Raw genomic sequence first — 60,948 nt, 5'->3', positions numbered from 1 at the left:
CAGCCCGGACTTCTGACCAACTGGCTATAAATCAGGGCTTCCCATGACCCGCCTCCTCAGGGTTGATAATTTGCTAAAACTGCTCACAGGACTCAGGCAAAGACTGGAACTGAAAACAAAGACTTTGCTGGTTTATGATAAAGCATGTAACTCAGCTGGTTTTTTTGGGGTTTTTTTTTCTTATTTCTTTTCTTTTTTTTTTAAATTTATTTATTTTATTTATTGATTTTTGGCTGCGTTGGGTCTTTGTTGCTGCGCGCGGGCTTTCTCTAGCTGCGGCGGGCGGGGGCTACTCTTCATTGCGGTGCGCGGGCTTCTCATTGCCGTGGCTTCTCTTGTTGTGGAGCATGGGCTCTAGGCGCACGGGCTTCAGTAGTTGTGGCACGTGGGCTCAGTAGTTGTGGCTCACGGGCTTAGTTGCTCCGCGGCATGTGGGATCTTCCGGGACCAGGGCTCGAACCCGTGTCCCCTGCATTGGCAGGCGGATTCTTAACCACTGCGCCACCGAGGAAGCCCACTCAGCTGGTTTTGACTTAGGATCCAAGTCAGACGGGAGGAACGCACAGGGCAGGCATGGGGAGGGGGCACAGAGCCCAGTGGGCCAGGTGCGAATTCGGAGGCCGCTCAACCAAGCTCCCCTCCCTGGGCTCCGTGTGGTGGACAGAGTAATGTCCCCAAGGACCTCCAGGTTCTGATCTCCGTGTGGTGGACAAAATAATGTCCCCAAAGAGGTCCACATCCTAATACCTGGACCCTATAAAAATGTTGCCTTCTGACAAAAGGGACTTGACAGATGTGATTAAGTCCCGGATCTCGAGATGGGGACTTGGTCCTGGATTACCCAGGTGGGTGTGACATAACCCACAAGCATCCCTATAAGAAGCAGGCGGCAGGGCTTACAGGCTATAACGAGTAAGCTCCCACTGTGGCGACTCAGGAATTGTGGTCCTGTTAGAGCAGCCACTGGAAAGTCATTCCTTTCTACACTGCAGCCAGTAGAGAAAAAAAGAGGATGTGAATCTTCTGCCAGTGGAAGCGGGCGGCGGCACAGACCCTCATCCCAGCCCCAGCGGCCAGCAGCGGCTCGGACGCCTCCCTGTGAGGAAGGGCTGGTGTTTCCCTGGAGGAGCTGGAAGGTGCATTACGTGGTCAGGATCGACGGGCCTCGAACCATCCCTCCAACTACAAAAGCGTCTTTGCGAAACATCACATTATTTCTTAGAGTAAAAAAACAAAACAAAACAAAACAGAAAGCTAGAAAAATGCTCAAAATAATTTTAAAAAGCTACATTCAAAAAAATTAAGCAAAACATTGAAAAAACGTTAAAAGAAATTGTAAAAAAACCAACAACTTCCAGAAAGTCCTGGGGATGCAGACATCTGGAATTCACGCGTTCGCTGGGGCTTCTGTGACTTCTTCCACGGCTAAGACCTCTTCCTTGTCACCTTTTCCCACATCATGTGTAAATTTCTCCCAGAGGATCTGATGGGGAGAAGGATGGGGGTGTCAGAAGCCCCGTAAGCAGTGGCCATGGGGGGGTTTAGCTAGAAATCGGACACGGGTCTCTGCGTCAGACCTTGCAGCTGGCAGATGAGCTTGTGGGAGGGGCATCTGAGCCTAGGGTACCACACACGCTAGGGCCACCCGGAGCTCAAGGGGAGTGGGAGGTGGCTCGTCCTGGCCCCCTGGGGTGCGCGGGACCCTGGAGGTCCCAGGGAACCGGAGAGGGTGTGGGTCAGTGCTCCTGAGAGGAGAGGTGCCCAGCTCAAGAATGGGGGTGAGCAAGCTGAGAGCTTGGGGATATGATGCCAGACAGCGGAGTAGGTAGATGTAGCCCCCGCCCCATGGAGAGGTAGATGTGATGGGTGCACCCAAGGGGGGCGTCTCACGTATGGGGGTCTCCCTTGTCCCTTGTCCTTTTTTCATCCTCTCTGGGAGCTGTCCCCTCCCGGAGATCTGGTCAGACCCCTTTCAGTCTGCCTCTACCTCTCTCTTTCTCCCTCCCCATCTTCCTTCTCTCCTTCTCCTCCTTCTCCCCCCACCCAGTTTCCCCAGACACAGCTCGCAGGTGAAACCCCAGTCCCTGACCCCCGAAGAAGGCCAGTGAGCTTTACACGGGATGGCAGCACGTCCTGTGGACCCCTTTGGGTGGACACAGTTGAGATTCTGGGCTCCCTGTTCCCTCTTCTCCATCCTGGTTTGCCCCCCACCCCATATGTACCTGGTGGTCGATTTGAGGGTTATCGTTCAATTTATCTTTGATCCGTGGAATTGGCGGGAATAACCTGTGCGTCCCTAGGAACCTGGTGAGACAAGAAATGTGTGAAGAAAAGACCTAGACGCCCAATTTCCTTCTTGCACCCAAAGGGGGCATGTTGTCATGTCACGTGCAAACACGCCATCCAGGCTCATTTCTTCAGAACAATTTCCTTTAAGAATCACAGAAGGACCAACTCCAGGCTTAGACCATGGAGAAAATGACAGACTCTGTGAGGGCCTTTCTAGAACCTTCACTCACTCCCTTGGGCACAGGGATGGGAGTGGGGGACGTGTCCAGTCTCCGGCAGGTTGGAGGAGTCTGGGGTCTCTGGTGTTTGAAGACCAGGAGGCTTATCCAACCTTGAAGCCCACGGTTCCAGATTGGGCCGTCTTCTGTTGATGTCACGTGTTTTCAATGCTATCTTTTAGCCAGCATATCCCATGGTCCCGCAGCAACCCAATCCTGCTGCACGTTCACAGGGGCGTTTATTTTCTTTCCCACCACACGAATGGTACCTCCAATCCTGTGACATCATCAGGAGAGCGTGTACCGAGCTGAAAGGTAGCCTCCAAATATATTCAACTCATCCTGACCCCTGAAACCTGGCAACGGGAGTTTATTTGGAAACAGGGTCTTTGCAGATGTGATGTAGTGAAGGGTCTGAGATGAGGTCCTCCTGGATGAGGGTGGCCCTACATCCAATGACAGGGTCCTTCTAAGAGACAGAAGAGGAGAGACCCAGACACAGAGGAGAAGCCCCAGGAAGACAGAAGCAGAGACGGGAGGAATGCGGCCACAAGCCCAGGGACGCCTGGATCCCCCAGAAGCTGGAAGAGGTGGGAAGGACCCTCCCCTGGAGCCTCCGGAGGGAGCTCAGCCCTGTCCACACCCTGACCTCAGACATCTGGTCTCCAGGATGGGGGAGGATGTTGTTTGAAGCCTCTGGCTTGTGGTGACTGGTTCCGGCAGCTACAGGAAACTCACACAGCTTTTCTTTAAGATAAGTCTTCCGTGTAAGGCATGACATCTGTCCCTGTCACCTCAGCCAGCGGCCGGGCTGCCCAAACGCCTCTTTGCTCCCAGGTCCAGTGTCCCTGGGAACAGGGGTGCCTCGCAGTTGCTTTCACAGGGCAGACCAGTGTCTCACCTGGTCCTGGGGGACATTTAGCACAGGACGCCCAACGAGGACAGGGGCATCAGGACAGGGGCCGCAGGTGGACGCCCACAGCATCCCCACATCCTGCAGGAGGCTCCCCAGGTGCAAAATCTCCCCATGCTTTGCGGAGTGCGTCATGTCATACGCATGCAACTTTAGTCTGCATGTTCATGCTTCATTGCAAAGCATTTGCCCCGTGGCCACAGACCCTGCGTGATGCCAGGGTCACACAACAGGAAAGATGACTGCAGAGCTGCCCGCGGACAGGCTGATTGCAGTGGTCTGGGAGTCGGGGCTGAATAACTTGTGCTGGGGGAAATGAAAGTCAGAGGAGGAGAGACATTCTGAGAATTCCAGAAGCTCCAAGGGGCTGAAGGCAGGCAGAACTTTGAGCACAGCAGAGCTGTGAGGAGTGTCCGGCAGGAGTCTGGGGGCAGGAGGGGCCCCGTGTTGGTTGCCAGCTCGCCTGCCACTGACAGACAGAGTATCAGAGCTGTTTCTCTCCTGTGTGTTTTTCCATCTCTCCAACTTCCTTCCCTTTTTCCAGACAAGTTTTCCTCCAGAAAACCCACACGCCAATTGGCTGCTGGGACTGCCTGGGGTGTTTGCAGGCTGCCCTCTCTTTTTTGCCAGCCGATTGGGGCTGCCTTTGGAATAAACACCGGCCCCCTCCGCTGACCACGGGGATGCTCAACTAGGACGACCTGGGGTTACCTTTTGAAAAGGCAGCTGAGGGTCAGGCCACAGACGAGGGTCCCCAGGACCACCAGCAGGTAGACAGGCACCAGGCTGGACTCTGGTTCTGCAGAGCCTGGGGAGAGAGAGGGGAACACGCCAAGTACGCCGGGGGCCGCGGTATACGGTGTCACCACTCAGCCAGCTGCTGTCCTCACTAGCTCGCGGAGGGGGAGACACGCCCAGAGCAGGACGGACATCTAGAGAAAGGACCCAGTCCTGCAACTTTCACAAGAAGATGTTCGTGAGACAACACGACCCCGGGGTCACGTCCAAAACACATAAAGCGATTTTAAGACACAGCAACCCAAAGACCGAGAATTCAATTTAAAAACGGACCGAAAAAAGATGAATACACGTTTCCAGGCATAGGGTTTTAAACAAAATCACGTCCCATCTATTCTTAAGCTTTAATTTCGCGTGCCATTTAGAATAAGTACTCTTTACAGTGCATTATTTTTCTAACAGGGCACATTTGGTCTGTGAATATTTAAAAATCCAGTGAGAAACCCCAATTCTCTCAGGATCCTCGTAACCTGATGGAGGGGCCGCCACTGTGAGATTTTTCAATATGAACAGATGAAATGTGACCTATTACACAAAGCTGTTGTTGTTGTGCTTTAAAGCAATATGTTAATTGTCAGAAGTGCATATTCCAGAGGGGAAGTGAAACCAGAAAGTCACATGGAAGTCAGCCAAGTCTGTTTAGAACTCTATTCCGGGAAAAGTCTATTCCTTTTGTCTGTTCTTATTTTTTTGGTTGGGAGGGGTCCATATTTTAAACCAATTTTTTTTTTTTTTTTAAACCCATTTTTAAAGGGGGTTGTCAGTGCCTTTGTTCTTGGCTTCTCAGAATACTTTATATGCTTCGGAGGCTTGGCCCTTATCAAACGATTTGAAATATTTTCTCCCCTTTCATGGGTTGTCTTTTCACTGTCTTGAGCGTGTCCTTTGATGCACAAGAGTTTTCATGTTTGATGAAGTCCGGTATACCTATTTTTTTCTTTTATCATTCCTGCTTTTGGTGTCACGGCTAAGAACCCACTGACAAATGCAAGATGGCAAATCGATTCCTTATTGTACTCAGCTGTCCCTTCCAGCTTATGAAATATTGCTGAATCCTTATTTCATTTCATAAATTGTACACCGGCAGGCATCAAAGGCATTGATCTTGGATCAGAAAACAAAAAACAAAAAACGTATGCATACTATGCTTGCTAAAACACTGAAGGTGTTTGAGACTGGATGTAAGGGAAGGTAGACTCTTAAGTATCAGATCGGCTTTAGGGCCAAACCATTATATTCTTGCCAACTAATCAAAGTTAGAAGGAGGAAGGCAGTAAAATCTGTCAGGCTAGCCCTCCCCCGATTAGAAAGAAACAGAGCCAGTTTGGATGTGAGCTGTATCCTGACCAGAGGTGGACCGTGAAGGCTGTTTGGCGTGACCAGGAGGGATGGGTCATTTCCTGGCGGGGCGGAGGCTCAGGAAGGCTCTTAGTTATTCTTAAAGAGTCCCTCTCACTAGTCGTTGCTGTTGCCAGGGGAACAGTGTCGCAGGGGCCGGTGGGCAGGAACCCCTCCCAGAATGGCTCAGAGGTGAATTCAGGATGCCAGGATCTGTCCAGTGATGATGTTGGGACACGTACCAAACTCAGCTGGCTGGCTCCAGGCACCCCAGTGGGCTTTCCGGGCATCTGCCGTCCTGATCTTCACAGTATGTTTGGCTCTGAACCCCGGTCTCGGAAAGCTGTATTTATTCCCCGAGTCACCAGACACCACAATCTTTGGAGAAAACAGAAAGTTAGACAGAGTTGTTGCCTGTGTTGAGAAACAGAGTGCGGGTGTCTTTTCAGTTGCCCAACTGAAGTGAAAGATTCAAAGCCACACTCTCCCAATCTGGGCATGAATGTGGTACTTTACGTCCTGAGGACTTGGGAGGAATGCTTAAGGGAATAATGACAATGAGTGATTCTGCCATTTTCCGAGTAACCACTCCTGGGGTTGCTAGGATCGTAAGTATAGATGCAGAAATGATTCAAGAGCTACAGTGGGTATGAACCGACCCATGGATGGATAATGCCCCTGTAAAGGATGTTAAGAGGACCAAGTTCAACTTCCTCATCGGACAGAGGAAGATACTGAGGTCAGAGTGGTGGTGAAACTTAGAAAAGACCAACAAAAAGTACTTTGATGATCAACCTTGAGAGGAATTTTGGAAGAAGACATCATCTCCTTGACACTCCAAGGAATATTTCCTTGACCAACATGGATAGAAGAGGGAGACCCCATCCAGGGGGCTACCAGGGGTGCCCCTATATCACTGACTGGACGGTACTCTAGGGAACCTCCATCCTCTGGTTTTCACCCCGTCCCCATCCTGGCCACCGCTGGACCAAGTTTGCAGTTGGCATGTGTCCATTGCCCAACATTGTACACTTAAGCTACAAGGGTGATATTTTGGGTCAGAGTTGTAACTCACCAGTTGATTTCTACTGCTTCCAGTATTACTCTAGAAAAAAAAAAACCAAAACCAAAATAGAATGTTTATTTCTCTCCATTTTGAAGGTTTTTCACAGGTCTCATCCAATCTCCCCCTCTGAGTGCAGTCAGGAAAAACCAAAACAGTCAGGGCCCAACAAAGGGTTGAGCTCCTTCTGTCCCCCCTAACCTGCAGTGGACCCCACATGGAAGGATGGAACATGTCCACAGGAGGAAGGGTGCCCCTGTTCATGGCTCCTTCTAGAACCTCAGCTGGAAATGGATCCTAATAAGAATTCAGGTGGGCTTGGAGCAAAGGCTCCTCCTTGTCTGCACTGGGTCCAGGTGGACATAGGGAGAGGGTTCCTCCTTGTCTACACTGGGTCCAGGTGGGCTTGGAGCAGACCCTGAATTTTCCCAGATGTTCACCCATTCTGAGCCCACCTCATGTGCCCCAGGTCCTCACGGTGGGTCACGGGGTTGGCTGCCAAGCTTCTTGAGGCGTGGTGCCCCGCTTGGAGCAGTGCCCACTCACCTGTCTCTGGATGTCCAGCTGGTACTGGAACTCCCTGATGGACAGTGTTTTCCGGGTCCTGGGCTTTTCCCACCGGATGAAGCAGTGTGATTCGTTGCAGTACACGGTGATATTGTTGGGTGGGTTGTATTGCTCTGTAATGAGAACCCAGCAGACACCTCTAATCCAGAATGCTTCCCCGGGACCACAGAGAGGAGACCCAGTTCTGCCTTCCCAACATTGATGGTAGCTCCCCAAGGTCACCAGGGGGCAGGGGTGGGTCTGAGTGTTGGCTCTTGAGGAAGATGATGAATCATCAGGCCGCCATGTGCAGAAGGGAGGAAGTTTGGGTTCAAGAAGACCTGGGGAGACTTCCCTGGTGGCGCAGTGGTTAAGAATCCGCCTGCTGATGCATGGGACACAGGTTCGAGCCCTGGTCTGGGAAGATCCCACATGCCGCAGAGCAACTAAGCCCGTGAGCCACAGTTACTGAGCCTGTGCTCTAGAGCCTGTGAGCCACAACTACTGAAGTCCGTGCGCCACAACTACTGAAGCCCACGTGCCTACAGCCCGTGCTCCACAACAAGAGAAGCCACCGCAATGAGTAGCCCGTGCGCCATAACAAAGAGTAGCCCCCGCAACTAGAGAAAGCTCGCGTGCAGCAACGAAGACCCAACGCAGCCAAAAATAAATAAATTTTTTTAAAAAGAAGACCTGGGGAGGTAGGTGGTGATGGGTTTGGAGGGCAGGAGAGAGGCTGGTTTGAGATGTCTTTAGCCTTAAGAGGCCTGGACTATCCTATGGGATCAGGGAGCCTGCAGGTAGAAAGAGGGGGCTGGCGTTCAAGAGAAGACATTGTTTGGCATACGGGAGTATCTTCAAGAGACCAGCCTGGAGCAGAGCGCTAGAAAGAAGAGAAAGAGCTGGCAAAAAAAAGAAGAAGAAGTGAATTCACAGTGGTCCAGGATGGGTGGAGGGGCTTGGACTGTCAGAGTCTAAGGAGAGAAAAAGGAGGTGGCATCTGGGTAGATTCAACTGGGTGTACACTTGTCCTTGTAGCAGGTCACCCAAAGGGAGGGAAGGAGGGAAAGATGGGGGCTTGGAGGAATTGGGTCCACATGGAGCTAGCAAAGTCATGGCTTCCAACTGGGGGAGATGATGCATGTTTGAAAAGGTCAAGGAACTTCAGTGTCCTTCACCGTTGAACAGATATTGAAACAGTGACCCCATGACGGTGCATGCCAGCAATCAACAGGATGGGAGTTCTGTATATGACTGCATTTTGACGGGCATCTGTTCCATTCTAAAAGCTGACACTCAATTCTGTTGTTGGAACCTTTGAAGGTCTGTTTGGACAGCTTGGCTGTGTGAAGCTTCTCTTGTGACTGTGAATCTCATGGACTCCACATCCACATTGAGTAGATCTGATTATCTTTAACTTTAGAGATGAGATGCTCTATCCCTAGGATACTTACACTGGATTTTCCAGCTCAGAACAAAGTAAGGGATATAACTCCTCTGGCCTATCGTTGTGATCTGGACTTAGGATTCTGCACCCAGTTCTGATGTGTGGGACTTCCCTCCGACCCCCAACACCACCAAGCAATTCTCTAACACCAGCTGGGTGTCCTACAATTCAACTCAATTCTGACACTATCTACCTGGAGATAGCGTCAGATTCCACAGGTGAAGGGCTCAGTCCTCCCACTTCAGATGTCAGTCCCAAGTCCAGGTCATCACCTGTGCTTCCAACTGACCTGCTATAGATCAAAGATTCCCCTGACCTCCTCCGTGGGTTTGATTAATTTGCAGGAGAAGCTCACAGAACTCAGGAAACATTTTACTTACTAGATGACTGTTTCACGATAAAAGGACATAACTCAGGAGCAGCCAGACAGAAGAGATGCATTGGGCAAGGCATGGGCAAAGGGTGTGGAGCTACCATGCCTGCTCTTCTCGGGTGGCTGTCTCTCTAATTTGTGGACATGTTTGATTGAGTAATTAAGGATCTTAAGATGAGGTCATTCTGGATAAGATGAGCCCTAAATCCAATGACTGGTGCCTGTATAAAAGGAAGGAAGGGAGATTTGTGATATACCAGGAAGACGGACATGTGGACAGAGATTGAAATGATGCATCCATAAGCCAAGGACTCCTGGCCATCACCAGCAGCTAGGAAAGAGGCATGGGAGCAGATGTCCTTTCAGACAGTCCAGAAGGAACCAACCCTGCCAATGCCTTGATTTTGGATTTCTGGCCTCCAGAACTGCAAGAGAATACATTTCCATTGTTTTCAGCCTCCCAGTTTGTGGTCATTTGTTACAGCATCTCCAGGAAACTTACGCAGATTTCAATGCAAATTCTGTCGGACCTACTAGGCAGTGGTTAAATCACAGGTGGTTGCTCTCACCTATTTCTTTTAACAACAAAACCGAATCGAAGAACTGGATTCCTGTTTTTTGGCTGGTACCGTTAACCAGGAAGTAACTGTACGAAGTTAATCCGGAGAGGTCTTGGAGGTGACATCCCACATGGGTTCCCGAGTCTTTTAGGTAACGAGGACATTCTCTTTCGATTTTTTTCCTGTAAGATTCCAAAGTGTTCAGAGAACAATCAGGGCATATTTCATTCTTCACTGTATTTCTCAGGGTTGTCTACATGAGGTCAACACTTACTTTGAGTCTCTTATATACAAAAAATATTGAACGTCACTGGGCGCTGCTTGGCCCTTGGCCCAGGTGCAGTTCATGAAATCCGCATTGTAGATAAGACAGGAGAAGTTTTGGGCAGCTGTGCCCTGCCCACCTGGGAAGAGGCAGAAACAAAATAATTTATACATGGAGTTTAAAGGGGGATGGACCGGACGGCTTCATGGTTCAAAGAAGAATCCATACCAATTCTTCTCAAACTCTTCCCAAAAAGAGAAGAAGAGGGAACACTTCTAAACTCATTTTATGAGGTCAGCATCACTCATCACTCTGATACCAAAGCCAGACAAAGACACAAGAAAAGAAAATTACAGGCCGATATCCCTAATAAGCATAGATGTAAAAATCCCCAACAGAATGTTAGCAAACCATATCCAACAGCACGTTAAAAGTCAAATTTATCCCTTGGATGTAAGAATGATTCAACATACGCAAATCAATCAACGTGATGCACCACATTAACAGAGTGAAAGAGATAAACCACATAATCATCTCAATGGATGCAGAAAAAGTGTTTGACAAAATTCAACATCCATTCAGGATAAAAACTCTCAACAAAATAGGTATAAAAAGGATTTACTTCAGCACAATGAAGGCCAAATATGAAAATCCCACAGCTAATGTCATACTCAATTGAGAAAAACTGAAAGCGTTTCCTCTAAGATCCTGTACAAGACAAGGATGCCCACTCTCACCACTCCTATTCAACATAGTACCTGAAGTCCTAGCCAGAGCAATTAGACAAGAAAAAGAAATAACGTTATTCAAATCAGAAAGAAAGAAGTAAGATGATCTCTGCTTGCAGATGATATGATCATATATGTAGAAAACCCTAAGGACTAAACAAAAAAAAATATTGAAACTAGTACATTTAGTAAAGTTGCAGGATACAAAATCAACATACACAAATCAGTGGCATTTCCACACAGTAACAATGACATAGCTGAAAAAGAAATTAAGAAAAAAAAAACTCATTTACAATAGCAACAAAAAGAATAAAGGACTTACGAATACACTTAACCAAGGAGGTGAAAGGCTTGTAAGTTCAATGTTATAAGATATTGATGAAGGAAATGAAAGAAGACTCAGATAAATGGAAAGACACCCTGTGTTAATGGACTGAAAGAATTAATAGTGTTAAAATGTCCATACTACCCAAAGTGATCTATAGATCAATGTGACCCCTATTAAAACCCCAATGACATTCTTTAAAGAAAAAGAAAAAACAGTCCTAAGATTCGTATGGAACCACAAGACTCCAAATAGCAGAAACCATCTTGAGCAAGAAGAACAAAGCTGGAAGCCTCGTGTTGCCTGATCCCAAGATATATTACAAAGCTACAGTAATTAAAACTGTACTCTGATGGCATAAAAGTAGACATAGAGATAACTGAAACAGATTAGAGAGCCCAGAAATAAATCCCCACACTTATGGTGTACTGATATTTGATAAACCTGCCAAGAACACACCAGGGAGAAAGGATTAGTGTCTTTACTAAATGATGAAGGGACAACTGCATATCCACATGCAGAAGAATGAAATTGGGTCCTTATCCCACACCACATACAGAAATCAAGTCAAAATGGATTAAGGACTTAAATATAAGACCTGAAACTGTAAAACTCCTAGAAGAAAACATAGGGAAAGAACATCTTGACATCGGTCTCGGCAATGATTTTTTGGATTTAACACCAAAAGCACAGGCAACAAAAACAAAAGTAGAAAACTAGAATTGGATCAAACTAAACACTTCTGCACAGCAAAGGAAACAATCAACACAGCGAAAAGCCAACCTATGGAATGGGAGAAAATGTTTGCAAACCATATGTATCTGATAAGGAGTTAATAACCAAAATATATAAAGAGTTCAAGCAACCCAATAGCAAAAAACAAATTTTTAAAAAACAAATAATCTGATTAAAAAACAGTCAAAGGATCTGAATAGACGTTTTTCCAAAGAAGACATCCAAATGTCCAACAGGTACCTAAAAAGATGCTCAACATCAGTAATTGTCAGGGAAATGCAAATTAAAACCACAATGAGGTATCACCTCACACCTGTCAGAATGGCTCTCATCAAAAAGACAAGAAATAACAAGTGTTGGCAAGGATGTGGAGAAAAGGGAACCCTTGTGCACTGTTGGTGGGGATGTAAATTGGTGCAGCCACTATGGGAAACAGTGTGGCGATTCCCCCCAAAATTAAAAATGGAACTACCATATGATCCAGAGATCCTTTTTATGAGTGTATATTCCATGGAAATAAAATCTGGATCTCGAAGAGATATCTGCGTCCCCATGTTCACGCAGAATTATTCACAGAAGCCAAGATATGGAAATAAACTAAGTGTCTGTGTGGACAGATGAATGAATAAAGAAGATGTGACACACACACACACACACACACACACACACACAGAGGAATATTATTCAGCCACGAAAGGGAGGAAATTCTGCCATTTGCAACAACATGGATGGACCTGGGGGGTATTATGCTAAGTGAAATAAGTCAGACAGAGAGAGACAAATACTATATGATTCACTTATATGTGGAATCTAAAGAAAACTCATAGAAACACAGAATAGAATGGAGGTTCCAGGGGCTGGGGAGGGTGGGGGAAATGGGAAGATGTTCGTCAAAAGATACAAATATCCAGCTATAAGATGAGTAAGTTCCAGGGATCTAACGCACAACATAGTGACTATAGTTAAAATACTGGATTGTTCACTTGAAATTCACTAAGAGAGTAGATCTCCAGGGTTCTCACCACAAAAAAAACAAAAACAAAAAAAAACTACGTGACAGGATGGATACGTTAATAGCTCAGTTGTGGTAATCATTTCACAAAGTATACGTACATCAAAGCACCAAATGTGGGAATTCCCTGGGGGTCCAGTGGTTAGGACTCTGCGTTCTCACTGCTGAGGGCCCAGGTTCAATCCCTGGTTTGGGAACTAAGATCCCACAAGCTGCGCAGCATGGCCAAAAAGATAAAAAAAAAACAAAAACAAAAACCCACCAAATGGACATCTTAAATATATGCAATTCCTGTGTGTCAATTCTATCTCCATACAGCAGAGAAAAGCAGGGGAATGTGTCCTGATGTTCATGGGGAGCCGAAGGATCCCCACCATGTTTTCCCTACCTGGGTTCGGGTAGACCAGTGTTTCTGAAATTCGTCTTTGGTTGATATTTACTTCGACAGTGAGCGTGACTCCCCCATGGAGAGAACAGTCCTGAAAGGTGCACTGACATTCCTTGTCTTTGACCTGAAAGGATGTCATCAGTCAGTGAATTAAGAACCAGGCTTCTTTCGTTTCGTCCTGATGTCGTTTGCTCCTACACTGACCCTGTGATGACATCTACCTCCTTCTGTGACATCTCCCCCAGGTACCTTCTTTGGGAAGACGCCAACTAGCAGCGTTCAGAAGGCCAGAATAGAGCTCACCTTTTTTTTAAAAATAAATTTATTTATTTTATTTATTTATGTTTGGCCGCGTTGGGTCTTCATTGCTGCGTGCGGGCTTTCTCTAGTTGCGGCGAGTGGGGGCTACTCTTCGTTGCGGTGCGCGGGCTTCTCACTGCGGTGGCTTCTCTTGTGGAGCACAGGCCCTAGGCGCGTGGGCTTCAGCAGTTGTGGCATGCAGGCTCAGTAGTTGTGGCGTGCAGGCTCTAGAGTGCAGGCTCAGTAGTTGTGGCACACGGGCTTAGTTGCTCTGCAGCATGTGGGATCTTCCTGGATCAGGGATTGAACCCGTGTCCCCTGCATTGGCAGGTGGATTCTTAACCGCTGTGCCCCCAGGGAAGTCCCAGAGCTCACCTTTTAATGTGAGAGCCCGCATCCCTTTAAACTGTATGGGAACTTCACACCCTCTTTTATGGGACTGACTTTTCTTGTCCTATCTCATACCCACCATTCTCTCACAGGTGTCACGTTTACATTGTATCCAAGTCAGTCTGTTTACTTTATTTCCATTGAACAGGCAGAGCTAATGCTATTTCTTTCTCAGGATTAAGTCTTGCAGATGGACCAGCTGAGCAAAAAGCTGCCATTGCAGGCAGCCAGGAGCCCCCAGGCTAATTGGAATAGGGAGGCCTGAGGGAGGAATGGGTTCTCTCAGGGAATCAGCCCAGTGGACACATCTTGGACACAAGCAGCACTTTGCTGGTGCACTTCGAACCGTGAGTCTGTGATGCGTCCCAATGTCACGCGTATGTTTTTTATTTGTCCTGCTTGACGAGAGCTCCACAAAGAACAGTGATTGAGCACACCCAATCCATCTTACCTTTTTTTTAATCTGTCCCTTCTCCTTGTGAATCAACACACATTCCCCGTAGGTAGCGTTTTCCTGGCAGTCCCAAGTTAATTTTGTCGTCTTTGGGTCAAACTTCACGTTTAGGCTGGAGTTCTGTTCCACGGTTGGAAGATCTGAAACACACAGCCTCAGGAGTCAGAAACCACTCTCCTCCCATCTCCATTCTCCCTTAACCAACGCGTCTCACGTCTTGTGAGCAGAGATCAGGGCTGGGATTCACTGTCCCCCCACCCCTCTCACAACCTCATCACCCCCTACCCCTTTCCCACCTCTCCTTCCTGCCCTTTCTGCAAGGGGAGATGTCTACTGTGGAAATAAACCAAGACCAACCAAGCAGGAGGGAGCAAAGGCTACTGATTCAGATCCTGCCACAGTAGAGGGCGCCGGCCACCATCACCTGTGCCTGCAGAATGGGTGGGGGAGAATTCACGTCACCAGCAGGGGTGAGCACGGCAGGAGGTGTGATGCCGGTTGACCGTTGCGTACGAGGATAAAATGAAATTAGATGCAGGCATTGGGATGTGTCCCCCAGAACCCAGGGTCACGGGAATGGGGGCAGCAGGAGGAGGTCAAGCACATTCGTACGTTTACCCCGGTGCTCCTGGGTCAGGAGGAATGAGGGCACCGGCAGCGTGGAGAGCAGAGCGGCCATCGCCAGGGCACACGTGGGGCTGCCTGAAGGACGTGGAAGTGCTGGGGAAAGAGAAAATCAGCTTTCATGGCGGTCTTGACATGCCGACCAGTGACGTTTCCCTGGGGGGATGTCCAGGGGAAAAACACAGGACTCTCTCCAGGGGGATGGTCAGCATGGTGACCTGGCCAGCCTGGGTCACTGCTGGCCGCAGAGGGTCCTCAGGCTTCAGTAAGCCTCAGAGGTGGCCCCAGAACCGAGAGCCTGTCCTCAAGCCCGAGCACCAGGTCCAGTCTTCCCTGTTACCCTCTGAATCACTTCGGGCAAGTTGCCCACCTGCCTGGTCTGTAACCTGGTGGCAGGGGTCGGGGGGTGGGGGGATAGCCCCCAAGTCAAAGGCAATGAAAGGCCATGTACCGTGCCCGAGGGTGGGGTTGCTTCATGCAGTGGGAGACCCTCCACCGGACTCTTCCGCATCCTTTCCCCAGAGCCTGAGGATGAGGGTCCCTCCATGTAGTGCATTTGGGGAAACCCAAACCCTGAGTCTCCATCGTGGTTACCAGAGTCTGTGGATGGGAAACCCTCCGTGCAGTGTCTCTCTCTCCGCCCTAAGAGCCTGTGAGCCCCCAGCCATAGCTGTTTCTCTATCCCCAGAAATGCATCCCCAGCATATGGGTATCAGGGCACTGGATACACATTTTACAACTTGAGTGGATTATTTCTCCAGAGCAGACTGTGCTAAAAGCAGGTATAGCCCCTGGAACAGCTGCTGAAGGTGGGAACAGAATAGCACGGATGGTGTATGTAAAGAAAATATAAGCCATTTATATACATATATACATTATTATATAATTCCCCTATGCATTATTTATAAAATCTATCTCTTCACTTATAATATATATCTTCGTATAAAATTGTATATATAATGTGAATTATATAGAAATAATTCATGTTTGTATGAATATGAACAATTTTATGAATAATATTGACACATAAGGACATTCTGTCACTTATTTATATTATCTTTATGCTAGGAGACTCTCTCTCTGACAAGCTTGCTTCACACTTCGATCCCTTCATTATTCACACCCGATGAGGGAAGTGTTGATTAATGAGCAGAAAGACAGACACAAAATCAGACAGACGTCTTGAGTTTGTAGGGGCTGAGCCTGACGTGGATGTACAGTTCCCCACAGAGCGTGGAAACCGGGGAGCTTTTCCTGCCCCCGAAGAAAACTGTGGCCTGTGTTATTTTCCTTGTGCTGCTGTAACAAATTCCCACAAACATAGCGTTTTATTTTTTTTTTAATAAGTTTTTTTTTTTTTTTAAATTTTTATTTATTTATTTATTATTTTTGGCTGTGTTGGGTCTTCGTTTCTGTGCAAGGGCTTTCTCTATTTGCGGCGAGTGGGGGCCACTCTTCATCGCGGTGCGCGGGCCTCTCACTGTCGCGGCCTCTCTTGTTGCGGAGCACAGGCTCCAGACGCGCAGGCTCAGTAGGTGTGGCGCACGGGTCTAGTTGCTCCGCGGCATGTGGGATCTTCCCAGACCAGGGCTCGAACCCGTGTCCCCTGCATTGGCAGGCAGATTCTCAACCACTGCACCACCAGGGAAGGCCGCGTTTTATTTTTTAATTTTTTTATAAATTTATTTTTATTTATATTATTTATTTTGGGCTGCATTGGGTCTTCGTTGCTGCACGTGGGCTTTCTCTAGTTGCGGTGAGCGGGGGCTACTCTTCATTGCAGTGCGTGGCCTTCTTGCTGCGGTGGCTTCTCTTGTTGCAGAGCACGGGCTCTAGGCGCGCAGGCTTCAGGAGTTGTGGCTCGCGGGCTCTAGAGCGCAGGCTCAGTAGTTGTGGCACACAGGCAGCTTAGTTGCTCCGTGGCATGTGGGATCTTCCCGGACCAGGGCTCGAACCCGCGTCCCCTGCATTGGCAGGCGGATTCTTTTTTTTGTTTGTTTTTGTTTATTTATTTATGGCTGTGTTGGGTCTTCGTTTCTGTGCGAGGGCTTTCTCTAGTTGCGGCAAGTGGGGGCCACTCTTCATCGCGGTGCGCGGCCCTCTCGCTATCGCGGCCTCTCTTGTTGCGGAGCACAGGCTCCAGACGCGCAGGCTCAGTAGTTGTGGCTCACGGGCCCAGTTGCTCTGTGGCATGTGGGATCTTCCCAGACCAGGGCTCGAACCCGTGTCCCCTGCATTGGCAGGCAGATTCTCAACCACTGCGCCACCAGGGAAGCCCGGCAGGCGGATTCTTAACCACTGCGCCACCAGGGAAGCCCCAGACTTGGCATTTGAAAAACTACAAACTTAATCTCTTGCAGTGCTGGAGATCAGAAGTCTGACAGGGTCCCTCTGGGGTAAAATCAAGGAATTGGCAGAGCTGGTTCCCTGTGAAAACTCTGCAGGGGAATGTGTTTCCTTGCCTTTTCCAGCTTCCGGAAGCCACCTCCTTCCTGGGTGCATGGTCCGCCCTCCATCTTCAAAGCGCATTAGTCCAGCCTCTTCTTCATCATCACAGCACTGCCTCTCTCTTATACGGACACTTGGGATGACACTGAGCTCAACCAGATAATCCAGAATAATCCCCCATCTCAGTACTTTTCACTTAGTCCTGTCTGTCACGTAAGGTAACATATCCAAAGTTTCTAGGGATTAGGACATGGGTGTTTTGGGGGACATAATTCTGTCGACCACAGGGGGATCAGACGTGGACCTCTTTGGGGGACATTTTCTGTCGATCATACGGGGATCAGGACGTGGAATGCGTGACTCAGGTGACCATGAAGCCACGGCTGCCACGTCGCAGTGATTACAAGATGCTTTGGGGGGCTTCCCTGGTGGCGCAGTGGTTAAGAATCCACCTGCCAATGCAGGGGACACGGGTTCGAGCCCTGGTCCGGGAAGATCCCACATGCCGCGGAGCAACGAAGCCCGTGCGCCACAACTACTGAGCCCATGTGCCACAACTACTGAAGCCCGCGCGCCTAGAGCCCACGCTCCGCAACAAGAGAAGCCACCTCAATGAGAAGCCCGCGCACCGCAACGAAGAGTAGCCCCCGCTCGCGACAATTAGAGAAAGCCCGCGTGCAGCAACGAAGCCCCAATGCAGCCAAAAATAAATAAATAAATTTATTTAAAAAAAAAAAGATGCTTTGGGGAAAATTACAGCCCCTTTGCTTAGTGTCTTATTGCTCTGACTCTCTCTTACTAATCAGACTGGATTTGGGGAGAGTGGGACAAGAAAGGCGGGTTCAGGTTTCCTTTATGATATTAACACATTTTTTGAGATCTTAGAATATTTTTTAAAACTTGAGTTTTGCAACCATTAAAAAGAGTCATTAGGAACAAAACAAAAATAGAAGCAGTAAGTACACAGAGAGACACGGAGGAACTTTCAGTGCATAAGACTAAGTAAAAGAAGAAGAGGGCATGTAGTGCGTGATTCCAGCTCTATGACATTCTGGAAAAAGCAAAACTGTGCAGACAGTAAAAGGATCCGTGGTTGCCAGGGGTTAAGAGAGGAAGAGGGATGAAGAAGTGGAGCGCAGGGGATTTTCAGGGCAATGAAACTGCTCTGCAGGACACTGTATATAATGGTGGATACAGGTCATCGTACATTTGTCCACACCCATAAAATGGGCAACACCAAGACTGACCCCTAATGCAAATTATGAACTTGAGTCAAGAATCATGCGTCCAACTTGCTCCATCAATTGTAAGAGATGTACCACACTGGTGAATGGTGTCCATCACAGGGGAACCATCTGTAGGGGAAGTGGGTACATAGGAATCCCCTGTACTTTCCACCTAATGTTTCTGTAAACCTACAGCTGCCTTACACAAAGTCAATTAACATTACAAAAAAAGAGTACTACAAAAGCACCATGCTCTGTTCCGATAAAGCCACGCTCCACAGAAAACACCTGGTCTTCCGGCTGGGTTTGGCGTGGCATCTGCGACTCTGCTCACCGTGTCCCCAGCAGTATTTTTGGTTGCGGTGATTCATTTTTTGGTGTTGCTGGGACTTGGAATGTGGCCTTACCGCTTTCCTTCTCTTGCGCTAAGTTCTGCCAGGCCACACCTCACCTCTTCGTGCTGCCAGGAATCCCATCCTTGTAACGCTTCATCTTTTCTCTGAGGGCCCTCTCTCTCTGCACTTTATGGTGCATGATCACATTTTCTGTAATTTCCTTGGATTTATGGAGTCTATTAGTCTAAATGCAGCCTCTGTCTCTTGGTGTTTTAGTTTCTTGGGGGCTGCCCTAAGAAATGACCACAAGTTTTCTTTCCTTTCTCCCTCTTTCCTCCCTCCCTCCCTCCCTCCCTTCCTTCCTTCCCTCCCTCCCTCCCATCCTTCCTTCCTTTCTTCCTTCCCTCCTTCCCTCCTTCCCTCCCTCCCTTCCTTCCTTCCCTCCCTCCCTCCCTTCCTTCCTTCCCTCCTTCCCTCCCTCCCTCCCATCCTTCCTTCCTTTCTTCCTTCCCTCCTTCCTTCCTTCCCTCCCTCCCTCCCGGCCTTCCTTCCTTCCTCCCGGCATTTCCCTAATTCATTCCTTCTCTGTCCAACCCTGTCCTGCCTCTGCTTTTTGGAGGCCCCTCCCACTATGCCCAGCACGCCTACCCCTTGGACCTCCGTCTCCTCGTTCTCGTGTCTCCCTCCTGGGCTCCAGCCGCACCAAAGGGGCTCCTCCCCCTTCTGCCAAGGCTCTCGGACGACCTACAGGACCCGCCATCAGCGGACCACTGGCCCAACTCCTCCGCGCCATTCCACTCTTTGCCTGTGTCACTCCGGGTGACTTTGGCATCTATTGTACAAGGGGGACCTCCCGACTTCCGTGAGCCATCTCCACCAGCAAAGGCCCTCCCCTTCACCCCAGCTGCCTTCACATGCCCAGTCCCCCGGCCCGGTGGCACCTGGACACCCCCTCTCGGGGACCTGTTCACGACGGCCCCAAGCTTGCCGGTGCTCCACAGGCACCAGACGCCCTCTCCTCACACCCCAGCTGCCTCTGCTGAGAGCCGCCGGCACCTCCGACGTTTAATGCGCTGTTTCCATGAACGCGCCTCCTTTCCCACCTCCTCTGTCGAAGGCTGGACTGGCTCATCTATTGGAGCCGGGAAGGAAGGAAGGGAGGGAGGAGGGAAGGAGCGAGGGAGGAGGGAACGAAAGAGGGAGGAGGGAAGGAAGGGAGGGAAAGAGGGAGAAAGGAAATAGATTCCCTGAACCTTCACCATCGCCTCCTGGCTGGATCCCAACGATGGAGGACCCCACCCACTCCCTGTTTCAGGTGTGCACACCTGGGCCACCGCACACCTGGAGACAAGCACCCAGCCTCAGATTCCTGCCCCCCACTCCCCCCCGCCCCCTGGGACCTCACTTGCTATCGGAGAGGAAATAAAAGCCACAGACCAGACCTGTTCCAACTTCCCCACCTGACTGACATCTCCTGCCTTCCTCCCACGATGGGAAAGCACCCAGCTTCCTCCACCCGCGAACGGGACCCTGGACCACCCAGCTTTCCTCTGGGTCTTGTCCCCGATCCTCTGTGCTGGGGCCGGGGCACCCTCCGGCTGCACCCCAGAGGCTCTGGGAGAGGACCTTCCTGGGTCAGTGCACACCCACAGCGACTCTTGCCTTGCCTTGATTTTCACATCTGCAATTTGTGCAATGCCCTTGCGGTTTGAGCTGAGCTTCACTGAACAGGACGGGGGATGGGCCGTGGGCAGGGCGCGGAAGGGCCACAGTCTGAAGCTTCTTAGTCCTCTGGTTACAGCACCTGCGTTCATCCCCTGGCCCTCTGTCCCGTCAGCTTCCTGGGCGCACTTTTCTCCTCCTTAGTGCCTCACGTCGTACCTGCCTCGGGGAGGGGGGTGGACACACAGCGGGTACCCAAGGATACACACTATCTTAGACTGATCGACACCCTACAGCGCAGTTCCCCATTCAGCTTCCTCTGAACTGAACCCCCCTTGGCTTCTTGCTCATTGTGATGGGGCAAAACCAGAAACTTCTGTAAACTTGACTTAAAAAAAACCAACCAAGTTCTCACACACCACAAAGGGACACAGAAATCCACCCAAAGGTGCTGCTTTAAATCATCAGTTCATTGCGGCCCCCGGCTCTTGGTCGAGGATGGTGAGAAAACCTCCAGCGGACAATTCACGCAGAGCATGAGATAATCAGTGCTATGATGTATCATGTTCAGACATAACCTGGTTTAATTCTCACCCCCGTCCTATGAGGCAGCTCCTGGTACCCTCGCAGAAGTGTCCGGAAGACCAAAGTCGAGTGAAATCTCATTCTTTTACTTTATTTATTTGTTGCCTTGATGTTTTTTAAAGTCGAGGCAAAATTCACGTGGTATAAAATTCGCCCTTTTAAAGCGTACAGCTCAGCGGCGTTTAGCACATTCATAATGTTGTGTATCCACCACCTCTATCTGGTTCCAGAACCTTCTCATTCCTCCAAAAGGAGACCCCGTCCCCATGAGCTGTCACTCCCCATCCCCCTCCCCCCAGCCCCCAGACACCATGAACCCACTTTCTGTCTCTGTGGATTTGCCCGTTCTGGTTGTTTCCTATAAATGGAATCATGCCATATTTTGCCTTTTGTACCCACTTTCCCTCTTCTTTTGGTTTTCACCAGGCTGGGTTTTCTTTCCTCTTTTCAAGATTTCAGCTTTACACAGATGTCAGCTGGAAAGAAGGCGCTGAGACCATGTCTCAGAACAACATCTCTCAAATTCGAGGCACACAGGACACACCTTGCGGGGGCGTGGGTCCATGGGTGACCCTTGCACAAGCTGGCATTTGGATCTCGCTGTGGTCCTGGGGGTGCCACGCGTCACTGTGACCGGGCAACACACAGACACAGAATGCAACGCCACCCTCTTCAGCAGCACCTGTAACCCGGCAAGGCCACCCGCCCTGCAGGACACACAGCTCCACGAAGGCGGCCCACCCGAGCCTTTGGACTAAATCCAAGCCACGTTCCAGGCACAGGCTTGTACAGGGAACTCCACAAACTCCCACTGCAAGCTGGCTGACTCCCCGGGACTCATTCAGACCTTAAAACGCAGCTTCACGGGCTACGAGATGTACCCATCACCGATCACCATCTTCACCTCGGTGCCCTTCACCCAGCAGTTTTTAGTGCCCACCCTCAAGTTCTCACCCACCCGGAGTGCCAGCTGCCCAGAGCAGCAACAGAAGCAGGAAAAGGTCCCCCAGTGACTGGACACTTTGGAGGACCCCAGGGTCAAGGGGACCGGACCGCCCCACCGTACCACGCTCGCCCCTGCCAACCTGCGTTCCTCCATGCTGCTGCCTGACGCTCCCACATCTGGCCGATCTGACAACTAAGTCTCTTCCTCGTCCGAAAGCGAGTGCCCAGATTGCGTGACAAGAACATTTCAGCTCAATATCTTCCTTTTTTTTTTCCTCCTTGATTTCCTCCCCCGTCTGTGGTGTTTCTCATTTTAAGGAATTGGGAAACCTTCATGGTGGAGTTGGCCCCTTCACCATAGATACAGAGAAGGTCACCTTCCTTAAAGTTCAACCAGATGGCTCAGGAGGTAGCTCGGACCGGCTACCAGGTGGGTCTCTCGTCTCACTGCCCATCTTCATCATTGACGTGGAGAAGGTCATTCTTCTAGGAGTGGACACCATGGCGGGTCTTCATGTCTTCGGTGGAGAATACCCCCTTGCTCACATTCAGAACCAGCCCAGTTCTGTTCAGTTCAATTCATCAGAACTTTCCTGAGTATCCCAGGGATTTAAAACCAGCCAGAGTGGGTAGGAAGTGGCTTTCCAGCTCATGATGGGACCAGGCTAAACAGAAGGGTCATGGGGGCTGGGGACACAAACGCAGCACTGGATGTCCCCAAGGAGGGCCCGTGACATGAGGTGGTGGACAAGAGTGGGTGTGGGGTTCCATCGGGACCACATCCTGGGTGTGAGGGAGAGATGGTGTCTCCCCAGCTAACTGGGGCGTCGGGCTTCAGAGATGCAGGAATGCTGGTACCGGATCGGAGTTAGGGAAAGAGGAGACACTGGCAAAGGGGATGGAGCTGGGGGCAGGCCCGGTCCTGCCATGTTTAACTGGCTTCCCTGACGAGCCATGAAGGGGAGGCGTCCATCAGGGAGTCGGATGTAGGGGTCGGCCTCAAGGGAGAGGTCTGAAAATCTGAGCAGGGGACCTTCTCCTGAGCTCCCTTCCGGGCAGGACTCCTGTTCCTGATTCTCGCAGGATTAGAGTGGCTGCAGAATGAACATACTTGTGTGGTAAAGAGTTACCTTAGCGGCCCTGGGTGGTCCACACCCTGCCCACTGCAAAGAAGGGTCTGACCCTTGACCGGCTCCTGGGAGGTCGCCTATGAACCCTTGGAACATCCTGCCGTGTTTGCCTAGAGCCTTGGGTCACGCCCAGTGGTCTGTGCTCCAATGTGAGTTATGATGGGATCGTGGGTCACGCCACATCCGGACCTCGGGAGGGGCTGGTGACAGAGTAACTCAGGTCAGCCATGTGGGCGCTCTGTGCTACCTGACTGACCCCAGTAAAAAGCCTGGACACCAAGGCTGGCTGAACTCTCCCGTTGACAATACCCCACGCATGTCATCAGGCATCATTGCTGGGAGAAGTAAGGCCTGTCCAGACAACCCCACAGGGAGACGACACTGAGAAGTCTAGTCTCTCGCGGACCCTGCTCCCTGCGTCTTTTGCCTTTGATGACTTCAGTCTGTATCCCTTTGCCGTATGAGACCAGAACTGTGAATATAACGGTTTTGCTGATTTCCGCAGGTCCTTCTAGTGAATCGTAGAACCCGAGGGTGGTCTCAGGGACCCCGACACACTACCTGTTTACCATCGTGCAGGCCGCTATGTCTGTCAAGCATGACACACACAAGAGAAGGTGAATAACTAAAGGTCCGGACAAGCGACAGCGTGATGTTTCTCGGGACCCCCTGGTGTTCATTTTTTTTTTAATTAATTTTTATTGGAGTATAGTTGCTTTACACTGTTGCGTTAGTTTGTACTGTACAGCAAAGTGATTCAGCTGTATGTATACATCTATCCCCTCTTTTCTGGATTTCCTTCCCATGTAGGTCACCACAGAGCGCCGAGTAGAGTTCCCTGTGCTATGCAGTAGGTCCTCATTAGTTATCTAGTTTACACATAGTAGTGTATAGGTGTCCATCCCAATCTCCCAATTCATCCCATCCCCCCCACCACCACCTTCCCCCGTGGTATGCATACATCTGTCTCTACGTCTGTGTCCCTGTTTCTGCTTTGCCAGTAAGTTCATCTGTGTCATTCTTCTAGACTCCACGTATCTGCGTTTCTCTTTCTGACTTAGTTCGCTCTGTATGACACTCTCCCGGTCTGGTTTTCATCTTCTGTGCTTTTCCCTGGCTTTTTTCAGACTCGCTCACAGTTCCCACCAGGGTGTGGACAAGGGGAAGGAGAGTAAAGGAGACACTGCCTGGTCTTGGGTGTCTTGTAAGGGTCCTTCTGCGACAGCCTGGGGAGAGCATGCAGGGTGGCGCGGGGGCGTGGGCGCCAGCGTCCTCTCCGGCGACCACCAACTTCACAGGGCTTCTCACCATTAGGCTGTCACTTTAGCACAATGCACTGTGTGTTCTCATTTTCGCTTTCTCTATTTGGGGCTTGGGTGTTTTGTTTCTTTTCCGACACAATACATTTTACCCTTTATTAAAGGGTAAGTGTAACCTTTGTCATAGGTCACATTCTGAGAACTGAATGCGGACCTGGATGGGCACACCCCAGCCTTCCAGGAACTCACAAAGGAGGAGGAAAGGTTAAACTGTTCCCAAAAGCTCCAGCCCTCCGGTCCAGGGCATCAGGATGGGTGGGTTGGAAACACCCCAGGGCCCAGGGACAGGCCACCAAGGCTGGGGATTCAGCAGGCATCACTCGCTCCAAGGAAGCGTGAGCCCTCACTCCTTCTTCTTTTTTGTCGAGAATATTTTGGCTCTTCTGGATCCCTTGCATTTCTGTGTGAGTTTTAGGATCAGCTTGTCAATTTCTGCAGAAAAAGGCACCTGGGCATTTTGAAGGGATTGCATTGAATCTGAAGACCACGCGGAAGATTTCAGACGTGTCGGTGTCTTAAGAAGATTAAGGCTTCTGATCGAACACAGGATGTCTTTCTGTTTATTTGGGTCTTCTCATCCCTTTCAGCAAAGCTTTGTAGCTTTCAGTGTATAAATCTTGCACTCTTTGGTTAAACTGATGTTATTTATTTATTTATGGGTAAAATTACTCATCAGTAAAAACGGATGTGTTTTGTTCTTTTGGATGCTATTGTAAACAGGCTTGTTTTCTTAATTTCATTTTTGGATGGCCCATTGCACATGTGTGTTTATGTGTGTATCTCGTATCCCGCAGCCAAGCTGAATCTGTTTATTAGTTCGAAGAATTTTTTAGTGGATTCCTTAAGATGTTCTATATATAATAGCTGTCTGCACATACATATAGTTTTACTTCTCTTTTCTGATCTGCATGTTTTAAAAAGATTTTTTTTTATTGAAGTATAGTTGGTTTACAATGTTGTGTTAGTTTTGGGTGTACAGCAAAGTGATTCAGTTATTATATATATATATAATATATATATATTATTTTTCAGATTCTTTTCCCTTACCGGTTACTACAAAATTTTGAGTATAGTTCCCTGTGCCGTACAGTAGGTCCTTGTTGGTTATTGCATATGTTAAGGAAAGTTTGTGTGCCTGACGCACACTGAGGCCAAACAAGGTCACACAAGGAGACGAGGTGGCTCATGCCTTGAAAAGCCTTGAGCTCCCCGAAGGGTTCTGGCAAAGCACTTTTAAAAGCCAGGTGAGGGAGGGGTGTCGCAGGGTCTGTGATCAGCTTGGGCACAGTTGTCTGACCGGCTGATGGTGAGGTCGCAGGGCGGTGTCACAGGGGTCAACGTTGTCAGTCCTTAGGCTCCAGGAGGCCTGGGGCTCTGTGCTCATGGTCATCAAGTAATTAACATCCACCACTTCGCAGGGGCGTTTTCACATCTGCAAAAGAACTCAGGGAACATGCATCAAATACTATCATCTAGGTACTTCAGAGAGGAGCTACAGCAGAGGATGTGGGAGAAGGGGGCTGTAGGACAGACTTACACATATTTTAAAAGTAATACAATTTTAATACATTTTATATTTTTAATTTTTTTTAAATTTTAATAAAACTCTTGCCTAATTGGCCTGACTAGCACCTCCAGCAGAATGTTGAGTGTAAGTGTCAAGAACAGACATCCTTGTCTTGTGTTTTTAATTTATTGGAGTCTAGTTGATTTACAAAGTTGTTAGTTTCAGGTGTACAGCAAAGTGATTCTGTTATACACGTAGCTATTCTTTTTCAAATTCTTTTCCCATTTAGATTATTACAGAATATTGAGTAGAGTTCCCTGTGCTCTGCAGTAGGTCCTTGTTGGTTATCTATTTTATATATAGCAGTGTGTGTATGTTAATCCCAAACTCCTAATTTATCCCTCTCCCACCCTTTCCCCTTTGCTAACCATGAGTTTGTTTTCCATGTCTGTGGATCTATTACTGTTTTGTAAATAAATTCGTTCATGTTATAGTTTAGATTCCACCTGTAAGTGATAGCATATGATATTGATCTTCCTCTGTCTGACTTGCTTCACTTAGTATGATCATCTCTAGGTCCATCCTTGTTGCTGCAAATGGCATTATTTCATTCTTTTTCATGGCTGAGTAATATTCCATTGTATATATGTACCACATCTTCTTTATCCACTCCTCTGTCGATGGGTTGTTTCCATGTCTTGGCTATTGTAAATAGTGCTGCAATGAACATTGGGGTGTGTGTGGACCTTAAACTTTTGCAACTGTTTTTCCTTATGGAGGTAAATCGGGCCGCCCCAGGAGCAGAGAGAGGAAGTCTCCGCACCCATCACTAACCTGGCTTCAGGAAGGGGCAGACAACTTTACGTGTCTCCTCATGTAAACTTGGGTTCTACCTGGAAGGTGAGACTTGATCGGAGAAGAAATAAAATCGTAGGCTGAGTCCCTGAGGTTTTCCCTGAAGGAATGAGCATGGTGTCCACCATCTCCTTGGCTTTCTAGATGACGGATGCAAAGGTGACACTGATTGAGGTATTCTGGAAACTTCCACCCCGCCCTGACCAGCAAGGCAAAGGAGGATTCTGCCAGGACCAATGCACTGGAAGAACCCGGGTGCCCCAGATCCCCGGGGCCTCACTTGCATCTCCGGCCCCTGTTTACCTCTCAACCAAGATTCTTCCGCGCCTTGGCCTCTTCCCAGGTGTGCTGAAGCAAGGAGAAGCTTCTTTCCCCCCCCCTGGAAGATGCACCCAAGACACACAACATGTCAGATTCCACAGAGCACACAGAATCCCTTCCTGCTGCCCTCACTCCACGGAGCATGGTGGGCCTTTGCCGCTACACTTGCTCCTCAGCCCAGCGGCCAGCAAGCCCCCAGAGCACCTCCTGCACCTTGAAGATCAGCTGACGAGCGTCCTGGGAGCACGTCGCTGCTCCGTCGTCACATGGCTTCTCCTCTGAGTGTCTCTGTGTCTTCTCTTCTTATAATGACACCACTTATACTGGATTAAAGACCCACCCTCAGAAGCAACCTCAATGTCCACTGAGAGACAAATGGATAAAGAAGATGCGGTACGTATATACAAGGGAATATTCCTCAGCCATAAAAAAGAATGCAATTATGCCATTGGCAGCGACATGGATGGACCTAGAGATGATCATACTAAGTGAAGTAAGTCAGACACAGACAAATATCATATGATATCACTTATATGCGGAATCTAAAAAAAATGATACAAAGGAACTTATTTACAAAACAGAAACACACGCCCAGACATAGAAAACAAACTTATGGGTACCAAAGGGGAAAGGGAGGGGAGGGATAAATTAGGAGTTTGGGATTAACAGGTACACACCACTGTACATAAAATAGATAAACAACAGGACCTACTGTAGAGCACGGGGAACTCTACTCAATATCTTATATAAAATATATAAAAACAAGGAATTACCATATAGCACAGGGAACTATTCATATCTTGCAATAACCTATAATGGAAAATAATCTGAAAAAATATATATATATATATAAAGTTTAAGGTCGGTAGACGTGAGCAAGACCTGTTCTTAAAAACGTAATACTCTTCTTCCCAGCCTTCTGCCCTAGTTTATAGAAAGACCTGAAAAGCCTCAGCAGAGATTAAAAGGACAAGAAAATACATCGACCAACACGGCAAGACAGAGTCAAAATCACGTAGCGCATAGTTTGGACCGAAGACAGGGCAGGACCCAGAGGACAGCATCTGCTGCCCAGCCCGTTAGGAGAACGCGCTGGACACACAGTCAGACATCCCGAAACAAGACCAACTGGGACCCACACCCTCCAGGATGCCTGATGGAAAACGTGACCTCCTTACTTTCAGGTCCTGCCTTTGAGCTACATTTCTCTCCAGCTTCCCGAGAGGCAGGACTTAGTCTGGTGCCGGCCCATCACTCCGGGTCCCCTGGAGGGGTCGCTCCTGGGGGACGGCTCGGACAGGGCGCAGTGCCCCCCCCCAGGCTCACAGCTCTGCCTCCCTCATCACTCCCACCCCCGACCGCGGTGCCCAATTCAAGCTTCAGTTTCACTTTTGAGCCAGCGCCCCTGCACCGGGTTTGCAGAGAGCGCTACTGACCCCTAGTGACCAAAACTTCCCAATGAAAACACAACCCCCAGGACACGAAGCTAGCCCAGCAAGGTAGAGAGCTTTCAGCACAGATCGGCCCTCCCAAGTTCCGCCCAGCAGGACCTGAGTGCAAAGGCCTTCCTTGTAGCTCAGGATTTGCTGAGTCAGAAGGTGCTGGAAGCACCTGGGTGCTTTGGTGGCTGGGTGGGTGGTCAGAGCTGCTCCGGCCAATGTCCCCTGGTGTGGGTTTAACTGTCCCCCCAAAGATATACTCAAATCTGACTCCTGGTACCTGTGACTTTGACAGCACTGGGAAACAGGGTTTTTGCAGATGTAATGAGTTGCGATGAGGTCCCTAGGGTGGGTCCTTCATCCGACTGGACCAGCGTCCTTAAAAGAAGAGACAAATTCAGGTACAGATGCGTCTCAGAGTTCCAGTGGAAGGACGCCGCTGACCTTTACGTCCGGTGTTCCCTCTGCACCCCTCCATGCAAGGGTGCACAGCTCAGACCCCAGGGCGACCCCCCTGAATCCTTCTTGCCCAACTGTCTCGTTGCTGCCCTCCCCTCATTGGAAAGGTCTCTCTAGTTTGGGGATCAGTGAAAATATAGGGTTTTTTTGGGGGGGGGTTGCATCTTTTGAAATACTTACATGTCACCCCTTAATTATTCAACCCCGAAGTCTTCACGGGGGCGCTGAGAAGTGGATTTCTGTTGGGAATCGGTCTGTTTCTGACGATACTCACCCCGCCGTGGGTAGACCCCGGTCCCTGTGGACGGAGGGCTCAGGGGTTCAGGGTGAAGATGGGGGGCAGGCGCTCTGGGCAACACCTTCAGGAGGGGCACCATATTTAGGGTAGTCTTGGCCCCAAGAAATGGTAAATGTTGTTAAGCTGCCCTCCAGGGAGCAGGGTGGCATCCCGTCCTGGGGTTTGTGCCTTGATTGGGAAGTTTTGGTCACTAGGGGTCAGTAGCGCTCTCTGCAAACCCGGTCCAGGCGAGCTGCGGGCAGTGAAGGGGGCCTCCCTCATCACAGGGCTCAGAAACCCATCTTTGGCGAAGCAGGGGTGGTGCCCCGTCGTGGATGGCTCGGGGTAAGCAGTGTGGGATTGGGATGTGCCCCTCCCTCGTGGGAGAGGTACCACTGGGCGCAGGGGTCATGCTGGACCGCTGGGTTTCTCAGAAGCCCCCAGATGCTCTCTCGAATGCAGAAACTATTCTTCCCGGGGATGCCCTGTGATGCAACCCAGGAGAGAAATCGTCGGCCGTTCCGTTTTCGGGTTTCCAACCTCGGCCAGACACCACGCCGCAAAGGGCTGGTACGTGAGAACCTGAGGGCGCAGAGGGACGCTCTCGCCCACCTTTGGAGCCCGGGAGAGACCACCGGGCCCGACCGAGGAGGCCTCCTTCCCTTCGCATTGCTTCTTCCGCACCAGGCACTACTCACCTGCAGGGGGGCTGCAGAACCGGCTCAGTAACAGTTTTGGGTGTTTTGTTTTTTTTAATTTAAATAGGAGAATAGCCTGCTTATCTCCCGGGCTTATCTCCATTGTTGCTGCAGTTTCGGAAACTCCCTCCCAGCCCCCAGGGCTGTTGTCTGAGCGGAGCTTGTGTTCCTGGAAAAGCAGGTACCCGTGGGCAGAGGTCAGATGCACGAGAGATTGCGGGGTGACGGGGGAGGGGTTCACAGGGGAGAGAGCATCCCGCACCCCTGAAGAGCGCGAAGCTCTGAGAGGCGCGCGGCTGTGTTTGGGGGTCCGCGTGGCCCTTCGCTCGGCGCCCTCCGGCTGCGCCCCGCCCCCAGCTCGCGCCCCCGCGGCCTCGCTTTTATCGCTGGGCTGTGATGCGTGTCAGTGGTTGTCTTCCTCTTGGGTTTCTTGTTTTTGAATCTTGCCTCGGGAGAAGGAGCAAAGATAAATTTTCAGCCTTCTTGCACTTCCGCACCTGCGTCTGCTGGACACAGGCAGCTTTAGGGTTACCCGATTTCTGACGGTGCCCGGGCTCACTCCAGAGACCCCGCCCCATCACCTCAAATAGCCATCCCTCACCCCAGAGACCCTCAGGCCCACCCCACATTCTATCAGTCACCCCACGGGTTCCCCCATTCACCCCAAATGCCCATCCCTCACCCCGGAGACCCTCAGGCCCACCCCACATTCTATCAGTCACCCCAGGGGTTCCCCCATTCACCCCAAATGTCCATCTCTCACCCCAGAGACCCTCAGGCACACCCCACATTCTATCAGTCACCCCAGGGGTTCCCCCATTCACCCCAAATGTCCATCTCTCACCCCAGAGACCCTCAGGCTCACCCCACATTCTATCAGTCACCCCAGGGGTTCCCCCATCACCCCAAATGTCCATCCCTCACCCCAGAGACCCTCAGGCCCACCCCACATTCTATCAGTCACCCCAGGGGTTCCCCCATTCACCCCAAATGTCCCTCCCTCACCCCAGAGACTACCTCACTCACTCCAAATGTCCATCCCTCAATCCAGAGACCCTCAGGCCCACCCCACATTTCTATCAGTCACGCCAGGGGTTCCCCCATCACCCCAAATGTCCATCCCTCACCCCAGAGACCCTCAGGCACACCCCACATTTCTATCAGTCACCCCAGGGGTTCCCCCATTCACCCCAAATGCCCATCCCTCACCCCGGAGACCCCCATTCACCCTACATTTCCATTCCTCATCCCTCAAGACCCTGAAAATCACCCCACATTTTTATCACTCAACTCAGAGACCGCCCCCAGAATCACCCCAAATTTCCATCCTTTGTCCACAGTCCCTGAGGCTTGCTGACAACTTCCAGGATGGAAGGGATGGAGCTTTTCCACGGGGAGAGGGCTGTGTGTCAGCAACTCAGCGTTAGTCTCTGCCTGAAAAATCTCCTCGGTCTAGAGCCTCGGGGGCCCTGGGGTAGGGGTGCTGTCGACACCCGCCGTGAGTGGGAAACAAAACTGTATTCTCCACAAGGTGCGGAGGTCTAAGCGGAATTCAGAGACCACCACTCCCTCTGCCCTCAGTCCTTCTTTCCCTCCATCCCGTAAACCTTTGATGACCTCCCTCTTCCAGGGGACGACCAGAGCGCGGATGGGGGGCCCCGGGGCCAGGAGCACCAGAATCCCACGGGGCAGGTTCAAGACGCAGAGCCTCAGGTCCCAGCCAGGTGCGCCGCCCGGAACCTGCGCTTTCCCCAGACCCCCCCTCCGCGTGATTCAGACGCACCTCACTGTTTGAGAATGTCTGCTTATCCCAAATTAGCTTTCCCCTCTCCTGAATTCTCTATTTCCTGCCCAGCTTCTTTGCACAGTTTCTCCTTCTGTGAAACCAAAGTGGAGGAGAGATTCCTGTGTCCTAGACGTGGCTGCAGAGATGCGCTCTGTTGTTTCGTGATCCCCGGTGGTGGGTTACTAACCATTTACTGTGTTCCCCGAGAGGGCTGCTCTGTGGGATTTCAAGGTCCTTCCTGGGGGGACAGTGAAACGCTTCCGAGATGCGGACAAAGCATTGACAGAGAATGTCAGGGACTGCTTTGTTTGCCCACTAAAAAAGAAACATAATAATCGGAGGAGGCAAAACCAGAAAAATCCGTGTCTCCCTTTGCCGGACACACATATTGGGTTCTTTGGATGAACCCAGCTAAGCAGTGTACACAACCTTAATTGCGTTTTCCACCCGGGGTGCTTCCATGTAAATGAAATGGACAAGACAGCTGGCTGCCCAAGTACCCGAAGCCACAGGGATGCGGGTACCAGCGCTGCAGGCGTTTTGGGTGAGGGGGCAGAAATACATCAGCAGCAAGTTCAGTGTAATTGCCCCCATTTTCCACCTGCCATCCTATCTAAGGCACAATCTGGAAATGCAAAGGTCTAGTTTTCTCCCCCAGTCTCGGGGCATCATTGCACGGCCCCCGGAGGTTTTAGAAATCCCGCGTTAAGGAATCAAGGGATCACTTGATCCCAAGGTAATTTCTGCACCCTTTTTAGGTGCTTAACTCTGGTTAATAACCGCGGCATTTCATGGTTCATACCTGCTTAGGTGCACCTGGGTCGTCGGCTCCAAGGAGCTCGAAGGAGCTTGCAGCTATCGGGCCCTGCAAACAGTCCCAGGACCAAGCTGGGGAGGGCTGTGTGTGTGTGTGTGTGCGCGTGTGTTGTGGGGAGGGCAGGGAGTAGGGACACAGCCTCCCAACTTTTCCAAAAAAGGAGAGCAAAAGTTTGCAGGGCCGCCCCGGGATTCCAGAAAGCCCTCTCTGAGCCCGTGGATTAAGTTCTCCGTGTGCTTCCAAAGTTTACAAAAGCTGGTTTCACTAAGTCAGCCTCGGGGTGGGGGGGCAATTCCCTGGAGGGCTGTTTCTTGGGGTAAAATATCCATTTTCAGGGTAAAGAATTTCGGTGTCAGGAGGCCGACGCTTATTTTACAGTTCTTGCATCTTGGGCTGTAATTTCAATCACTTCTATACACGAAAGTTGAAATGTATTCCGAAGTGTCTCCTGATCTTTTGGAGGACAGGCTTATAGGTTTTATTTTTTTTTCATGCCCACTTATAATGCTAATAAAGTAGGCGAGAAGGCAAAGGGCCAAGACGTCTCTGTAGCCGCTGGGAACCTGCTTAATGCTGATAGAGGAATATTATGGGCGTTGGCTGCCACGTCAGGGAGAAGGAAAGACCCACATAATGATGAAAACAACAGCGAAGAAAAGATGTGATTTCCTGGGGAAAGGAATGTTAATTTTCATGCATTTTAGCGCATCAAACTGCTCACTTGCGGGGGGGGGGGGGGGGGGCGGCGGGGGCAGGTCCAAGCAGTGAACATGCGACAGGAAAGCAAACGTGCGTTTGGAACAGAGCAAGGGAGCACAAGCGGGGACACATTTCGAAACGCTGACAGATTCCCAAATATCCCAGCATCCGGGAACGAGGTCTGAAGCTCTGATGGCCAGGCTGCTGGGTACGGCTCTGGTGCATCTTTCCACGGACCGGCTTTGGGCTCGGTGCTCCGCATCTTCACACGTGCTCCTGGTGCATGTGCCCTCACACAGATACGTGTGCACCCTGACACAGAGATGCGTGGCTACCACTGACCCCTGGCCACTCGCATCATGGGCCGGTGAGTCAGGACCGTGGGTGGTAGGGATATTCATAGACGACACACCCCTGGGCTGGCTAGCGACCACAGAGTTAGACACGGCTGTGACTGGAAAGTAGTTGACGCATCCCACAAACACCCACAAAGGCATCCCCGCCCAGCTCCCAGCGGCCACCCCCAAAAGACGTTTGCCGCAAAAGGGAAGCAGGAGCCACGAAAAGTGGGAGTGGAAAGACACCATGGCTGAATGTGGCTTAATGTCACACAAAGCTCAGTGCCAAATAAGGGCCAACTGTACCTAAGGCATGACGTATAAAGTCACTTTTCTGCTGTTTTACAAACGTCGGATTCTTTAGGGTTGCCGGCTTTTCCTACTGTTGGCCTTTCCTTCCAACGTTGGGTCCTTCCTCTAAAAGAAAACTCTTTTCATATTTCAGAGGGAGAACGTATACTTGTAAAAATTTATTTTTAATTGTGATTAAAAACACACAACGTAAAATTTCCCATCTTAACCATTTTTAGGTGCACAGTTCAGGGGCACTAAGTACATTCACCTTGTGTAACCATCCCCACCGTCCATTGCCAGAACTTGTTCATCTTCCCAAACTGAGACTCTGTCCCCATTAAATACTCACTCCCCATCCCCCTCCCCCAGCTCCTGGACCCACCATCTACTTTCTTTTTTATAAATTTATTTATTTATGTTTGGCTGCGTTGGGTCTTTGTTGCTGCACGCGGGCTTCTCCTTGCGGTGGCTTCTCTTTCTTGTTGCAGAGCACAGGGTCTAGGCGCGTGGGCTTCAGTAGTTGTGGCGCATGGGCTTGGTTGCTGCGATCTTCCCGGATCAGGGCTCAAACACCTGTCCCCTGCATTGGCAGGCGGATTCTTAACCACTGCGCCACCAGGGAAGCCCAGAAAAAAGGATTAAGACATTTTGAAGAAGAAAAAAATGGGGAGAGATAGAGGAGTACCTTCCTGAACATCAAGATTAGGGTTATGAATAGGCAAATAGCTATATTCTTATGTTCTTTACATAAGAACAGAAACACCTTCTTATGTAAACGGAAACTCTGTTTATGGCAGAGAGGGCCACACGGTGGGGAAAGGGTGGGTGCATCAGTAGAAGGTGGTAGACAGTGAGCCATCCATAAAGAAAAAATAAATAAAATTAAACCTCTGTGATCGTGAGCACGCAGCCCCCAGACCTACTGGCACCTAAGGACTGATGACGTTAACCCCTGTGACCCCGTCCTGGTACCTCACCGTCAGTCAATCAGAGAGTCGTGCAGGAGCTGATCACACATCCTGGGACACGCCTTCCGCACTTTGCCTTTAAAAGTGCTTTGCCGAAACCCTTCGGGGAGTTTGGGTTTTTTGAGCACCAGCCCTGTTCTCCTTGCTGGGCCCTGCAATAAAGCTGCACTTTCCTTCACCACAGGGGTGAAGGAGATTGGCTTTACTGCACACAGGTGAGCGGACCCGAGTTTGGTTCCGTTACAGAGTTAGACCAAGAACCCGGGAAAGGAGAAATCAAAGAAAAAGCCAAAACACCATATTCTTAGGTTTTTATTCGTGTAAAGTGCACATAACATAAAACTGACCATTTTAACCATTTAAAGTAAACAGCTCAGAAGCATTTAGGACTTTCACAGTGTTGTGCAAACATCACCTCTCTCAAATCTTCCCATCCCCCCAAGGAGATCCCGTCCCCATGAAAAGTCACTCCCCCTCCCCCTCCTCCAGCCCCTGACAACCATGAATCTCCTTTCTTGTCTCTGTGGATTTGCCTGTTCTGGACGTTTCCTGTCAACGGAATCACACACTGTGCCCTTCTGGGTCTGCTTCTCTCACTGAGCATCCTGTGTTCGAGGTCCATCCACGTGGCAGCCTGTGTCAGGGCTTCACTCCTTTTCACGGACAACGTAATCCTGTTCAGAGGCATCTGCACCTGAGAAGGTAGAGATCCCTTTCCAAGGACCCAGGCTGGGATCTGGTCCTCTCAGACTGTTTAGTTCATCCAATATCGCCCTATAAAGGATCCATTCCTTTAGGAACACAGGAAAGGTCCTACAGAGATGGACCATGGGGCCAGTGATGCCCAGGACATTAGGTGCTGGCCTTGCCCCCTCCTTGGAACAACGGCGTCAGCACAGGGGTATTTGGAGCCCTAGGAAGAGCCTTCAGGGCTCCCGAGGCCAGGCACGGCCCCAGTGACACCCCTGTGCTCAGGACACCCTTTTGGGCGCACAGGTCAGAGATGTAGTGTGGTCTCTGAGCTTGTGGCTGAGGGGTGAAAGGACTAAGAAGGAAATTGTGACCCCAGATTGCAGAGCCCTGGACGTTAACCCTTCAGTCTCTGGCAAACTGGGGGTGATGCGTTACCATCCCTGGAGAATTACTCCGCATCCTAGGCAAGGCTTAGAACCCCAAATCTAGACAGCGTCCCAGAGAAAAGGTCCTGGACTTTGTCAGTCACCCCTGCACACCTGCAGCCCCTCTTTCTCTTTGCCAGTTCTTCTGGCTAACCCAGAACTCTAAAGGTTATGCCTATACAGGGGCTTCCCTGGTGGCGCAGTGGTTGGGAATCCGCCTGCCAATGCAGGGGACACGGGTTCGAGCCCTGGTCCGGGAAGATCCCACATGCCGCGGAGCAACTAAGCCCGTGCGCCACAACTACTGAATCCCACGCACCTAGAGCCTGTGCTCCGCAACAAGAGAAGCCACCGCAATGGGAAACCTGCACACCGCAACGAAGAGTAGCCCCCGCTCGCTGCAACTAGAGAAAGCCCACGCGCAGCAACAAAGACTCAACACAGCCAAAAATAAAAATAAAAAATAAATAAATTTACTTTTAAAAAAAAGATTATGCTTATACAGGTTTTTTGGGGAAGAATAACAGCTGATTCCCTTTTTCAGGTGTTCCAGGTGAGTTGTGCTGGCTGGTCAACCCCACTTCAGGCCAAGACACTGGGTTGGTGGGTCCAGGAGCTGGTGTGGATTCTTCTGTCTTGCTGGCTCTCCATCCTTCTCCTAACATCTGCTTCCGCCTTATGCCTTACCCAGGCTCCTCCAGGCAAAGGGGCTCCCAAATTTCCTGGAGACTCCTCGACTCAGGCCTGTGAAGGGGATTTGAATATGCCACACCCCAAATAGGCCACTTTGGTATCAAGATTATTTTAACCTGAAGACATTTGAAATTCAACCGATGCAGGGGAAAAAAAAAAAAAAATGTCTTGGAGCTTCCCTATCTGAACAAAAGCAGCAGTTTCTGAGTAATAGGGCTCCATAAATTCCTCTTCAGGGTGGATCTACTCCCAGAAGGGGAAAGGTAATAAAATCCACCCCCCAGCCCCTTCTCCAGGGGATTTTATGGCCATGAAGGAGGTGGAAAGATCACTCATATCTGTGTAAACAAACATTATCCCACATTTTCTGATCTCCTGTTAGTTCACCTGAAAACCCACTTATCTTTTCAAAAGACGTTTGTTTTCACCTAAGTGTCCTTTCTCCACCTCCCCATCACCTGCTAAGTTAGGTATATAAACCCCAGATTCTAACCGTCCCTTTGAGTTACTGATCATTGAGTTTCTCCATGTATGCATGCTGCATGTGTAACTTCTGCTTTCTTCTTTCCTCTTAGCCTATCTGCTGTCAGTTTAATTTGCAGGGGCCTAGGAGCAGAACCTAAGAGGATAGAGGAAAAAGATTTTTTTTTTTTTCCTTCCTTCCCCTACAGTTTCACCTTCCCCCACTTGGATGTTTCCATCCCTGTAAGAGTCAATCCTCTTTCTTAGTCCAGAACCCTATAGAACCCTGTGCTCCGCTAGTGCCTGCCTGTTCTGTCCCCCTCCCTGTGATGGATTTATTCCCTTTCCCGTATTACTGTTCAGCCACGTGAATGAGCTCTGTGGAGGGTCACCCACCATCTTGAATCTGAGGGCTCATTGCCAGGAGATCAGGCTACCGAAAAGCTTAGGAGCTCATGAAAGAATGAGGCTCGTTTAACCTGGAAATCAAGGTAGCGTTGGCCATCCTCAGTTGTCTGAACGGGGCTCACACAGAGATGGGTTTTCTGTGTGGTCAGAGGACACGCTGGGTGGGGGGAACAGGTGGACTTTCTGTGCATTGCAGCCATTCGGATACGAGATGGAATGTTCTGTCCGTAACAAGCTTGTGGCCCCTCCCAGACTTAGGGTGACATCTGTATGAGTTTCCTGGTACAACCGTAGCAAAGCACCACAGATGGCAAGCGGGTGGGGGGGTGGTTGGCAGGGGGGCTTACTGTCTTGACAGTTCTGGACGCCAGAAGTGCACAATCAAAGTGTCAGCAGGGTGGGTTCCTTTTGAGGGCCGTGAGGGTGAATCTCTTCAACGTCCTCTCTGCTAATTCTAGGAGCCTCAGGGGTTTCTTGGCTTGTAGATGGCCATCTTCTCCCTGTGTCTTTACATGCCCCTCCCTTTGTGTGTTTGTTGGCATGTCCAAGGTCCCGTTTCTGCAGGACACAAATCATATTGGATTAGGGTCTACTCAAAAGATTTCATCGTAAATCGATCATCTGCAAAGACCCTATTTCCAAATAAGGTCATAGTCATAGGTTCTGGGGGTTAGAGCTTCAATATGTATTTAGGGGGAAATTGAACCCACAATAACATCTTTCTGGGATCTTCCAGAACCCAGACTGGATGATCTTCCATGATTCTAGCCACCCATCCGTCCATTCATCATTCACCCATCCATCCATCCATCCATCCATCCACCCATATGTTCCTCCATTTGTCCCTCTGTCAGCTTTCAGGATTATACACTTTCTGTGTGTCAGAAACAGGGTGGACACCATGCTCCCGGGACGTGTAGACACAGACCAACGGAGCCCTACTAAGCCCATCATCATTGCACGACTACGTCAACACGTTACATTTATTTAGGCCTCCACTTAGCTAGTGTTGAACTTGTAATTTCACTTATGAGACTTTATCACATCACAAATAAAGATCTTTTCCTCAGCCAAATTGTATTTCCTCATTCTAGGAGAAGTCCAGGAGAACTGCTCTGGTTCTCCCATTTTTGCCCGTGTCATTGGTCACCTCCTCCACCCCTTCCTGGTATTTCTGTGCGGAGCCAGGCTGGGTTTGGGGGTAGGTGGGATGGAGCAGGGGAAGACAGGAGGCTGGGATGGGCTACAAAAATGGCAGCTTTTCCAAGACTCAGTTGTTTATGAAGGCAACATTACTCAGCAGAGGCAGGCCCTTTCGCTCAACGTTGTAACTCTCTGGCCAAGAACACACCATGCAACTAAGAAGTGAGTTTTCTTTGGCCTGTGATATAAGTAAGCACTGTGCACTGGTCCATGGTCTACACCGATGGTGTCTGCTGGCCCGTCCGCAGAGCCGTTAACGTAACCACATGTGGGCAAGGCATCCTTCTCCCAGATCCAGATACGCAGGCCCCCCGAGTTCCACCCACGCTGCCTCTGAAGCCAATCCCTCCGTTTCCAAGGTTCTAGATCAGCACAGCTGCCCATCTTCAAATCTCTCCTCAAACAAATGAAATAGCCAAGAGCCTCCCACATGGTTCTGTGCTGTAAAAATGCCGCTGTGCTACGTCCATCGCTCCCAGGCCTCTGCTCTGTGCTGGGGCGAGGAAATCCTCCTGTTATGTAATAGTTCTCGGTACACAGTAAACCCTGACACGCTTGCGCTGAGATGAATCTGATAGCAAAGCTCGCGGCTCATGGCGTTCGGCTGCCCCCCCTGTGCCTTTTTGAGATTACATCCAGCAGCGCTGGGCAGATTCAGAAACAGCCCCGTGCCGGAGTAGAGGTGAGAGGTCGTGTCACGCTGCGCGTTCTGACACAACTCGGTGCGGCAGAAGCTTGACGTTTAAGGCCGGTGGAACCGACACTGTGGTTCATTATAATTGCTGCGAACCCATCTTATCTTGACTTCATGTAACAATGAACTGTCTTTTTTGGAAATCACGTGGAACCTGAGCAAACAGAGATCGCTCTTGTGGAGAAATCTGGATGGGTGTGAATTCTTTACAGCTGCTCCCAAGGGGGTTCATTGTCGCTTGAGTCTGGGCTGGCCCGTGGCTTGCTTTGGCCAATCAAAGATAGCGGAGGTGACCGGACCTTGTGGAACATTCCATGCCGTCAAGTCTTCCGGTCAGGGAAGGGACCAGTCAAGCTGTCAGCTACTACTCAGTCCAGAGGCCAGGTGTGTGAGGGAAGCTTCTAGAACATTCCCACTCAGTCCATCCTCCCGTTGGCAATGGACCCAGCCAACACCTGCCCCATCCAGCCTCTGAATCAGGAGACACGACAAGCTGCTGTCATGGGTGCCTGTAAGCTTCGGGGTGATTTGTGCCACGTCCACAGATCGCCACAATCATTCCCACGTGCAGGGCGAGTGGGCAGAAGAGAAGAAATAACAGCAGCCCTGACGTTTTCAGCTCCATTCACACACACGTTTTATAACCTCCCTCCTCTTTGCTTCTCTCGCTTGCTGACTCACCCTGCACGTCCGATACGGAGAAAAACGCACAGCACAGTATCCGTTTGTGGCTTTGAGCGCAGAGGGCGGACGGTGGGGAGGAAGGTGCACGCGGGGTGATGTGTCATCTCCACGAGAGATGACCGTGGACCCCGGGATTCACGTGCAGTTTGTTTCCAATCTGGAATCCACAAGGGAGGGGAGGTCTCGCCTGCCCATCTTCTCCCCCCGCCCAGGTTTATGCCCCCGTGAAGGGCAAGGCCAGAGAAGGTAAAACCTTCCCGCGCAGTTCACCGAGGTAGCACGACCCCGGCCATCATGCCTTTCCCACCGGGTCACCCCTCTCGGAGCGGTTCAGTGTCTCGGAGCCGTGAAAACATGGGGGCACAGCCTGTCACAGTTTTCCAGGAAGTGCGGGAGAGCACCGCGGACTCCTACCCTCTCTCTGTGCCTCTTCGGTCCTCCCAAAGGGCAAACGCTCTTTCACGTCATTGACCCGGGGAGCTGCGGGAACCCATCTTCGGGGACCACCCGTCTCTGTTCCCATAAAATCCTAATCTCACAGGAGCCCCGTCCCTGCTGCAGAAGCGCCACGGTGAGGCTTGTCTTTCTTCTCCGACCTCAGAGTGGCCTCCCAGGCCTTTTCTCCCCGTGTGGTCTGCCTGAGTATTTCCTTTTTTTAGGTAAAATTTCTGAAATGAACAGTTCCTGCTGGGCAAGGTCTGCTCTGGAAAAGAGCTAGAAGCTCTAGCTGCCCTGGATGGCGGGAAGGAGGGAGCAGTGGGGGGGAGATGAAGGGATAAGGGTCCCCCCTCCAAAGGGAAGCTTGGGGATGCCTGGAGCCCTTTGGCTGTCCTGGCTGGGGGCGGGGGGATGGGGAGAGGGGAACCCCTGGCACCTGGTGGGTGGAGACCAGGGAAGCTGCTCCACACCCCACAGGGCCCGGGACGCCTCACATCAGAGAGTCACCCAGCCCCAGAGGTCAGTAGTGCTGAGGCTGAGAAGCCCTGACCCAGCATGAGAGACTTCCTATCAATTATCTATCATCTATCTACCTACCTACCTACCATCTATCTATCTCACTATCATCTATCTACTTATCTATCATCAATCTGTCATCAATGTACATGAGTATATATGTACATATATGTACATATATGTACATATATACATATGCATGTCTGTGTCTCTCAGTCTATCATCTATCACACTAAGGTGTCCACGTCATAATCCCTGGGTAGTAGACAGACTAATGTCCCCAAAGATGCCCACATCCTAATCCCTGGCAACTGCAAATATGTTACCTTACAGGACAAAAGACCTTTTGCAGATGTGATTAAGAATCTGGAGATGGGGACTTCCCTGGCGGTCCGGTAGTTAAGACTCCGCGCTTTCACTGCAGGAGGCCTGGGTTCAATCCCCGGTCAGGGAACTAAGATCCCACAAGCCGCCACAGCATGGCCATAAAAAAAGAATCTGGAAATGGAGAGAGTGTCCTGAGTTCTCCATGTGGGCACAAGGGCCCTTACGTGTAAGAAGGAAGCAGGAGGTTCAGAGTCAGAGAAGCAGAGGTTGGTGTCACGTGGGCACATGAACTGAGGAACGTGGGCGCCTCTAGAAGCTGCAAAGGCAAGAAGACAGATTCTCCCCTGGAGCCTCCGGAAGGAGCCAGCCCTGCTCACACCTGGATTTCAGCCCCGGGACAGCAGTGTTGGACCTCTGACCTCCAGAAGGATGCCCACGGTGGAAGCACCCCTGATCTGGGGCCGGGAAGACCCGAGTCTCAGCCTGCCCTGCAAGACGCAACTGGAAGTCCATCGGCCACTGTCTGCTTCTGGGAAACTGCGTTTTTAACTCCGCAATGGAGCAATTCGTGTTTACTCTGCCCATCTCGCGCTGCTCACAGATTCTGTCCGTGGCTGCCTGTGAAAGGGCTTTGTAGTTTTGACATGATTATACAAGCGCAGTTACCACGGTGGGTGTTGTGTTTTGTTAGAGTCACCCACTCCCGGGGGCACATTTGGAGGCAGACATGGGGGCCATAAACTGGCCGCTGAGGGCCAATCCAGGCTCCCTTCCGTGGGAAAAAGCCCACCTACAAATCTCCCTGGTAACATCTGGGAAACGATTCTCCTTGGGATTCTACAAGTCCCCAAACTTTGTCCTTTATGGATACCATGCTGTCCCCTGCTTGGCTTGAGGCCATTGGGAGGGGGACCAAGTCTCCCTGCTTCTGGGTGAGCGGCCAGGAAACCTCAGCAAGATGAGGGCTGCAGGACCGCGCTTGGACCTCGATCTCCAAACACAGGATTCTCACGACCCACCAGACGGTGAGAATCCTGGGTGTAGATCATATCTGATAATGTTTCAAGTGAGATGTATCCGGCGGGGCTGCAAAAGTGCTCGGCGGGGCTGAAAAAATGATCCTGCACTTTTTTTTTTTTTTTGACAAGAGTCATCTTTTAAAATAAAGCATGACTCTTTCCTGTAGTCATTTCCCTAGTTTCTTTTCCACATTTTAAAGACGGGGTGACTCTGTACGATGAACTGAGGCGCTGACCTTGGAGGCGCTGACCTTCTGTTCACTGACTTCTCCTCCTTCAAGCATGAGGCGTATCTTTCTGCCCTGGGCAGCCTCAGCTCTCTTCCTGCTGGGACGTGTGATGGCTTCAGAAGAAAAGGAGCTCGGTAAGTCAACAGCTGGCAAATGTAGCCATTTGTCTGGGTGAAATGCCCTTTCTTTGAACATCTCTGCTTTTTTCTTTTTATGGTGTCTTTTGCAAATGCACTGTTTTCTTTGTGAAAGTGACAAGGGCTTACGCAGGTTTCTGAGTCTCGGGCAAAGCCCCGTTTGCCTGTTGCAAAGGACCCACTCTTGAGTGAGTTCAGGATTAGGTTTGAATGGAAAAAAAATCAATAGAAGAGCCCTTGTCTGCAGAACTGAGAATCTGGGCTGCTTTGTTGTTCTGTCTGCCTCCAAAGAGGTGAAAGGCTTTTGTTTAAATTAATACTTACCTTCCCGTGGTGAGATCATGCGGCCGCAGTGCCCCCGAGAAAGACAAGGGCTTCCCCAGTCACCCGTCGGTCCGCGGGGTCATCCGTGAATCCCACGGCTGGCCGTGCCTTCTGAGAATGATTATCAGTGTCACCTTGCTCTCTGTCCTCAGAGCCTGGTTCCCGGGGCTTTTCCAGAGAACTGTTTCCAGGCTGCATGATCACCTTACAAGCTTTGTCAAAAGGCAGCCACAGGAGGGGGCGGACGGGAGGGGTCTGGTCCCGTCTTGCACTAGACAGCTTTGATTTGCTTTCCAGCTCAGGGGAGGCCCGGATGGGAGCTGGTGATGGCACGTTCGTGACATTTAGCTTCTGAACTGTCCCCAGCCATCACCCCATGCTTGACCGTCCACGTCCGAGCTGGCCTCTCGCCTGCCTGGTTGGGAAGGGTCCCTAGGGGCCTTCTTTGCTGCAGCCCTGGGGTTGCAAACTGCGTATCAAGGGGACACGGTGAGGAGGGTGAGAGAGCCTGGATGTGGGATGTCCCCAGGGCTGGCACCTACATAATTCCCTAGCTCTGTGCAATGCCCCGTGCTCCGTTTTCACGTGGCCGAATCCAGGACTCCATCTGCCAGCGACAGAAGGCAGAGGGAGGAGAGGTTTGGCTGTGACCGGAGCTCCCCACGGCCACAGACAATCCTTGACATCCACAGTTTCCTCCTGACAGCCCCCCTATACCCGCCACCACTGCGCACGTGGACTTTGAGTGAAGAAAGAGCCCTTTAGACCAGTTCTGGATTCTGACCCACTTGATGCACATCCGTGGGCAGAGGTAGGGGTTCAGGTCGTGGATGGGCAGAGGGTCCCACCCGAGGCGGTTCTCATCCCCCTGTGAAGCCGGGCTCGCTCAGAACCTTTGTAGGAACTTCCTGGAAAATGCAGAACTTGCTTCACGAAAGGCCTTTGTGGTTTGCCTGCTTTTCTTTTACCCGAGGTCATGACAGGTGTGTGAACACCTGCGGTCCCACTGGGCACAGTCTTAGGAAAGCCTCCCCCATCCCACCCGAGGTCCCGGAGCTGCGCAGGGAGGTCCCTCTGGGGCCGTTTCCACCCCGTCGATCCATTTTGAACCAACAGATTCAGACTTCACGACTCCATTGGGCTTTCAGATCATATTTCCATCTGAGGCTATTGTGTGTTTCTGATGGGGCTAGTGAGAATGCGCGTTTGCCCCGAACACGCCTAACCCTCGTGAACCCTGGTGAACCGGTGTCAAAAGAAGCACGAGGGGCGGTGAGTGGGAGTGATCGGAGGGGGGGCTCATTAAAGGCTCAGGCGTGAGGGGGGAGCGTGTCCCCACCAGCCATACAGAATGAGACACCCTGAGTCTTCAGACAATCCCCAGGCTGTTTCACTGACCAGCAGCCGTGTGGGCTGGAATCGTGTTCATCACATCGGGGGCACATAAGGAGGGAGGGGGCGTCGGGCAGAATCGGGGAGACCAGGGAAGTCGTGGATGGAGGCAGATGAAGGGGAAGGGAGAGCTTGGAATGGAAGAAGGATAAAGGCGGGCACACTATACACGTCCTGACGCCCCGGAATAACTCGGGAGACGTTTGCCGCCCGAGCCCACTTGCTTACCCCAAACGCAGCAGGGATTCAGGCTTGGGTTTGGGCGGGAAGCGTGGAGGGAGGCGGTGGACGAAAGTGACCTGACAGCTCCTGGTGGCCCTAAAAAGTGTTCTTAAGGGGGAAGACGCTGTCGATGAAAAATTAGTCAGGCGATCTGAGAAAGAAATGGAAAATTTTATTCAAGCCAAATTTGAGGATGGTAATGGGAAGAGCATCTCAGGAAGCTCTGAGAATGGTTCCGCCCAAAGGTTTTTGAGGCACAGGGCTGTGCATCCAGTGACGTATTAGTGACCGTTATGCACTCCAGATCTAAGCGTCGTCCTGGCCCCTTACGAGGTCAACAGGGAGCGTTGCCTTTAAGGAAGTGTCTGGGTGGCGCCAGGCGAAATGTTACTCTTCATGGCCGAGCAGGTATTTCCGCCGATGGGGGAGGTCTGGCCGATGCCTCACGCAGACACACGATGCACAGCGAGGGGAGACAGGAGGCCAAAGGGCAGAGAACATTTTTTATGTTTAAGTTTTTCTTGTCTTGCCATAAAGCATGAATTTTATTTCTCTCTCCTTGTGTGTGGTCAGGGCGACGGGATAGTCGGGACGGTGTTCTTTTCGGGGACGTGGGACCAGCCTGTGGGTGGGGAACAGTGAGGCGGCCACTTGCACGTGAGGCAGTGGTCAGACACCAGCGTGCTCCCTGCAGGTGCTGGGCGAGCCCCCTGTGTGTGGCTGCTTCCTTTGGGCTGTCACTGCTCCAAGGAGACGTGGCCATGCTGATTTCACCTTTTCTGCCATGTCGCCGGTATCAGGTGCAGCTTACGGGGACCCCAGGGGCAAGTGTGTCCCCGTGCACACGGAGGGGCTCAGAGCACACCCAGCAATGCTGCTGACATCAGCCGCCTTTTTTTTTCTTTTTTTTTTTGAAATGATGATAGAAGTAAGTGGAGTTTTGTTGTTGTTTTTTTAAAATTAATTTATTTATTTTTGGCTGTGCTGGGTCTTCGTTTCTGTGCGAGGGCTTTCTCTAGTTGCGGCGAGCGGGGGCCGCTCTTCATCGCGGTGCGCGGGCCTCTCACCATCGCGGCCTCTCTTGTTGCGGAGCACAGGCTCCAGACGCGCAGGCTCAGTAACTGTGGCGCACGGGCTTAGCTGCTCCGTGGCATGTGGGATCTTCCCAGACCAGGGCTCGAACCCGTGTCCCCTGCATTGGCAGGCAGATTCTCAACCACTGTGCCACCAGGGAAGTCCCATCAGCCGCCTTTTCACAGCAGAGAGTAGGTAGGACGGTCCCAGGCGCAGACATGCCTAGGATGCTTGTCCAAATAACCTTTGTGTGTCGGGTATCTTCCTGTTGAAGATTGAATTGTGTCCCCCCAAAAGATATTTTCAAGCCCTGACCCCTGGAACCTCAGAATGGGACCTTATGTGGAAATAAGGTCTTTGCAGATGTGATGCAGTGAAGGGTCTGAGGTGAGGTCCTCCTGGATGAGGGTGGCCCTACATCCAATGGCAGGGTCCTTCTAAGACACAGAAGAGGAGAGACCCAGACACAGAGGAGAAGCCCCGGGAAGACAGAGGCAGAGACAGAGGGAGGCGACCACAAGCCCAGGGAAGCCTGGAGCCCCCAGAAGCTGGAAGAGGCGGGAAGGACCCTCCCCTGGAGCCTCTGGAGCGAGCGCGGCCCTGGGACACCTTGACCTCAGACTGGTCTGGTCTCCAGGATTGAGAGAGGATAAATTCCTGCTGTTTTACCCCTCAGTCTGTGGTCATTTCTTGCAGACGCCCCAGAACACTTGAGCACCTCTTTATGGAATCTGCTCTTGCTTTGCTGTGTCCTGTGTGGTCCCATGATGATCTTCAGAGGGTTTTCAGGGAGGGTTTGAGGAAGGTTGGAAATCGACACCCAAAGACAGCTCCCCCCCCACCGCCCTTGCCTTGGTACAGACAACCTTTGTCACCAGGGTTGTCCTGGTACACTTTGCCATTTACACCTTCATCTCTTAAAATTTCCGAATAAGTTCATAATATTCCATGAAATCAGCACATACTTTCTAAGCAACAACGGGTCCTGGTGGCCCTGAGTTCTTTCCGTTCAGGAGCCGACATTCAGGTGGGAACAGTGAAATCACGGGAATGAGACGGTATCTCTCAGTGGCAATGGTGCCACCAGGATTGTTAACCACCGATGGCCCAGGTTGGCGGGTAATTTCTGGAGAGATGGAGGTGTTTCTTATGGTACTGCAGAAATAGAATCAAAACTGGCATCTCTCGCCAACCCAGAATTCTTCTCCACAAAGGTAGAGATAAGAGAGACACGATTTCATGACTGAGTAAGCATTGAACAAGACTGAGCTCTAATGCACATGCCTTTTGAGAAGGAGATTGGCAAGGCACAAACCCTTTTCTAGAGCAAGGTGGACACCAGCCACTGCACCCACGTTCTCAAACGGGAGGACGTCCCAGCACCATCTGTAACCGTAATTCTTCCTAAACTCACCTTCCAGTGGGAGGGACCACCTGGGTCAGATCATTGGCTTTATCCAAAGGAAAAATTAACTTCTGTCTTTACGACTGAAGGTGCTTTTACGACTTGGAGCCAGACCCCTAGCCCCTCACAGAAATGGGGCACCACGCCGTTTATGTGTGCTTTTCAAAGAGTTGGCTCCCTTGAGAGAGATACGCCTAGGTCCCAAATCTGGCAAAAGCTCGCTAACTTCTAGAAGTCTCTACATATATTTCAAAGGGATGAAGAAAAAACTTACACATTTTCTTTTTGTTTAAATATATTATGAGTTTTGGGACTTCCCTGGTGGCGCAGTGGTTAGGCACCCACCTGCCAGTGCAGGGGACACAGGTTCGAGCCCTGGTCCGGGAAGATCCCACATGCCGCAGAGCAACTAAGCCCTTGCGTCACAACTACTGAGCCTGCGCTCTAGAGCCCGCAAGCCGCAACTACTGAGCCCGCGAGCCGCAACTACTGAGCCCGCGTGCCACAACTACTGAAGCCCGTGTGCCTAGAGCCCGTGCTCTGCAACAAGAGAAGCCACCGCAATGAGAAGCCCACGCAACGCAACGAAGAGTAGCCCCGGCTCGCCGCAACTAGAGAAAGCCCACGCGCAGCAACAAAGACCCAACACAGCCAATAAATAAATAAACAAACAAATAAATAAATTTATAAAAATATATGAGTTTTAAAATTGAGATATAGTTGATTTATAATATTATATATGTTTCAGGTATACAACATAGGGATTCACAATTTTTTAAACATTACACTCCATTTATAGTTATTATGAAATATTGGCTATATCCCCTGTGTTATACAATATATCCTTGTAGCTTATTTATTTTATACGTAATCGTTTGTACCTCTTAATCCTCTACCTCTATCTTGCCCCTCCCCCCTTCCCTCTCCTCACTTGTAACCACTAGTTTGTCCTCTGTATCTGTGAGTCTGCTTCTGTTTTGTTACATTCACTAGTTTGTGTCATATTCTAGATTCCACATGTAAGTGATATCATGTGATATTTGTCTTCCTTTGACTTACTTCACTTAGTATGATCATCTCTAGGTCCATCCATGTTGCTGCAAATGGCATTATTTCATTCTTTTTTACGGCTGGGTAATATTCCATTGTATATATGTACCAAGTCTTCTTTATCCATTCCTTTGTTGATGGACGTTTAGGTTGCTTCCATGTCTTGGCTATTGCAAGTAGTACTGCTATGAACATTGGGGTGCATGTATCTTTTCAAATTAGAGTTTTCGTTTTTTCGTGATAAATGCCCAGGAGTGGAATTGCTGGATTCTATGGAGCTCTATTTTTATCTTTTAGAGAAACTGCCATAGTGTTTTCTACAGCGGCTGCACCAATTTACATCCCCACCAACAGTGCACAAGGGTTCCCTTTTCTCCACACCCTCGCCAACATTTATTATTTGTGGTCTTTTTGATGATGGCCATTCTGACAGGTGTGGAGCCTAAGTAACGTCTAAAGCAAACATTGAAGGACTCACTTGACCTTGAGCTTTTCCTCGACTCGTCATGTGTGGTGTTCTGAGTAAGACAGCGACTTTGGTGGACGGGGGACAGTGTCCACTTCCTCTCTGTGTGCCCACAAAACGTGGTGCCGCTGGACACACAGTCGGCACTCACTGTTTACTCTTCACACTAACCGATGATCATTACCTCTTGCCAACATGAGAAGAAAGTCAGCTGTAACCTTACACTGACTGTTGTCTCTCAAAGTGACTGAGTTTTCTCACCGACCTTCATAGATCCTGCAGTTCTTACTGACATAAGTCATGACCGGTTTGTTTGTGAGAATCTTGGTTTTCTCTGTCCCTTTAAAGCACTCTATCATTCTTGTATTATAAGTATGAAACACATAACAGACTCCGGATACATAGTAAGAATATAAACTATCTTGTTGATAATTACAGATAGATGACATAGATAACAGATAGATGATGGTAAGTTAGATGATAGATAGGTAGATAGATGATATAGATGATAGATGATTGATAGATACATAAATAGATAGTAGATAGGTAGTAGATGATGATGATGATGAAGATGATAGATACATAGATAATAGAGATAGATAGATAGATAGATAATAGAGATAGATAGATATAGATAGATATCATGTTGAAATGATAGTATTCTGGATATATAGGGTTAAATAAAATATATCATCAAATTTTTTTTAAAAAGCACTATATCATTCTTATAACATGAGTGCTGACATCATTTTACAAATTTCACTCTTTCCAGCATTGCCTCAAAGTCTACTTTATTTGTCTCTTTTTACCCAGGAGAAGCATTGCAGCTTCAAATCATCAACTTTAATTTCGAAACTGTGAAGGTTACGTGGAATGCAAGTGAATACTCTGGGACTAATTTGACATTCCTCCTAAAGTAAGTGCCCTGAGGAAGGGAAAACCATGCCTATGGCTAAAATATTTCGTCTTCTAAGATGTCAGCAACTGGGAGGCCCAGGAAGTGAACGTGTGAAGAATCAGAAAGTGCAAGTGCGAATGTGTGTGCCCTCAGGCCTCACCACAGCTGCAGCCGCAGCTCCCAGACCTTCTAACGGAGTGATGACTGACTCACGCTCGAAACCACCTAGATTCTTTTTTTTTTTTAAATAGATATTTGATTATATCTTTTTTCTTTTTTTTAGTTAATTATTTAATTTATTTATTTTTGGCTGCGTTGGGTCTTCCTTGCTGCGCACGGGCTTTCTCTAGTTGTGGCGAGCAGGGGCTACTCTTTGTTGCGGTGCGCGGGCTTCTCATTGCGGTGGATTCTCTTCTTGCGAAGCACGGGCTCTAGGCATGTGGGCTTCAGTAGTTGTGACTCACGGGATCTAGAACACAGGCTCAGTAGTTGTGGCGCACGGGCTTAGTTGCTCCGGGGCATGTGGGATCTTCCTGGACCAGGGCTCGAACCCGTGTCCCCTGCATTGGCAGGCAGATTCTTAACCACGAGGGAAGTCCCGCATCCGTTTCTTTAGTCATAAAGGAGATAATTCTTGGTCTCGTCACTGCTTGGGTTTGAGATCTTAAGGATGGAGTATAAGCTGGTCTCACGCTGGGTCCTATAGGCTTCTTCTTTTTTTTTTTTTTAAATTAATAGCTACTCTATTTATTTGTTTAATTTATTTATTTTTAGCTGTGTTGGGTCTTTGTTTCGTGCGAGGGCTTTCTCTAGTTGTGGCAAGCGGGGGCCACTCTTCATCGTGGTGCGGGGGCCACTCTTCATCGCGGTGCGCGGGCCTCTCACTATCACGGCCCCTCCCGTTGCGGAGCACAGGCTCCAGACGCGCAGGCTCAGCAGTTGTGGCTCACGGGCCCAGTTGCTCCACGGCATGTGGGATCTTCCCAGACCAGGGCTAGAACCCGTGTCCCCTGCATTAGCAGGCAGACTCTCAACCACTGCGCCACCAGGGAAGCCCAGGCTTCTTCTTAATATTGCAGGGAAGCCTCAAAGATATACCCAATCTTGGGACATCCCTATTAAAAGTGTCTCCTGGAAGGGATAGTTAGGGAGTTTGGGAATGACATGTACACACTGGTACATTTAAAAAGGATAACCAGGGACTTCCCTGGTGGCGCAGTGGTTAAGAATCCGCCTGCCAATGCAGGGGACACGGGTTCGAGCCCTGGTCCGGGAAGATCCCACATGCCGCAGAACAGCTAAGCCCTTGCGCCACAACTACTGAGCCTGTGCTCTAGAGCCCGCGAGCCACAATTACTGAGCTCGTGAGCCGCAGCTACTGAAGCCCACACGCCTAGAGCCCGTGATCCACAACAAGAGAAGCCCCTGCAATGAGAAGCCCATGCACCGCAACAAAGAGTAGCCCCCGCTTGCCGCAACTAGAGAAAGGCCGTGCACAGCAACAAAGACCCAATGCAGCCAAAACTAAGTAAATAAATTTTATTAAAAAAAAAAAAAAAGGATAACCAACAAAGACCTACTGTATAGCACAGGGAACTCTGCTCAATGTTATGTGGCAGCCTGGATGGGAGGGGAGAACGGATACATGTATATGCCTGGCTGACTCACTTTCCTGTGCACCTGAAGCTATCACAGCGTTGTTAATCAGCTCTACTCCGATATAAAATGAAAATGCCTCCTTGAGTCAAGGGCTGGGTTACTCTGCAGGTCACTTACTTTCCTAGGGCGGCCGCAACAAAGTACCAAAAACTGGGCAGCTTAAAACAAGGAAAATTCATCCTCCCCCATCCTGGAGACTAGATGTCTGAGGTCAAGGTGTCCCAGGGCTGCGCTCCCTCCAGAGGCTCCAGGGGAGGGTCCTTCCTGCCTCTTCCAGCTTCTGGGGGCTCCAGGCGTCCCTGGGCTTGTGGCTGCGTCTCTCCCGTCTCTGCCTCTGTCTTCTCGGGGCTTCTCCTCTGTGTCTGTGTCTCTCCTCTTCTGTGTCTTAGAAGGACCCCGTCATTGGATGTAGGGCCACCCTCATCCAGGAGGACCTCATCTCAGACCCTTCACTGCATCACATCTGCAAAGATCCTATTTCCTAATGAGGTCCTGTTCCCAGGTTCCGGGGTTAGTATTGATACGTAGGCATGCCACTTGGAGGGCCACAATTCAAGCCCTACAAGATCCATACAAGGCGTGTAAACATTTGAGAGAGGGGTACTTTTCTGTTTCGACAGGTCTTGCTGTAGTTGTAAGGGGAAGGGGGTCATTGAAGCGAGTGACATGGTACCTAATCTGAGTCAGTGACAGAGTCATGGAGCAAAGGAACGGCCCTTAAGATGTTCTTTTTAAGATGCTACAGGGCTTCCCTGGTGGCGCAGTGGTTAAGAGTCTGCCTGCCAATGCAAGGGACACGGGTTCAAGCCCTGGCCTGGGAAGATCCCACACGCCTCAGAGCAGCTAAGCCCGTGAGCCACAACTACTGAGCCTGAGCTCTAGAGCTCACGAGCCACAACTACTGAGCCCACGTGCCACAACTACGGAAGCCTGCGCGCCTACAGCCCGAGCTCCGCAACGAGAGAAGCCACGACAATGAGAAGCCCGCGCACCGCAACGAAGAGTAGCCCCCGCTCACCTCAACTAGAGAAAGCCCGTGCACAGCAATGAAGACCCAACACAGACAAAAATAAATAAATAAATAAAATTATATATATATAAAAAAAAAAGATGCTACATAGCTGAATTTTTCTCTTTTTAAATCACAGGTTAAGCGGCAATGAGGCATACAGACCATGCTCCAAGTATACCCTTCAACAAGGTTACACTGCCGGGTGCCTCCTGAAAGTAGAAAAAGATGCAGTTCTACATTTTTCCATCAGGAATGGAACTCAGCCCCTTCTCAGCAAGAGTTTGTGGATCAGCAACTACCGTACGTGCTTTGGTACCTTGAGGGGTGACTGTCCGTTTTGGATTAGGGTACATCTTACAAAGGTGGTGAAACCCTCTCTCCAAAGATTCATGTTTTGGTCGGGACTTCTGTGAGGCAGTGTTTCTTTTTTTCCCCCCCTTTTCTGAGGGATGGGATGTCACAGGTGCATCTCAGAATCCCGTGAGAGCTATGGACCCCCTACTGAAAAAATCCCTCATAGACATCGTATAAGTCTCCTCGTGTCATAAAAAATGATCAGAAATTGGGTAGCTTAAAATAAACATTGTCTCCCAGTTCTGGACACCAGAAGTTCCAAAGTCGAGATGTGGGTAGGGTTGGTTCCTTCTGGAAGTTCTGAGGGAGAATCTGCTCCAAGCCTCTCCCTCACTTCCTGGGAGCTGCTGGTAATCCTGGGCATCCCTGGGCTTCTGGCCACATCCCTCCCGTCTCTGCATCCGTCTTCATGTGGCTTCTCCTCTGTGTGTCTGTGTCTCTTCTCTTCTTATAAGGACATCCCATATTGGATTAGGGCTCACGCTACTCCAGGACGACCTCATCTTATCTTAAACAATTAATTACACCTGTAATGATCCTCTTTCCAAAGATTCTGAGGTGCTAGAGTCCAGGACTTCAAAGTGTCTTTTTCTGGTGGGACACAATTCATCCCATAACAGATACAGAAAAGTTTTTCAAGCAGTTTCAGAGAGCTCTTTCCATGAGACACCTACGGGTCCTTGGAGAGCTGGCTAAAAGTTCTATTGTCAATGTACTAAAGACACGGAAACCCCAAATCTCATAAGGTGTTAGAGGAGGGATTGGAACAGTCAGGGGACAGTGAACCCAAGCCCAGTTACCACTGTAATGTTAGAGATGTGCAATGTTTATCTTTGTAGAGGTGTTAGTCACAATAGATGTGCTATTTCTCCTTCTTAGTGAAACCCAGATCCCTGAGTGACCTGAGCTTCCAGTGGCATCAGGGAGCAGTGACAGTGACTTGCTCTGACCTGTGGTACAAAGGTCTCGTGTATGAAATCCAGCACAAGAGCACCTTTGACACCGAGTGGCAGGTGAGGGCAGGGACGTCTTCTCAGGCCAGGTGTGCGTAAGTATCCCCAAGATGCGAACGATGGAGAAAGATGGAGAGACACAGAGACAAAGATATTGAGATTTATTTTAAGGACTTGGTCATGTGATTGTGGAGCCTGGTGTATGTGACAGAAGCGGGGGGGACTCATCCAAAAAGGGACAAGACGGACAAATGGCTGGAATTAGTAGACTAGAATCACTGCTCATCAAAGAAATACACATTAAAATAGAGGGATACTGGGCTTCCCTGGTGACGCAGCGGTTAAGACTCTGCCTGCCAATGCAGGGGACACGGGATCGAGCCCTGGTCAGGGAAGATCCCACATGCCACAGAGCAACTAAGCCCGGGAGCCACAACTACTGAGCCCACGTGCCGCAACTACAACTACTGAAGCCCGCGTGCCTAGAGCCCGTGCTCTGCAACAATGAGAAGCCCACACACCGCAACAAAGAGTAGCCCCCGCTCACCGCAACTAGAGAAAGCCCGTGTGCAGCAACGAAGACCCAACGCAGCCAAAAATAGATAATATAAATAAATTAAAGTTTAAAAAAAATAGAGGGATACTGGAGTTCTCCTAAATAGCTGATCATAAAATGTGGTCATTTTTGATGACGTTGAACATCAGGAAACTTTAAGACCTCCGTCATGGTCCTTATTCTCATCAGTTGATTCCCTTTGCAGAAATCAATCCTCGGGGAATAATTCAAAATGTGGATGAGGCTGTATGCACAAAGACGTCTATCGAAGCATTATCTAAAATAAGTACATGGACTCAGGGGCCACCTGTGTGGCATACAGCGGGAGAACAAATTATGGTACATTTATAATAAAATATTTAAGAACCACCAAAAGGTATTTTAAAGAATATTTAGTGATAAGAAGCAATGCGTACATTAAATATTGTGTTCAATGAATACTATACCCCTGGAAGGAGAGAAATGATATCAATTTGTTAATGGTGATTGTATTTTGGAGCTAGAATAAAGACGGGTTTTAAGTGTCTTATTTTGCCTTTGTGTGTGTGTGTGTGTGTGTGTGTGTGTGTGGTTTTCTGTGTGTTTTCTGAAGTCTCACATGGAAGCATGCATTACTTTTTTTTCTTTTTTAATTAATTAATTAGTTTTTTGGCTGTGTTGGGCCTTTGTTGCTGCATGTGGGCTTTCTCTAGTTGCGGCGAGCGGGGGCTACTCTTTGTTGCGGTGCACGGGCTTCTCATTGCGGTGGCTTCTCTTGTTGCGGAGCCCGGGCTCTAGGTGCACGGGCTTCAGTAGTTGTGGCACGCAGGCTCAGTAGTTGTGGCTCGCGGGCTCTAGAGCGCAGGCTCAGTAGCTGTGGCGCACGGGCTTAGTTGCTCCGTGGCATGTGGGATCTTCCCAGACCAGGGATTGAACCCGTGTCCCCTGCATTGGCAGGCGGATTCTTAACCACTGCGCCACCAGGGAAGCCGCAGCATGCATTACTTTTATATTCATAAAAAAAGTTACTTGGGGAATACAGCCAATATTTTATAATAACTGTAAATGAAGTATAACCCTTAAAAATTGTAAACCACTATACTGTACACCCGTAACATATAATACTGTACAGCAACTATACTTCTATTTTAAAAAATTACTTTCTTTTAAAGGAAAGAACTTAGTAATTCTTCAAAAGCGTCTGTCATCATGTTTGTCATAACGAATTTTTTTTCCTTTTTGGAGGCAGGTGTAGAGGTGCTGCCACATTTGTTTTTGCTGTTGTTTGGAGGATAAAGATCTGGGCAGAGAGAGGAAGTGAAACAAGAGAGGGAAATCCTGCAAGGAGGAATCTTGTGTGAATCCCTGGTAGAAGATGAAAAAGTCTGGGTCAATCATGGGTCATCGTGTCTCTTTTTCCCTCTAGTCCAAGGAGGCAAAAACCTGCAATGTCACGCTCGACAGTTTGGATGCTGAGAAGTGTTATTTCTTTCGGGCCAGAGTGAAAACGCTGGAGTCCAGCTACGGCTCTGACACATATCCAAGTGACTGGTCAGAGGTGATACACCAGCAGAGGGGCAAGCTAACAGGTAATGTCACGCAGCATCGCTGTACAACATGGTCCAGCACCCTACGTTGGGGGGAGGGTGGAATGGGGCACCTGAAAGCACGATGACCCCAAGTCCTGCTCCAGAGGTCACGGTGGAAGCAATTCTTCTTCTGGTTTCCATCATTATTGGACTAATGTTCATTTTTATTTCGATGAACATAGCAAGAAAAATATGTCATTTATGAATGTGGTTCCATGGATATAGGTATAGATGCATAGAGAGATCTATAGATAAATAGGTGATAATGGATAGCTAGATTGATAGATGATAGATGATGATAGATGACAGATATACATAGATGATAGATAGATGACAGATATAGACAGATGGATAGACATAGATGGATAATAGGTGATAGATAGATAGTTAGCTAGATAGATGGATAGGTAAGTAGACAGATATGTATCATAGATAGATAAGTAGATAGGTAGGTAGGTAAATAGATAGATAGATGATAGATAGATGATAGATATGGATAGACCAAAGCAAGCCCTGATATCCTCAAATACCCCTGGCAGTGAGTTAAATCTACACTCCCTCCTTCCTAATGTTTGCCTGTCCAGTGTCACCGTCTCTCTTTCCAGGATATTTCACACCAAAATCAAGATTTGCTGACCCTGACATTTATAAAGGAAAAAAAAAATGGGGGTGGCAGGGTTTGGAGTGTGATCTAGTATTATGTTGAAATTATCTTGGTAACTTACAGCCCTCATTCTGTTTTGCTTTAGATTTGTGCCGGGAAAACAGCCTTTTCCCAAATTTTATTTTAGCTGCTGGCATGCTCACCTTCCTGATAGCCTCCCTTCTCCTTCTGCCTTTATGGAAACTACGGAGGTAAGGATGACCCTGCCAGAATCCTCAGACACACGGGCTTTGGTTCCAATATGTCCATGAATTGGGGGGGAAAAAAAGAATTGTCTGATATGATTATTTAGCTGAATATCACTTTCTCTATAATACACACTTTGCCAGTGGTATATGACAAGAAAATTGAGAGGGAAATAATGACAAAGGTGCAGAGATATCTGCAGAATTCATTGACAAATATTCTCGTGGAGACAGTAGGATACAAGAATGCTCATTCCTATCAGAGCGTTACCTTGCTTCAAACACATGCCCCATTGAGCTGTGTCCTCCTGTCATGTTACAATGACAGGTACTTAAAACACCTTTTAATTTTTATTGAGATTTATTAAATGAGACAATTTGGAGAGTGACGTGAGAAGAGCTGGACAAGAAGAAAGCTTGTCTGGTTTGTAAATCCATTTACCGATACAGCAAAACAATATTCTTTGAGACCATAGAAAGCATTTCAAAAATATGATATTAAATATTTCTCCCCATTAACCTTCCATGCAATAATTTAACAACCGCTATTTCCATCTTTCTTTAAACGTACTTGCGCCTGGGCCTTTTACTTCTTGATGATGTTTGAAGGAACTGATGCCCAGGGCCGTGGGTGCCATCTTTGTTTCTTAGGATGAGGTTTCCATAGCAACGACTGGAGTGATGAATAGAGAAACACGGACCGCCATTCTGGACCACTCAGGCTGGGTCTGAGCTAGGCTAAGTTAGACAATTTCAAGGACGTCCCATCGTGGTTGGATACAGCGTGGAGCATCTTCCCTTAATTCTTGCAAATCGCCCCATTTTTTCTTCAGTCTGCTCTCTCTTTGACCAGCTCAAACAGATGCCTGCAATATGCTTCTCTGCAAGGGAGTAGATGAAGCAGTCAGATAAGTGTGTTGACAGGTGACATGTCTGATGTTTTTAATACAAAACTGAAATCACCCCTGAGGGAATCTGAGGAGTACACTTCTTGGAAAAAACTAACACTTGTCCTGTCTTCAAGGAAGTCCCTGTTCACGACGAGTGGTGAAATCAACTGTATTATCTTCCTGGGGCTGCCATAACAAAGCACCCCAGACTAGGGGTGCTCAAACAACAGACATTTATTTCTCCCAGTACTGGAGGCTTGAATCTGAGGTCCAGGTGTGGGCAGGGCTGGTTCCTCCTGAGGCTTCTCTCCTGGGTGTGCAGACGGCCCTCTCCTCCCTGTGTCCTCACACGGTCGTCCCTCTGTGTGCATCTGTGTACTAATCTCCTCTTCTTTTAAGGACACCAGTCACATAGGGTTAGCAGCTTATTAGATGAGAACCTCTTAGGTTCTTTCCTGGGGGCCTGCAAATTAAACTGACCAAAGACAGAGTAACATAAGAAAATGCATGTTTCTTTACTGATGTAATATTTTTAAGCACATGGAGATTCGTAGAAAGGAAGTGAACACCTAACAAGGCAGTTAATTTGGGGGCTTCTATACCATTTTAACAAAAGGTAATAATTTGTGGAAAAGGAAGACAAAGGAAAAGGGAGTTTGGATGTGGGTAAACTGTGGGAAGGTGACTAAGAAATGTGTGGGGGAAACTACAGGCAGATAAAGGTTGTCTATGTGGAAGCATCTTGGTGCCATCTCAGTGATGTGACTCATTGCCCATTTCCTGGTAAAGGAGAGGGGGGGTACCTTTACAAATGGAATTTTTTTTTTTTTTTTTTTTTGTAAAGAGGGAAATTTGTGCTCTGGTTTTAGGTGGACGGGGGAGGGCAGAGGGCTTCTCCTGTCTCTGCTGTTTCTCAAGTGCCTTCACCTCCAAATACACAATATCCTCAAGTGGCATATTTTGGGGTGGTGTATCCTGAGCACCTTCATACCCCATGTCTATGACCTCATTTCACCTTAATCACCTCCTAAGAAGTACAGCCTCCAGATACGGTCAGATTGAGGGGTTAGGGTTTCAAGCTATGAATTTGGGGAGGTGGGGACACAATTCAGTCCATAATGTCAATAGAAATAGTGATTCCTAGGTAATAAGAATTGCTCTTTTGCAGAGATGGGCTCCATGCCCCTAACATCACATTCCTGGTGAGGGCTTCACGTGGCTGCTGGGAGCAGGGTACCTGGGGGGATAGGAGTGGGGCACATGTTTTGAAATTGGGGACGCAATTCCGCCAAGGTGTGCAGCCTCTGGGGTCAAAATCTGCAGCCATCCTGGGCCCCTCATGGCGGGGCGAGGGGGGGGCGCGTCTGTCCGCCTGGACGTCCACAGCCCTGCTCAGGGGCGCCAGCCTGTCTGACCAGACTCTCCATGTCCATTTCAGGGTTAAGAAGGTTCTCATGCCCAGTGTGCCGGATCCGAGATTCACCTTCTCTGGGCTCTTTGAGTCTCACCAAGGTAACTTCCAGGTAAGCGCCATCTCCTTGGGCATGAAAAACAGGCTTGCTTTGTGCTGTCCTAATATCTCCCCTATGCACCATTTAAAAACCCGCTTTTATTCCAGCGGCCTCTTTAAATGCCTGTGAGCCTTTTTGCATTTGAAAGCAGCAGCATGTTCTTTTCTCTTTTGGTCAGAGAGAGTAGATCCAAGGGCCTCCGAGGGTGGCTTCTCTTGAAATCAGCCCCAGAGATCAGCGGCCCCCCCTACGGGATTTTCCAGCCTAATCGCTTTCTGATCTCATCAGGAAGTTGTGTTCTTAATCTGTTCCCTCTGCAGGGCTGACAACAAAACCTACACTTCCTTTTTCAAACTTTATGGTTGTTATTTCATTCATGTGATAAATGCTTAAAGGGGGGCTGAGGAGGAGTTGGGAGGAATGAGAGAGAGGGGATCAGCGCCCCCGTCCCCAGGAGATTGCCAGGCAGTGGACCCCCAGGCGTGGATTTTATAGGACCCTGGGATCAGAGTTATGCCAGTTCCCTGCGGCTGCTACAAACTGCGGGGTTCAACACACCACACATTCATCCTCGCCCAGTCCTGGGGACCAGACATCTGAGATCAAGGGGTCCCAGGGCCGCACTCCCTCCAGAGGTTCCAGGGGAGGGTCCCTCCTGCCTCTTCCAGCTTCTGGGGCCTCCAAGCGTCCCTGGGTTTGTGGCCGCATCCCTCCCGTCTCTGCCTCCGTCTTCACGGGGCTTCTCGTCTGTGTCTGTGTCTCTCCTCTTCTGTGTCTTAGAAGGACCCTGTCATTGGATGTAGGGCCACCCTCCTCCAGGGGGACCTCATCTCAGACCCTTCACTTCATCACATCTGTAACGACCCTATTTCCAAATCAAGTCCCATTCCCAGGTTCTGAGGGTTAGCACTTGGGCATATCTTTATTTTGGAAGGGATGCACTATTTAACCTTCCACAGGAGCAAGGTGAATTTTAAAACTACTTAGGTGTAGGAGAGGGGAAAAAAATGGAAAGAAAACCCACAAAAACATTCCTCTATCCTGTTAAGTTTTGTCCCTGATGCCTGCAAATTAAATAGACAAAAAAAAAAAAAGAAAAAGAAAAAGATTAAGAAGAGAAAAGGTTTATTTTGTATGCACATGAAAACAAGTGAAAACCCCCAAGAAGTAGTTACAGACCTGGGGGGTGATGTGCCATTTTAACAAAGGGTGATAGAGTGTGGAGGAGAGACCAAGTAAAAGAAAAGGGGTTGGGGACTTGTGGGTGGCAGGCAAGATATGAGAAGGTGACTAGGAAATGCATGAGAAATAAGGGTTCTTTAGTAAGATTTTATGCAGACTCAAGTTCTCCCAGGTGATAAGTGTCGTCTCTGGAGTTGGAAGGGTCGGGGTGACCGTTTACAAATGTACATTTCCTTTCCAAAAGGGACATTTATGCCCTGCTTCTAGGGAGGATAAACGGAGAGCAGAGAATCCTCTCTGCAGCGGTTCATTCTCCATTGCCTTCAGCTGAAAATAATCCTTGTGCCAAAGCGACATATTTGGGGGTGTCCCAGTTCCTTTCAAGGGAGAGGAGAGGGGGTTACAGCAGAGTTTAGGACAGGAAATCGGAAGTTTTTCAATACTTGGGGCTGGAAGAAGGAGACGGGGGAGGCTGGGCCGGGGAAGGGAGATGTCATAGGGGACAGAGGAGTCACTCGTGGAAGACCCTATTCCAGATGTGCTTCCGGCCAGCGTCAGGAAACCCCAGGGCACTTGTTAGAATTCAGCATCTGGGCCCCCTGGACCTGCTGAGTGATAATCTTCCTTCTGAAAAGTCACCCCCATCTCAGAGAACATACCTGCGGGGTGGGGGTGGGGGAGAGGAATCTGTGTTTCCTGTTTTGGGTTCCAGAAAAGCCCTTCAGGCAGTCCTCATGTGTGAGGAGTGACCACAGGCCAGCGCTTTGAGGCTGATGACAA

General features: G+C 49.6%; 2 protein-coding genes across 3 annotated transcripts in view; one reads left to right on the top strand and one right to left on the bottom strand.

The window, feature by feature from the left end:
• Positions 1-1,259: 1,259 nt before the first annotated feature.
• On the bottom strand, positions 1,260-24,214 carry LOC309652452 (granulocyte-macrophage colony-stimulating factor receptor subunit alpha-like). 2 transcript variants are annotated; one of them, XM_082446257.1, is made up of 12 exons: positions 22,108-24,214; positions 14,755-14,862; positions 14,140-14,282; positions 12,999-13,122; positions 9,820-9,949; positions 9,555-9,727; positions 7,166-7,299; positions 6,632-6,661; positions 5,799-5,934; positions 4,132-4,228; positions 2,223-2,304; positions 1,260-1,483 (listed from the first exon to the last, which is right to left on the bottom strand). In XM_082446257.1, the coding sequence occupies exons 1-12, from the start codon at positions 22,211-22,213 to the stop codon at positions 1,388-1,390; spliced, it is 1,359 nt and encodes a 452-aa protein (XP_082302383.1). In that variant the 5' UTR covers positions 22,214-24,214; the 3' UTR covers positions 1,260-1,387. The 2 variants fall into 2 exon arrangements, with proteins under 2 accessions (XP_082302383.1, XP_082302384.1); XM_082446258.1 differs by having other exon boundaries at positions 14,761-14,862.
• Positions 24,215-42,105: 17,891 nt separating this feature from the next.
• LOC309652456 (cytokine receptor-like factor 2) overlaps positions 42,106-60,948 on the top strand; it is a 20,198-nt gene continuing 1,355 nt past the window's right edge. Inside the window, exons 1-7 of the mRNA XM_082446284.1 lie at positions 42,106-42,800; positions 49,550-49,652; positions 52,442-52,605; positions 53,539-53,672; positions 55,574-55,736; positions 56,486-56,591; positions 58,914-58,998. Of these exons, the coding sequence (XP_082302410.1) occupies positions 42,719-42,800; positions 49,550-49,652; positions 52,442-52,605; positions 53,539-53,672; positions 55,574-55,736; positions 56,486-56,591; positions 58,914-58,998 (837 nt within the window). The 5' untranslated portion in view covers positions 42,106-42,718. The remainder of the gene's footprint in view (positions 42,801-49,549; positions 49,653-52,441; positions 52,606-53,538; positions 53,673-55,573; positions 55,737-56,485; positions 56,592-58,913; positions 58,999-60,948) is intronic.

This window comes from Balaenoptera physalus, assembly GCF_965194825.1.
Source record: "Balaenoptera physalus genome assembly, chromosome: X".
NCBI classification, from domain to species: Eukaryota; Metazoa; Chordata; class Mammalia; order Artiodactyla; family Balaenopteridae; genus Balaenoptera; species Balaenoptera physalus.
This window is presented reverse-complemented; position numbering and strand designations above follow the sequence as displayed.

What these genes read in the sequence shown, in the direction of transcription:
- LOC309652452 (XM_082446257.1), bottom strand. Translation starts at nt 22,213, where the DNA reads ATGTTCTTGTCACGCAATCTGGGCACTCGCTTTCGGACGAGGAAGAGA. An exon ending in CCAGGAGCACCGGGGTAAAC is followed by an intron (nt 14,283 to 14,754) that starts GTACGAATGTGC and finishes TGTGTGTTTCAG; the next exon opens with ATCTTCCAACCGTGGAACAG. An exon ending in TTTGTTGTTAAAAGAAATAG is followed by an intron (nt 7,300 to 9,554) that starts GTGAGAGCAACC and finishes TTCTCATTACAG; the next exon opens with AGCAATACAACCCACCCAAC.